The following is a 72,089-nucleotide window of genomic DNA, read 5'->3' as shown; positions in this document are numbered from 1 at the left end:
CAGACAGATATTTTCAGGAGAAAATTTTATGAGTTCAATCTTGTGTCTCCTCATGACTAGAAAAGCTCTAAAATCCTTCATGGTTATATCAACTCCTTGTAACTAAGAGTAACCTTCTTGAGACTAGCAGCAAACTTTTGCAAAGAAAAAAAAAAAATGTGCTGAATTGGAAGTACTTTCCCTTCACCAAAATCACATATATACTGACATTCCCCCTACTCTTTGGAGAAATTTCCCAGAGGTATCTGAAATGCTTTCTCCCAGGCTCTAGTACTCATTTTGCCCCAATTAAAACTTAACTCACAACCCTTACATTGTGTGTGTGTATGTGTGTGTGTGTGTGTATTCTATAGGCATAAAATAAATCTTATTGCTGGATGTGATATATACATAACCAAGTTCAGAGTACATCGCAAAACTTTTCTTTAAAATCTCCCCTTTGAGTAAGCTATCAACCCACACAACATCTACCTCTGCTAGGCATCAGGGGATCCTTCATCATTTTTCATGCCTAAGGTCTTCTTGCAATTTTATACAAATGTGCTCCCTCACCTACCTGATCCTGGTTTTCCAACAGTGGACCACAAGTAGAAATTATGGGAATGTTTGGTTTTCTTCTCAGGTCCCTCAAAATGATAGCAATAATTTCTTCTACATAGTGAATTATCATTTCTCCTGTTAATTTTGAACATCTCTTTCATCTGAACTGTTTGCACGATTTCAGTAACAGAGGGCTTGTCTCTTCCCTTATTACCAAGGACAATTTAGACCATGTTTCCTTTCCTAGTATGGATTCATGTTAATGTTTGGTGGAAAACAACAAAATTCTGTAAAGCAATTATCCTTCAATTAAAAAATTAATAAATTTTTTTAAAAAGGCACTGAGATTAGGAAGAAATGAGGAAAGTGGTTTCTAAATTCCCTGAATGGAGGGAGGGGTCATTCTGGCCTTTAAATCACTCTTCTTAAAGGAATGCTTTAAACAGATTTAAAATGAGGCTACCCTTCCCCTGTGGCTTGCCGAGTAAAGAGGGCCAGAGTGTGCCTCTCCAGGTAGCTCCTGTCACTTGTGGTAGTGGCAGTGATGGCAGTGATGGGAGGAGGTCTCTTCCTAGGATCCACACCACATTTCAGGTCAGAAAATTCACCAGTGGATTTTGTGTGTGTGTGTGTGTGTGTGTGTGTGATTTCTTCATGGAGATGTTGCTTGTCTCTTATCGTTGGAAGCCAAGAATCACATACCCTCATTTCTCTGACCACTTTTTGTATTTACATTACAACTCACAACACATTTTGTCATGTCTTTACCCTACATATACTAAGTTGTGGATTTATTAGCCTACTGCTTCAGATGTTTCCACTAAAACACTTCAGGGGTTTTCCCACTTGATCCATTGATAAATTGAAAGGGATGAGGTTGGGGGGAGAGCCAGACTTTTCAACCACATTGGAGCATGACAGGGGGATTTGAGCATGGTTATTAGGGTCAGAATTTTGAGGTAGGTAGGGTGGATCCACACTACAACCCTCCATTACCTTATTCTTTTAGATAGACTGCTCATCTTATTAAGTTTGTAAAGTCCTCTAGGAGGGTTCACTTTAAGAATATGGATGATTCTTGCTAACTATAACACTTTTGGAAAATGCAAATGCGCAAAATCATCTCTTTAGCAGATTAGGTTCAAACCAGGGAACTATAAAAAGAAAATGTATTTCTCTTTCACCTTAAATTCATCAAAGTGTTTATGTTCTATCTTGGATGAATGTTGTGCAGTTCTGATGTCTCTTTAAAGAAACAGGGGGAAAAGAGTGCTGATGTATTCTAAATCTAGTAACTTTTTTGTTTGAAAATATTTTAAATAGCCTATCTTAACGTGAAAGACTTTCTTCTGAAAACACAACGTTGAAATGTTGTCTGAATATCTGCAGTCATGTGGGATCAGAAGAGCCACCTCTTATCAACTCTACTTTCTGTTCTTTCCAAAAGTGTTCAAGGTCACCTGAATAATCCCTAGGATCATAGGATAATTTTTCTTGAAACAACACACATATTTTCTCTGCCCATTTGTAGAGCATAGTATAAATCTACAAAATATTTCATTAATTACTAATAATTCCTTTGGTTCCTTCAGCATATCTCTTATGTTCTTATATTTATGGGGACTATTTTCACATTTAAAATAATACATTTTATATCATATGACACCCCTTATATGTGGAATCTAAAAAGAAATGATACAAATGATCTTACTTACAAAACAGAGAAGCTTACAGACTTAAGGAATGAGCTAGTGGTTCTCCATATACACTTCTATATTTAAAATGGATAGCCAATGAAGAGCTACTGTATAGTACAGGAAACTCTTCAATGTTATATGGCAGCCTAGATGGGAGGGGAGTTTAGGGGAGAAAGGATACATGTATATGTATGGTCAAGTCGTTTTGTTGTTCACCTGAAACTATCACAACATTGTTAATTGGCTATGCCCCAATACAAAATAAAAAACTTAAAAAAAAATATGCTCTTCAAAATTCTTGGCAGGAGCTGCATTATGCAGTGCATACATCCATTACTCTCTTCAGCTCTATCTTTCCCCACTGATCTCTGTACCAAACTGTAACTTCCATCTAGGGAAACCTTCACTCCCATCTACAGTGCTTTAGGGTTACATAATTTATATCAGTTGTGGCTACAGACACAGATTGTCAGCTGGGTTCTTTGAATATTTGAGTTGGTTCCTCTCCTGCTCAGTCCCCAGGCCACTCACACAGTGAGATAGAATACTTTTCCTTGTGGTGTTATATTCAATTATTTGAAGACCAAAAATGACTCTGTTGAAAGTATTAAGGCTTTCTCTTGTCCTGAGCATAAACAGAAAACAGGAACACAACTGGATATTGCTTCCTTACCACTGATACAATAGGAGGTCATCAAATTGTGCTTTAGTGATAGATAAGCTTAAAAAAGGAAATCATTTTGCCACCCTACAATTTAATGGGAACAGATTAGAGTCAGTAGGGGAATTTACTCCTAACACAGTTTAAGGTTTTTTGCTCCAGCTGATATACTAAGGCATTTGCCAGACAATTCCATGTTTTTCCCAGTAGTAATGATAGAGATAAAGGGACAAAATAGGTGATTAAATATTAATAGTTAATCCCACTAAGGAGAAAAATACAAGTAGAAAAAATATGAGAGACTCCAGTAAATTAATGATCGCCTAAGAAAACAGGAGTGATTAATCACAAAACCAAAGCAGACTTTCTCAGCAACACACCATGCAGCACAAGCATGTGAGATGTCCCCAACACCAAACAATGGTCACATGAGACCCACATCCTGCCAAGTGAACTTAGTAAGTCAATGACCCTTAAGACATGCTCTATGCACACATAAAAAACAGCAATTTATGGAAAAGTGACATTTCAAAGTATTGTCCTGAGACATGAAATACTATTTCCACAGTGCTATCATAGTTCTGGCTTGATCACACAGGGACAAGAAAACTCCCTTGCCCAATCTGAAGGAGGAATTGATGATGGAAACATGACATCTACTCAAGAATGAGGAAGGGAGTGGTCTTTTTCTTGTCTCCACTTTTCCTTTGATTATATAACTGTAGCCCAGTAAGTTCTTGAGCCTCTCACTCACCCAATTGTAAGCCTCACAAGCATTTTATTCTAACAAACTGTGGGCAATTCTTAAAGAGGTGGGAAGACCAGACCACCTGACCTGCCTCCTGAGAAATCTAAATTCAGGTCAAGAAGCAACAGTCAGAACTGGACATGGGACAACAGACTGGTTCCAAATCGGGAAAGGAGTATATCAAGGCTGTGTACTGTCACCCTGCTTATTTAACTTATATGCAGAGCACATCATGAGAAACACTGGACTGAATGAAGCACAAGCTGGAATCAAGATTGCCGAGAGAGAAATATCAATAACCTCAGATATGCAGATGACACCACCCTTATGGTGAAAAGTGAAGAAGAACTAAAGAGCCTCTTGATGAAAGTGATAGAGAAGAGTGAGAAAGTTGGCTTAAAGCTCAACATTCAGAAAACTATGATGGCGTCATCTGGTCCCATCACTTCATGACAAATGGATTGGGAAACAGTGGAAACAGTGAGAGACGTTCTTTATTTGTTTATTTTGGGGAGAGGGGGCTCCAAAATCACTGCAAATGGTGACTGCAGCCATGAAATTAAAAGACGCTTGCTCCTTGGAAGAAAAGTTATGACCAACCTAGAGAGTGTATTAAAAAGCAAAGACATTACTTTCCCAACATAGGTCTGTCTAATCAAAGTTATGGTTTTTCCAGTAGTCATGTATGGGTGTGAGAGTTGGACTATAAAGAAAGGTGAACACTGAAGAATTGATGCTTTTGAACTGTGGTGTTGGAGAAAACTCTTGAGACAGTCCCTTGGGCAGCAAGGAGATCCAACCAGTGCATCCTAAAGGAGATCAGTACTGAATATTCATTGGAAGGACTGATGTTGAAGCTGAAACTCCAATACTTTGGCCACCTGATGAGAAGAACTGACTCATATGAAAAGAACCTGATGCTGGGAAAGATTGAAGGCAGGAGAAGGGGACGACAGAGGATGAGGTACTTGGATGGCATTACAGACTCAATGGGCATGAGTTTGAGTAAACTTTGGAAGTTGGTGATGGACTGGGAGGCCTGCCGTGCTGTAGTCCATGGGGTTGCAAAGAGTCAGACACGACTGAGCAACTGAACTGAAATAAACTGTCCTCTTGCTGAATTCTTTCTGTGATGAGACATAAAGAACTCTGGTAGTGGAGCTCTTTGCAGCCTCCCAGAATGACACCTAATGGTTCCAGTAAAGAGGGGTCCTTCAGTGGGTGTCATTCAGTGGCATGTCAAGTTTGAGGTGAAGGGAGATATATTTCCTGGGTTCAGGCAGCAAGATATTTCATATCTTGCAGATAATTCATGAACAAAAAAGCTAACTGAATATTGGTCATCTTTATTTTGTCAGTATACACTTGTGATTTAAATAAAGTCACTGATAAAAAAATGTTGTTTGAAGATGCATATATATATATATACACACACATATACACACACACACATATGTGTGCATACATATAAACATGTGCATGTGTTTTCAAATAACACATTTATTTTGGTACACATACTTTGACAAACATTCTCTTTTATATGTAATCTTCAAAGAAGTTAACTTGGAAAATTCTCAGTTATGCAGTTAATGCTTGAATCACACGAATCTTGTTTTTAAAAATTAAGCATATTTTTAAAGACTAAATTCATCAAGATTTGCATTTGTTTCAGTTCACTTAAGGCTCAATTTTGCCTCCAACTACTGTGGTGCTATGCTTTCTTGTATTTAAACAGTGGATTGCAGTAAACAACAATAGCACAGTGATTATAAAAACAAAAGAAAAGGACGACGTATTTCAATTTTGTCTTTCTAATTGATCAGTTGAAGTTGTGTTTAAACTTTTTGATGACGGCCATTCTTGTCAGCCTGAGATGATACCTCATTGTGGTTTTGGTTGCATTTCTCTATTAATGAATGATGTTGAGCAACTTTTCATGTGTTTATTAGCCATCTGTATGTTTTCTTTGGAGAAATGTCTGTTTAGTTATTTGGCCTATTGTTTGATTGGGTTTTTCATTTTTCTGGTACAGAGCTGCATGAATTGCTTGAATATTTTGGAGATTAATTCTTTGTCAGTTGTTTCATTTGCTATTATTTTCTCTTATTCTGAAGGCTGCCTTTTCATCTTATAGTTTCCTTCTTTGTGCAAAAGCTTTTAAGTTTAATAAAGTCCCATTTGTTTATATTTGTTATTAATTTATTTATTGATTGATTGATTACTCTGGGAGGTGGGTCATAGAGGATCTTGCCATGACTTATGTTGGAGAGTGTTCTGCCTAGGTTTTCCTCTAAGAGTTTTACAGTTTCTGGTCTTACATTTACATCTTTAATTCATTTTGAGTATATTTTTGTGTATTGTGTTAGAAAGTATTCTAGTGTGATTCTTTTACACATGGTTGACTAGTTTTCCCAGTGCCACTTGTTAAACAGATTGTCTTTTCACCATTGTATATTTTTGCCTCCTTTGTCAAAGATAAGGTGTCCATGGGTGTTTGCTTTTTCCTCTGGGATTTCTATTTTGTTCCATTGATCTATATTTCTGTCTGTGTGCCAGTACCATACTGTCTTGATGACTGTAACTTTGTAGTATAGTCTGAAGTCAGGAAAGTTGATTCCTCCAGTTCCATTCTTCTTTCTCAAGATTGCTTTGGCTATTCAAGTTTTTTTGTGTGTGTGTTTCCACACAAATTGTGAAATTATTTGTTCTAGTTCTCTGAAAAATACCATTAGATTGATAGGGATTGTGTGGAAACTATAAATTGCTTTGAGTAGTATATTCATTTTTCACTATATTGATTCTTCCAATCCAAGAACATGGTACATTTCTCTGTCTATATGTGTCATCAATAAATGCTGGAGAAGATGTGGAGAAAAGGGAACCCTCTTACACTGTTGGTGGGAATGCAAACTGGTACAGCTACTATGGAGAACAGTGTGGAGATTCCATAAAAAAAAAAAAAAAAAAACTGGAAATAGGACTGCCACATGATCCAGCAATCCTATGCTGGGCATACACACCAAGGATAGCAGAGTTGAAAGAGACACATGGACTCCAATGTTCATTGCAGCACTGTGCACAATAGCTAGGACATGAAAGCAACCTAGATATCCATTGGCAGATGAATGGATAAGGAAATTGTGGGGCATATACACAATGGAATATTGCTCAACTATAAAAATGATGCATATGAATCAGTTCTAATGAGGTGAATGAAACTGGAGTCTATTATACAGAATGAGGTAAGTCAGAAAGAGAACACTAATGTAGAATATCAACACATATATATGGAACTTAGAAAGATGGTAATGACAATACTATATGCAAATCTCAAAAGAGATGCAGATGTAAAGAATAGACTTTTGGACTCTGTGAGAGAAGGTGAGGGCAGGATGATTTGAGAGAAAAGCGTTGAAACATGTATATTACCATATATAAACTAGATGACCATTGTGAGTTCGATGCATGAAGCAGGAAGTTCTGAGTATGTTGTAGACCCCTAGGTGCTTCAAGGAATTAGCTGTGGACTTAAAACAAAAAGCATGCTGGGAAATGCTAACATCCCTTGACTTTTGGTTTGGTTATTCACTTCTTTTCTATATTAATAAGAAATCAAAGAAATAAACAAATGAAAAAGCACTAGGGGAGGAAAAATTCTGATTGCAGAGGAATTCTGAACTAATAAGCATTTGAATAGAGAATTTCCTGAGTGATGAATTTTACTGCTATGTGTATTCAAAATAAGCAGCACAAGCACATTTGTGCCATTCATTTCCATACAATTTCTAAAGTTATTACCTATTTGGAATATTACCCACTTTTCATGTACAACATAAAAATTTATGATGGATACCCTTTAAATGTGTATCTAAAAGTATGCATTACAATAAAGTATGATTTGTGATGGGAATAAGAATTGCATCTTTATTTTTAATTACCTTTCTCTTAGAGATGAACTCAGGGAAATATCAAAGTAAGATATAACTTATCACAGATGAGTACCTCAATATGACTGTATATTGTATTAAACATTCCCTATATTAATAATCATAGTTATTCCTCTACTAAATAACCACACAGATCTGAATTCAGGTTTTCTTTTTATGGAAATGATCATTGAATTACACATCCATATTCGTTTGTTTATTATCCCATGATATACTATTCTTCAGAATAGGAATATTTGTAGGGTTTCAAATATGTCCATTGAGTTATAAGAGATTATTTTATGTATTTTGTATCATCTTACGTGACAATTACATTTGTATACTCTAGACACCAAATGATTCATAACTGCGCTATCCTAAGATTTTTTTTGGTCATAAAATGTAAAGTAGTGTAAAATGAAACTATGCAGGATAGTCATCATATAAAAATGAAGCTTTCCATCTAAATTTGGGAGCTACAACTTTATAAATAGTATGCAATGTCAGCAAGTTTGCAAGGAAATAAAGTTAAAAAGTACATTGGAAGCACAATAAATAGAAAAGAGCAGAATGTTAAGTATCCGTGTTCACTTTATTTCATGCTATGTTTACAACCTATAATAGAACTCTGTGTGTAAAGATAACCATACTCTCTGGTAGAAGTGTAATCAAATAATTGCTAATGCACAAAACTCTGAAGTATGACTCAGCATGCCATTTTCCAGATGGTATCACAAGTCATCTTCACAGAGAATGCTCTTTTTACTGCCTTTTTCAGATGCAGAAATTATCCCCAAACTAATGAGGGTTTACCGTATCCTCAGATACTAAAATATTATACCATAGTTCTTGAATGTGTCAAATTTAATTCTTAGTGGTAAAGAAGATGGAAATAAAATTCATAGCACTCCCTTAGATGCAATGACCAGCCAGCCACCAGGCATCCCATTTACAAGAATATCCAGAATCAAGGGAGGTAAAGTAGGTTTAGGGGCTCAAACAAGTTAGCTCTGAATAGAAATTGGATGCCATGCCAAGGAAGACAATTTCATTTCACTGGCAATACATAGAATATTTTAATCTTCAGTAAAAACAGACAAACATGATTATATATTTGACTGTAGGATTTCCCTGGTCATCCAGTGGCTAAGACTCTGAGGTCCCAATGAAGGAGACTCAGGTTTGATTCCTGATCTGGGTACTGGATCCCACATGCCACAACCAAGAATTTGCATGCTGCAACTAAAGACTGCATGTTGCAACAAGATCAAAGATCCCACAAGCTACGACTAAGACACAGCACAGCCAAATAAATTTTTTTTAATATTTTTAAAAATTTGGTTAATTAAAAATTTGGCTGAATTATTTAGTGAAAAGTTGCTCAGTCCAAAAAAAAAAAAAAAGTGAAAGTGAAAAAAAGTGAAAAGTGAAAGTTGCTCAGTTGTGTCCAACTCTGCAACCCTATGGACTATACAGTTCATGAAATTCTCCAGGCCAGAATAGTGGAGTGGGTAACCTTTCCCTTCTCCAGGGGATCTTCCCAACCCAGGGATCAAACCCAGGTCTCCCTCATTTTGGGCAGATTCTTTATCAGCTGAGCCGCCAGGGAAGCCCAAGAATACTGGAGTGGGTAGCCTATCCCTTCTAGAGGGCATGGAATGGAACTGGGGTCTCCTGCACTGCAGGTGGTTCCTTTAAACTGAGCTATTAGGCAAGCTTTGAATTGCTGAGAGATTAGTTTAATGTCCTTAGATAGTTTGAGGACAGTGACTTACAAGGAAGCCTGGGTCATTGAGGAAAATTTGGGCAGAACTATATTTGCATATATGCTTTTAATAAAACAACTTAACAAACACAAGTAGGTAAGTAAGTAAGTGTTAGTCACTCAGTCGTGCCCGATTCTGTGATGCCATGAACTGCAGCCCACCAGGCTCCTCTGTCCATGAGATTTTCCAGGCAAGGATATGGGAGTGGGTTGCCATTTCCTTCTCTAGGGGATCTTCCCAACCCAGGGGTTGAACCCTGGTCTCCTGCACTGCAGGCAGATTCTTTACTGACTGAGCTACAAGGGAAGCCCAACAAACACAAAGTGAGGCCCAGAAGTCCAAACCAGAGCACCTGATTTGTGCTCCCTCCGTCATACAGCAAATTCCCACTGGCTAAATTTTGCATATGGCAATTTGTATGTTTCTCTGCTACTCTCTCAGTTCATCCCACCCTCTCCTGCTTTCCCCCAGTTTCCACAAGTCTGTTCTCTATGTCTGCATCTCCACTGCTGTCTTGCAATTAGGTTCATCAGTCTAACTAAATTTTTTTTAAAGTCCAAGCCAAACACAGTGCTTACTATTTGTATGACTGTGTGTTTTCTGAACATAAAAATAACATATTCATCTGAAGAGTTTTACATTAAAAAAAATAAAATAGGAAATAAAAATAGGATCTTTACATCATATAAGCCAGTGGTAACTAATTATTATGTGATAAATGGGTGTCAAAATGGATATGCTTATTCAATATGCAGTTTTATAAGCTTTTAACACACATATGATTTCAAGTCATTAGAAGGAAGAGAAAAACATCCTCTTTACTTTTTCTCTCTTCCTCCACTAATATTCTAGTCTAGCAATGTATGAAGAATATTTCTCATGGTTACATCCATGAGAAAGAATTTCAGAGTTCTAGTTCCTGGTCAATCTTATGTGGGAACTATTGACTTTTTATGACAAAAAATGACAATTTACCTTATTAAATTCAATCTGTATACCCTTTTTTTGTTCCACTCAATACAGAATTGTTATTTTCAAAACTCAGTTGACTTTTAATTGCATTATTAATTTTAGATAACTGTAAACATCATGCTTTGACATCTTCCTGTAAGATGAAGATACAAGCACTTGTGCTGTTCTATCCTGAACTTATGTGAGACATAACTTGACTTTTATTTTGAGAGGGTTGAAAATAATTTTTTCTGTTAGAGCTGCAATTAAATCTTATGTATTTTTTTCTGTTTGTTCATGCCAAATATTACATATCAACACAGGATTTTTGCTTCCAAGTATGATAGAGTGATTTTGTAAGCACATAGGTTAAGGGGTTCTCAGAGAAACAGAAGCAAGAATGGTCTTTCTTGACATAAGAGGGGCCATTTTAGCCTAAGCCATTTTGTGATCTAAGCCCAACCTCAAAATTTGTCTTTCAACAGGTCTCAGTAATCTATGATTTTAAGGGGAAGTGAAGGAATGCAAGAACGAAGGAAAAGCAGTCAAAAAAATAAAAACCAACACACACACACACACACAATTGTTCAGCTATCAAACAGAGTCCAGGTTCCTCCTCATAGAATGTACTAACCAACTTGATACATGTTTTCTTTGAGCTCTGAATAAACTAAACACTGTTCTATGTGCACACGTGCACACACACACACACACACACACACACACACACACACACACACACACACACACCACATGCCCAAGTGGAAAACAGAATGATAGCATTGACCCTTCTGACTTTGATCAACTAAAGTTTGGATTCTGTCAACCTTTGCCCCAATTCTATATTGAATTCTCCTTTATTCAACTCCTTCATGATTATGCATGGACCCTTAGCTTAAAACTTCCCTAACTGCATTGTTCAGAAACACACTGCTTTGGAAAAGATACCCAGTGCTATCCTTACTTGCAAGTTGGGTGAAACCAGTTTTGGGGTAATATTATTGGATTACATCCTCCACTTCAAACAAATAATTAGACAATGTACATAAGGCAATAGTTATTATGAACTAGACAGCAAGGGCACACAACCCCAAATTTTGGAAACATGGACATTCAGATTTGCTCCACAATCATCCCTCTACCAGAAGACAGTTCCTTAATCATGGCTCAGCAAGCTGGTCTCCAATAGGAATCCCAATGGTTGAGTTGAAATCTGGAGGGAGAGGTCAAATCCGTGGATGCTCAAGCATGTGGGCTCTGTAGATAAAACCACTGAAGAAGAGGGAGCCTGGAAAAGTGGCTTCCCACAGACATGTTTGAGTTTTCCTAACAAGCTCTGTGCCAAGGGCCAAGTCTCATGTACACAGTGAAAAACTCTAAAGGATTTACCCAATAGTGTTGATTGCAGGGTGGAGAATGAAATGAGTGGGAGAGGTAACTGCACTGGGTGATGTTGGTACCCAGTCAAGCGAAAGTGGCAAAATGTCATTGCCACTTCCTTCACATTTTAGACATCTACCTGAGACATCAGAAAGACCACTGCTTATGAGTAAGTCAGAGGACCTAGTAGGACCCTCACTGTACCTTCCCTAACACACTAAAATCAAGCCCTGGGTCCTACAGGAGAGGAGGGCATGGAGACCAAGTCTTACAAGTGAGAGGACTTAAGAGACACCTAGGACTCTGCACAAATAGTTCGCAGCAAAGTGTTAACAGAGCCTACCTAAGGATAAGTGACCAGTTAGTAACTGAATTCCCTATGAGAAGAAAATAAGTATACTTCAGGGAAAGTTAACAGAATCTAGAATCTCTATAATTTATCATAAAATATTTTTAGTACAAAATGATAATTTTAAAAATTAGATAAGCAAGGAAACCAGCATATGTGACTAGTAGTCAATGAAACATTCAATAGAAGTCAAACTAACAATGTCTTGGGTATTAGATTTTGCAGACAAGTTTAAAGCAAATATGACATATTGTTCAAATAAGTATAACTTATTTCAAAAGATTTAAAAAAGCAAGATATTAATGATTGCACTTTCACGTAATCTCATCAGAGAAATGGAATCCATAAAAACAGGGGAATTCTAAAAATTTAAATTAAAATAACTGAAGCAAATTTTTTTCCTGTGCTTCACAGTAGATTGGAGGTAAGAATGGAGCCAGTGACCTTGATCACTGATCAATAAAAATAAATACAATGAAAATTATCTGAATAGCAGACAGAGATAGCGTTTGAGAGAAACAGGCTCAGGATAGTTAGCAATTGTCGGGCAAAATAAAACTGACATATAATAATTGTGTCAGGAAGAGAAGCGCATGAGAATAGGGCAGAAATTTTTAAAATAAACATCGTAAAGTAATTTCCCTCAAAATGAGAGAAATGAAGGACTTGTAGGTCTGATAAATTCAGTAAAAAGTCAAAGGTAATCTGAAAACATTGAGGGGGAAAAAAAAAGAACTACTACATACAGAAAAACAGTAATAGTAATCTTACTTATTCCTCATCAGAAATAATGGAGACTTGAAGAAAATGGAATGATATTTTTTGTGTGTGTGTTTCTGTTGTTTCTTTTTTATTGAAGTCTGGTTGATGTACAATATTATGCAAGTTACAGGTATAAAATACAGTGCTTCAAAATGTTTAAAAGATATTCCCCACTTGTAGTTGTTATAAAATATTGGCTATATTCCCTGTGTTGTATATCTTTATAGTTTATTTTATAGATATAAAAAAAGATGCCAGAAATGTAAATACATGGGTAACTATAAAGAAACATGCTTTTTTTTTTTCTTTTCATAATATTCTTAGGGAAGGACTAATAAAAATAAAATTAATAAAATATAAAATTGATTTGTGATACACACATAAATACAATGCATGACAGTACCTGGAATTATATATCCATATAGATATGATGGTAGATAAAGGATTATACTCTTGGCACATTATCCCATTTGAGAAATTAAAAATGGAAGGTTGGAAATAAAATTTGACAAGTATGAAGTAAGAAGAGCAAAGGATGAAGTTGAAGTAATATAATTTTGACCCTAAATACCTTTTTGCATATTAATAATGCACATTTTCAACTTTAAAACAACCACTGAGTTTTAAAAAAAAATATTGACTTAATACATTTATAATGAAAAGATATAGCATACTAAAGTATATTAGAATATGTGCTTGTCATCCCTGATGAAGTAACTGGTACTCATCTTCTCCCCTCACCCCGACCTAAAACTAAGAAATTAAATGAAATTAAAAGTAGGCTTTTAACCTGGGGTCTTATTCTTTTTAGATATTACTTTCTTATAAGTAAAATGAAATACTTATTCTTGAACAGCCATCCTCAAATAACACAGCCTGGCTATGTCAGAATTATCTTAAGAAATTTTGTCTTCATTTTGAAATACAGACTTCTGGCTTCAAAAAGAGTCTTACTGAATAATAACTTCTAGGTACCAACACAGTCCAATGTGCAGTTAGGTATGAAAATTACAAAATTCAATGTCTCAGTCTCCCTTGAAACTCTTACATCCTAATTCATTGAACAAAATAGTTAATTTTAGATAAATATTTCCTGCAACTTCTAGTAATAATATGTCTTTAAGGATTTTTCTGGTACATATAAAGATGTCATTATAGCATCATTTAAACAGACTTTCTTATGAATTTAGATGTTTCACGACCTTTTCAATGAAATGTTTCATATTAATACCCCTTCACTATCAATGTCTCATTAAAGGGAAAATACTCCCAGGAGTGTGCAGAAATCTTAAATTTATAGGGTCAGAACCACAAATGATAAATGGTAGTAATAGGATAGAAACTACAAAATAAATCTTCAGAAACCTTGTAATTAGTGGCACAGTTTTCAAAATCAAATAATATATTTGCCAACATAAACACAAATAATTACAGGCCTGGGAATAATTTGAAATTATAGAACTGTTACCTATGAATGATGGCCAAGAATGCTATGTATTTATCATTACTTTCCTTTTATTTTGTAAAGCATTTAAGCTTATCTGCCAATGGGATACTACCTAAGAGCCCATTACCAGTTCAAAAAATTGAATTTCAATTAATCTGCATCTCTACTTTTCACCTTAACCAATACGCCTCCAGGAAACACTGCTCACTGAAAACATTAATTCATGAAATTTGATTAGATGACACTTAATGGGCTCAAACTGACACTTACTTCACCTCCTTGAGACACGTTAATTACACATTTGGTTTCTATAAATAAATATAACTAAATACAACTCTTGGGAGTTGTATTTCTCACACATCACTGGGAACCAGGTCAAGGCTACTGATGAGGAGAAATTAAATACCTAACTGTATCTGCTAGGGACAAGATCAGAATAACATTAGCTATTTCTTTCTCCCAGCTAGCGACTTTTGAAAATTATTTTACTGGTGTATTTTCAAATACAAATTTTGTAACCTATAAACTGGACATGTAACAGCAGACTTGTTCCAAATCAGGAAAAGGGTACATCAAGGCTGTCTATTGTCACCCTGCTTATTTAACTTATATGCAGAGTACATCATGAAAAATGCCAGACTGGATGAAGCACAAGCTGGAATCAAGATTGCGGGAGAAATATCAATAACCTCAGATAGGCAAATGACATCACACTTTTGGCAGAAAGTGAAGAAGAAATAAAGAGCCTCTTGATGAAAGTGGAAGAGGAAAATGAAAAAGTTGGCTTAAAACTCAACATTCAGAAAACGAAGATCATGGTATCCAGTCCCATCACTTCATGACAAATAGATGGAGAAACAGTGAAAACAGTGAGAGACTTTATTTTCTTGGGCTACAAAATCACTGCAAATGGTGACTGCAGCCATGAAATTGTAAGATGCTTAATCCTTGGAAGAAACACTATGACCAATGTAGACAGCATATTAAAATCATAGACATTACTTTGCCAACAGAGGTCTGTCTATTTAAAGCTAAGGTTTTTCCAGTAGTCATGTATGAATGTGAGAGTTGGATGATAAAGAAAGGTGAGCACCAAAGAATCGATGCTTTTGAACTGTGGTGTTGGAGAAGACTCTTGAGAGTCCCTTGGACTGCAAGGAGATCCAACCAGTCCATCCTAAAGGAAAGCAATCCTGAATTTCATTGGAAGGACTTATGTTAAAGCTGAAACTCCAATACTTTGGCCACCTGATGTGAAGAACTGACTCATTGAAAAAGATCCTAATGCTGGTAAAGATTGAAGGCAGGAGGAGAAGGGGACAACAGAGGACAAGATGGTTGGATGGCATCACCGACTGGATGGACATGAGTTTAAGTAAGCTCTGAGAATTGGTGATGGACAGCGAAGCCTGGCATGCTGCAATCCGTGGAGTCACAAAAAGTCAGACATGACTGAACGACTGAGCTGAACTGACGGACTGAACCTATAAACAATAAAATCTGTTCTAATGAAACAGATACAAGGAGAAAGGAGAAAAATTACACTCTGTATTCACCTTTTTATTACTATAGTTGTATGTAACACAAATGAGTCAACATCATAAGCACACAAACACGGATACTCACAACTGGGACACAAAATGAATCCGGGTGCATGTTAAGATATCTGATGCAAAGTATTACATGTAGAATGGATAAACAACAAGATCCTTCTATATAGCACAAGAAACTACACTTTATATCCTGTATAAACCATGATAGGGCTTCCCTGGGAGCTCAGTGGTAAAGAACCCACCTGCTAATGCAGATGTGGGTTCCATCCCTGGGTCAGAAAGATGCCCTGAAGGAGGAAATGGCAACTCACTCAACTAGTCTTACCTAAGAAATCCCATGGACAGAGGAGCCTGACGTGCTGTAATCCATGGGGCTGCAAAGAGTCGGACATGACATGGTGACTAAACAACAACAGCAAACCATAATAGAAAGAGAAAAAGATATAAGCTTCATGTTTTCATTGTCACACTATGCAACAACACAGTATGTTGCTGTGACTAATCTATGACACTTTACATTAACTGCCTCTTTTCATACCCGTTGATGATTTTGAATGGCATTTAATAAGAAACAATGAATCTAAAAGAATGCAAGCAAATTTTTTGTTATTTATGCAATATATCCTAAAAACTATTATTGGCCCCAGAAAACATTTCAGTTGCAATAAACAAAAAAAAAAAAAAAAAAACAAACTAGTATTGTTTGCTGGTCAGAGATGCTAGTTATTCTCCACAGCTGGTATTTCCTTTTAAGTATGTGTTTGAATTTTCCATTAATGAGGTATAGACAAAGGTGATAAAATCCAATTCCAGGCCAAATCCCTCCCAGAACCTCTTGCTTAATTCTTTCTTTTCTCTTCTTCCTTTTCATCAATTTGGTAATTGTTTTTAAGGTATGTTAAGGTAGTTTTTAAAAATTTTTATCTAAATCAGACATTGAAGAACTAATAGCCAACATCAGTCTGGGTTCCTGAATAGCCCCTTTGAACAGAATTTCCCACACAATGAACTTTTGTGCGACAGGCTTTAGCCACACTACTCACCTACTTAAGATACTGAGTGTCCGTATTTATTGTAACAGTATTCAGCTTACTTTAATGGATTCTTTAACCCACACAAGGTCAGTTTTTCTCAGTTGCGTGCATGCTAAGTCACTTCAGTCATGTCTGACTCTTTATAACCCTATGGACTGTAGCTCTCCAGGCCCCTCCATGGAATTCTCCAGGCAAGAATACTGCAATGGGTTGCTGTGCCGTCCTTCAGGGGATCTTCCTGATCCAGTTAAGTTGAGGCAAACACAGGACAAGTTTCTCTCTGAACAAAAATATGTGTTGCACAAATGAAGTAAAGAAGCCCAAAAGTTAAAAGTGTTTCAACTAATCATTTAAAATGGTTTAATCAAACTGATATTTGAAAACAAATAGATATTTGTTGTGGGATCTTTTTTTTATATATCTCAGGGCAAGTAAGCTTCATATGATTTCTTTGTTCTCAACACAGCATTCATGACATTCTTCATGCTTGTACCTTTGCCTTAGAACTCTTTTTTTTTTTTTTTTAAAGAAATCTAGTCCTGCATATTCTTCAGGACTTTACTTCAAAGCTATGTGACCAGAAGTTGTACCCCATCATTTTATTATTTAATTTAGTCATTTGATTGTTTTCTGTTAGTATTTGTCACATACGTAAAAAATTTACTTGTTCCTTTAAATTTATTTCTGAATTTTAGGTAGAAAATGAACTACCACAGGGAAAACATCACATCTGGATTTATTAATAAAGGCTAAGTGCCTAGTTTTAGAAAATAATCCTACAAGATCACTTTGAATTAGAAAATAGACTGTTCAGGAGCACAGCGTGAAGGGGCATGCAGGAGGTAGGGGGTGGGAGAGGCAGAAAAGAGGCTATTGCAGATGAAAAATAAATGAATGCTTTGTACTGCCATATCAGCATACCAAACCAGGTACATTTAAATAACCCTGAAATGGAATAAGAGTCAAAGGAATGGGTGTCCATGTGTTAATCTGTGAGTAATCAACGAGAAAAAGATGGCATCTAATAATCAGAGAAAGAACAGAAATATGTTACTTCTTTTTCTTTCCCTCTATTATATTAGTCCTCCTAGGGCAGAAATAGGTCCTTTTATCAATGCTCTTTGTTAAGCATAGAGTCCTGAAGCTACAGCAAGGCAGGATGCAGTTTTTGGTAGTGTTCCCAGAAAAAGCAGTGAAGTGATCAGAGGAGGAAGATTGTGTGCTAGATTAAGAAAGTGATTTATAGTGGCAGCTTTAAGAGCAACAAAATTAGCCTGAATGCAAGATATATGTGTCTTCTTAGAGTAGTTCAGTTTTGGAGTAGAAACTGCAGGATGGCCTGAGCAAGAATCACAAGACACAAGGAAATGCACAGGAAAATACAGTGAGGTGAAGGAAACCAATGAGCTCAGTAAACAAGGGCCTTTACCAGTGATTTAAAAATTAATACAATTGCAAGGCCCACATTGGCATAATATGTAGATTCTGACTGTATTTAAAATGTGTTCCTATGCCCCTTCGGGCTTCTCTGGTGGCTCAGATAGTAAAGAATCTGCTTGCAAGGCAGGAGACCTGGGTTCAATCTCTGGAGAAGGCAGTGCCCTGGAGAATGCAATGGTTACTCACTCCAATATTCTTGCCTGGAGAATTCCATGGACAGAGGAGTCTGGATCCATGAGGTCTCAAAGAGTTGCAGATGACTGAGTGATTAACACTATTCTTTGCTATTCTATGCCCTTTACCACTCTAAGAAAGATGAATAGCACTGTGATCTACTGCTACAATTCCAGGCATCCATGTAGCGACCTTTTATTTTATTTTACTTTAATTTCATTTCATCTCGTCCCCTCACCTCTTTCATTTTATTTTATTTTTTCAAATTAATGTATTAACTCATTTTCTGATTAAAAATTATTAGGAAAATTAATATATTTTTCTCCTGAAGTTTTCTTTTCTTCTATTCTCATTTACCTATGCAAAATTTTTTCAAAGGACTTATTTACTCCAAAAGGATTAAGTATATTTTCAACAAGTAGAGCAGAGAAAACCCTGGAGCAATAAGTCAATAGCTTTACTAAAATTCTGTATTACCTGCTGCCATGTCATAATGTCCAAAGTGTATCACTTTTGTATGTTAGCTCCCTCTGACAGGACATTCATTCCACTGTCGTTGTCCTACAATTATTCTCCCAAATCACTCCATAAATCAGGAGAATGGCCAAGCTTGGTCTTTCAAGTTAAAACATCTGCATTTGCATTTATATTAGGAATAACAGCTGCTAAACTGTTAACAAGTGAAAAATCTCACATTTAAAGTAAAAGATTCTAGAAGCAGTGGTAGGAAGTTTCTGGCCTCAGTCCCACTCTCAGAGACTCAGCCAGGACTGCACACCTCTTTGAGGCAGACCTATTTCAAGAAGCTTACTGGCTAATTTTAAAAGATATTGTTCTTCAATAAGATTCACATAACTTAACAAAATTAGTTATGCTGTAAAAGTGGAAATAAAGAGAAAACTAAAATTTGAAAAGAGAAAGAAACAAAGGAAAAAAAAGAGAGAGGATCACTTATCAATCAGCAGAAAGAGTAAAACTAAACTGCCCTAATAACTAAAAGACTGAAAAATTTATTTTTTTGACCGAGTCCTGTGGCATGCAGGATATTAGTTCCCTGACCAGGCATGAAACCCTTGCTCCCTAGGTTGGGAGCATGAAGTCTTAACCAGTGGACCACTGAAGAAATTCCGAACCTTTCTACATATAAAGTGATTTGTAGGTTAAATTATGTTTTACATAGAAAAGTGTACACTTTCTTTTTGGTGGCATTGTCATTATCAAGAATCACTTTTTTGGCAAGTGTTACCATCAAACAAATTTAACCAACCGTGACTTATGTGACAAACACTTATAATATGGCAGATACTGTTAAACATGATCACTCAAGCCCATGCTAAAGAAAGGAAGAATCCCAGAGTGAACTAGGCATATATAATTCCGCCTGGGCATTTAAAATATTAGATGGCATTCTAATGTTGTTTTGATGATCAGATATTAGTGAAAAAAAGCTACATAAAAAGAATACTTTTAAAATTAACCAGGTAGTTAGATTTAGGTATCAGATTTCTGCAAAGTTATAATTTGTACTTCATTTTCTTAGCTGTTTCTTGAGAATTTCAGTCTTTTCTAATACAAGAATTTACCATTGATAGGTGAGTTTTCATTTCAATCCATTTAAATATCTCATAATTTTGCTTAAATTTTTTTTATTTAAACTCATGTCATTACAAGTGTGTTGTTTAATCTTGATATGTGGGGTTATTCCAATAATATTCCACATTATTCCAAATATGTAATTAATTTCTGATTTAATTATCTTATAGTCAGAGGAAAAAAATTGTATGTATGATTTTCACACTCTTAAATTCATTTATACTTATTTTATAGCCAGCATGCAGCCTATTTTGGTGAATATTCCATTGAATATGCATTGAACAAAACGTTTTCTCTGTGAGTACTGAATGTAGTGTTTTATAAAGAGCAATCAGATCATTTAGGTGATGGCATTGTTCCTAGCCTTCATATACTTGGTAATATTCTACTTGTTTTGTAAGTTACTAAAAGCAGAAGGATGAAATCTCCAACTGTGACTGTGTATATTTATATTTATCCTTTCTGTTCTGCAATTTTTTGCTTGGTGTATTTTGAAGCAACATTATTAGTTGCATATGTGTGTATGTATGCATGTTCAGTTGTGTCCAACTTTTTGCATCACCACGGACTATAGCCCAAAAGGCTCCTCTCTCCAAGGAATCTTCCAGGCAAGAATATTGTATTGGGTTGCCATTGCCTACTCCAGGGGATCTTCCAATCAATCCAGGAATTGAATCCCTCTCCTGCATTGGCAGGTGAATTCTTTACCACTAACCCTACCTGGGAAGCCTGTTAGTTTCATGAGCACTGAATGTTAGTGTTTTCTTTATAAAATAACTTTCTTACTGTTGCTAAATTAATACTTTATTTCTGGTAATAGTCCTTGTTCTGAAATCTAGTTTTTATGAAATTAATGTAGCCATTCCAGCTTTTTATGATTAATTTTTATATAGCATATTTTAACTTAAACTTTCATTGTCCATTTTAACTCTGCACTTGTTGTCTAAATATAGTTAGGTCTCACATTTTTATCCATTTAGACAGCACCTACCTTATATTTGTAAAGCTTAAGCCACTTCTGTATAATGCAGTAACAAAGTTACTGAAACTAAGCATATTATATGCTTCCTATCTGTCACATCTTTTTCTTTATTTTTCTCTGTTTTTCTTCCTTTGGATTAATTGTATATTTTATTTTTATGTTTAATCTAAATGATTGGATTGATATTCACATCTTTAGTTCCTTCCTCACAGTAGGGAGTAGCGGATGGCTGCCTTCTGGGCTTTCTCACATCCCCAGAGCTCCTCAGCACTCACTGTGACGAGTGGCTGATAGTTGCTGGATAGTTCACATTCTTCTTCCTTTTGGGCACTCTCCAAGCTCAGAAATCCACATTTGGAGGCCCAAAATAGCTGATGGCTGTACCATACTTATTTACTGATATGGCAGTAAATGCTCTGCTTCACAAGTGTCTATATTCTGGTCAGTGTCTCCAGTGATTTTTTTTTTATTACAATTAGTTAAAACATTTTTTCTCCAAAATTTTCACTTAGTTTTTAAAGATATCTTTCTCTTTTTTCTTAGCATGCCCATGTTTCCCCTCATATTCTTGAGCACATATATGATAGCCATTTTAAAACTATTAATTATATAATTCATATAATTTATGTGTATATGTATATTCACTCTTTTTTTGTTCAAGTAATGAGTCACATTTTCCTCTTTTCAGTATTAATGAATATCAGCTGTTGAATGTTTGGATTTGAAATTTATCACTTTTTCATCTCAGTTTTACTGAGAAATAATTACCATACATCACTGTATAAATTTAAAGTTTACAAAATGATGATTTTATTTACATATATTGTGAAATGATTGCCACAATAGATTTAGTTAGCATCCATCATCTCATATAGATACAATAAAAGGAGAAAAAAGTACTTTCTTCTTCTAAAGAGGACTGTTAGGATTCACTCTCTTAACAACTTTCCTGTATGTAATACAGCAGTGTCAAGAAGCCAACATATTATATATGTTTATTTAAAGAAGGTTGAAGTGTGTGTTGAGAATCAATTAAATTGACTATCAGTCAGTCAGTTCAGTTGCTCAGCCATGTCTGACTCTTTGTGACCCCATGAACCGCAGCATACTAGGCATTCTTGTCCATCATCAACTCCTGGAGTTTACTCAAACTTGTGTCCGTTGAGTTGGTGATGCCATCCAAACCTCTCATCCTCTCTCATCCCCTGCTCCTCCTGCCCTCAGTCCTTCAGGGTCTTTTCAAATGAGTCAGCTCTTCACATCACATGGTCAAAGTATTGGAGTTTCAGCTTCAGCATCAGTCCTTCCAATGAACACCCAGGACTGATCTCCTTTAGGATGGACTGGTTGGATCTCCTTGCAGTCCAAGGGACTCTCAAGAGTCTTCTCCAACACCACAGTTCAGAAGCATCAATTTTTTGGTGCTCAACTTTCTTTATAGTCCAACTCTCACATCCATACATGACTACTGGAAAAACCATAGCCTTGACTAGATGGACCTTTGTTGACAAAGTAATGTCTTTGCTTTTTAATATGCTATCTAGGTTGGTCATAACTTTCCTTCCAAGGAGTAAGCATCTTTTAATTTCACAGCTGCAGTTACCATCTGTGCTGACTTTGGAGCCCCAAAAAATAAAGTCAGCCACTGTTTCCACTGTTTCTCCATATGTCATGAAGTGATGAGACTGGATGCCATAATCTTAGTTTTCTGAATGTTGAACTTTCAGCCAACTTTTTCACTCTCCTCTTTCACTTTCATCAAGAGGCTCTTTAGTTCTTCTTCACTTTCTGCCGTAAGGATGGTGTCTTCTGAATATCTGATGACAGATATTATTGACAGTGACAATAACAGTTATTGATATTTCTCCCAGCAATCTTGACTATAGATTAGCTTGATTCTATTCAGCTATGTTTTTAAGATTTACTAGTGAGGTTTTAGGTTTTTCTTTATTCTGATGCTAATTTAGCTCTATTACTACTATTACTATGGTGTTATCCTTTGACATCACCATAAAATTCCCTGGTATTTCAATAAGGCCTCTTTACTCTCTTACGAAACAAATGGTAAAGTGTGAGGGGAATTTAATGACATGATAAATCGATAAAAATATGGAATTTTAATAAAAATTAATTATTTGAAAATATCAATGAAGTAAAAGAAAAAAGAAAATATCAATGAAGTAGATATAACTGATAATTACACAAAAGTAGAGTACATAATTTTGACCCATTTAGATGAAATTCTACAAATGGAAGATAAATATTTAGTGACAGAAAGTAAAATATTGTTTGCTCCATTTGGATTAAGAAATTATTTCAGAGACATACAAGGGAATTTTCTAGGGTGATGAGCATGCTCTATAGCTTGATTTTGTTGTGGCTATAAGGGTATATACGTTTGTACAAAGTCATCATTTAGATTGGGCCTTTGGGTGTGTAATTTACACCTATATATTTATTTACTTAAAGAAACAATATAAACACATTTGAAATCATTTATGTGTTCATGATTTGAAAGAACATGGCACTTGGAAAAATTGTATGTTTGTTCAAATAAGAAAAATGACATATTTGAATGCTTTATGTCTATGATCACATCCAACTTTTTTACAGTCCATGGGGTTCTTCAGGCCAGAATACTGGAGCGGGTAGCCTTTTCCTTCTCCAGGGGACCTTCCCAACCCAGGGATGGAAGCCGGGTCTCCCACATTGCAGGCAGATTCTTTACCAGCTGAGCCACAAGGGAAGCCCTCCAACTTTAAATGTGTAACTCTATTGTTATGAAACTCAGATCCAGTGGCTCTCTGCTCAAAAGTCAATACTTGAGAGGCAAATGTTAGTAGAAAGGAAAGATTGATTTAATCAGAAGGCTGGCAACCTATGAAGAAGGCAGACTAGTGTCCCCAAAACCAATTCCTAAGTTATTGTTCAGCCATGACATTTCTTAGAGGCAAAAAGAGGGCAAGAATCTCAGTGAATGATCAAGACAGGAGGTCAAAGTCTGGGTCATTTTCCATTGGGTTCAGGCTGGCTGGCTCCTCGGGACTTCTTCAGATGCTGTCTTTCCCACATGGTATACCTGCAGGATTGTTAAAGGGCTGCTGGGGGCAAAGAGCTAGTCATTCTTTAACTGCTCAATTCTTTATTCCTACTTCTTTTAATCTAAGGAAATAATCAATGGATTAGGCAAGATATTGTGTGCATTCTGTGGATAATAGGTCAGGAGTTAGTTTAAATTTCCTGGTGATCTCATTCCTAGATTAGGTCCTTTTAAGGTTACAAGGGAACAGGAATAGGAAAATAGGAAAGGGGCAAAAAAGCTCCTTTCACCAATACTTCTTCAAATTAGGATTTTTATGTTACTCTTCAATTGATAGCAGCAGTTATATTAATGATTAATTTGATCTTTATTATTTAAATAATTAGATGTTATGGAATGTTGTATAACATATTTCACGGATAAAACTTTCTGTTTTAGTCTTTGTATTAAAGTATATCTGGGAAAATCATATCTCCCTTATGTCTATTTTGTTGTTGTTTAGTTACTAAGTTGTGTCCAACTGTTTTTATAACCCTATGCACTGTAGTCCACCTGACCTCTGTCCATGGGATCTCCCAGACAAATATACTGAATTGGGTTGCCATTTCCTTCTCCAGGGGATCTTCCTGACCCAGGGATCAAACCTGCATCTCTTGCATTCATAGGCGGATTCTCTACCACTGAGCCACCAGGGAAGCCCCCAAAATTGCATTCCCCACCACTGGAAAGCTTGGAAAGGATAGGATTTGAACCCACACATGAAGAGCACAGTGGGTTAGTAGTCCATTGCCTTAACCACTTGGGCATATCATCCCACTATGTCTACTAGAAAATGTTCATTCTATACGCACACACACACACACACACACACACACACACACACACACACACACGAAGATAAATCACTCATTTTCTAAATGTATCAATACATACTTTGCTTCTTCTACTTTCATTCCCCAACTTTCATTTATACCTCAAGATTTTCTTGTACAATACCACAGAATCTTTGAGGCCATGTATTTAATGGGTTAGAAATCTTAAGTATTTTCTTTAAAAAAAAAAAAATTCTCCCTCTGTAGGAGTTTAATAAGTTGTTTTTTTTTTTTTCCATTTTAGTCATGGTATATCTGGCATACAAGTGGCATCCTTTGTGTATAACCAGTAGCAGAAGTTTGAAGACTATGCCCACTGCATCTTGTTTTAGAGTCCTTGAGGAACACACACCACAGTCAAGGACAGGATGGACAAAGAAATGGAGCAAGATCAATTTCAGTAGAGGGTATTGGCACCCCCATGGCCATGGGATCTCTTCCAGGGGCAGCAGACAAGAATACACAGCTTGTGTGCAGCAGAATGAAGGACCCTGCCCCCTTCCTCTAGGGGACAGAGAAGGATGTGGGTGGACTAGGTACCATTTGACATGCACGTTTAAGCAGGGCAAAGGAGCACACATTGATTGTGAAACACGGAAAGATAATCTTAGACAAGGTGATAAGCACACACAGGTTATAAGGAAGGTTTCTTTATCTCTTGGTGAGGAAGTGAACCCCCAGGTACAACTTCATTCTTATGCTGCCCAGTGGGGGGATCAATAAATTGCATGTTTAGAGGTGATGGTCATTGTACTGCAACATCTAAATGTATCAGATTAGCACATTATACACCTTAAATTCACAATGTTTTGGTAATTGCAAACCAATAAAATAAATTTTAAAAGAAGATTTAAAGAAAGAATGCATCTATGAGAGACTGCCTTTGCCCACAGTGTCACTATATGCTTGATTTGGCTTCCCTGGTGGCTCAGATGGTAAAAAATCTGCCACAATGTTGGAGACCCAGGTTCGATCCTTGGGTGAGGAATATCCCCTTTAGAAGGAAATGGCAATCCACTCCAGTATTCTTGCCTGGAAAATTCCATGGACAGAGGAGCTTGATGGGCTTCAGTCCATTGGGTCACAAAAAGTCAAAAACAACTGAAGGACTAACACTTTCAGATAAAAAGAATGTTTATCAAATCAAACAACAAAATATAAATTTGGTTCAAGTTAAAAAATGAGCATTATGTTTTAAAATATATTTACATTATTTTTTATTATATTTTATTTTTATATATTATATTTAATAAATATATATTTATTATAAGTATATATAATTATATATTTATATATTATATATTTTATATATAATAATATAATTATAATATTATATTATTAAATATATTTAATTAATATATATAAATAATTATATATTTATTATATTTTATATATTATTTAATATTAATATATTATATATATTATAATATTATATATTATTTTATTTTTATTATATATTCTTTATATCAGTTCTTTGGCAAAATATTTCTTCCCAATACCTGGCTTACCTTCATATTTTTTTAATAGTGTCTTCCTATTGATTTTTATTTATTTGATAATGTTGTAGAATCCCCCTTATTTTTCTCAGAGCTGCATTTCTCTTCAGTTTTCAAATGACATGTCTACCTAAAAGTATTTACCCTTTTGTAAATTCTTCTAAGTCAACACAACAAACAGCTTTAACAAAAAGACAGTCATACCTATAAAGTCCAAGTTACAGGTAGTTTCTCTGGACTGAATTTTACTTACTTCTCTACTATTTTTGGTCAAATATCCTCAAATCAATGTTTTCAAAAGTAGAAGCAGTCATTTTGTTCCAAGTACCTCTATAATATTCAGCCCTGCATAGTAACTCTCCCTACGTGTTATATAAAATTACTAATACAAGTGATTAATCACTGATTTCCCCACATCTTGGATTCTTAGACTTATTCAGAATCCCAAATTTTCACAATTCCCCATTCTGATTTTAACTTCATGCTGTCATTCTCTCCTAAGATTGTTTCAAGCAAGGTATAACCCAAATTCTTCAAACTGTCCAAAACTTGAAGATAAAAATGAAATTATGCTACCAGTAAGAAATAGTAATCCTCTCACAATGAGCTTTATCTCTGAAATTGATGAAAGGTTAATTCATATCCGAAACTACCTTCCCAAATATTTATGAGTTCAGGAGTTGGGACATTAGTTTGGAATAGATTTCAATGTATTATTTAGAATCTATTTGTGTTCTGCTTTAAAATTCCTTTCTTTATATGTTCACCATTGCAGAGATATCCAGTGAGATTCAATTTTGTGGATCTGTCTTCATTATTAAATATGTTTTGTCTTCTGTTCAAAACAACAGTCTTAAGACTGTGAACACTAATCCTTATTGCTTCTTAAGTCCTTAGGGCCATTTCTTTATGCTTGCCGTCACCTTCAACTGAAGGTACTGATGCTATGTGCCAGAAATACCAGATATTCCCTCCTCCTTTACAAAACATATTTTCCCCAGTGCAGTGTCAGTCTCCTCATTCTTTATATTTGGATTATTTGTTTGTTTATGTCAGTATTTTAAAACTTCATATATAGATTCCTGTCTATAGTAATCATATTACCGCCAATGAGCAATGCTTACACTTAATCCAGATATTCTGCTTAATTTATCTTAGTGGAGTAGGTTTATTTTGAAAATCTTTCCCATCTCTTCATGGGACATCTACCAAAGGCTGTTTCCAAATATTATTACTAAAATTATTTCCATGACTTTCTTTTCACTCTCTAGGTTTGCTTTTCTTCCCTTGGATTTAATTATAAAAGTGCCAGCCTCAATCAAATATCTCTCTCAAACAAGAAGAAATTTCTTCCTTAGTCAACTGGAAGCTTGTTTTAGAAGAAATAATTTGTTATGTTAACAGAGACAAGGACTATATAAGTCTCCTAATATCAGTTCATCTGTCTGCCATGCCCACAGTTAAAGTAATGTGCTCTCCTGGAGGTTTTATTCTGATGATGCTGTAACAGTAATTCCAATTACTGCTTTGAATCAGACTAAAAAGTCTATCAAATGGAAAGATTGTCACTCAAAAAGAAAATGATATGAAATCATTGATAAATCAAAGCAGTTGGCACTTTGTCTCTTTTATCTGAAATTAAGCAATTGAGTGTGGAGAGTGAAGGGTAGTTCACTTTTTGATTAACGCTGAACCAAATATCTATACAGGTTTAGAAGACAGGTAGCTAAGATTTTAAATGTTAACATTTTAAGGGAGCTACATGATCCTATTCTTTAGTTGGGCTGACATATTTTTCCATCTTTCTCTGAATTGAATGTCATACTCTTCTCAATGACAGTGATGTGATGCCCTGTGGGGTTATACATTTGAATGTTAAACTTGTGAGTGTTGATGTGTGCATATTTTTCAAGTGGCTTGAAAACAGTTTTTCAAGTGGCTTGATCTCTTTATATCATCATAGATAGATTGGTAGCCAACTAGTTCACAGATCACCTTTGAGTTGCACTGGTCCATGTCAAATGATGAATATATCTGAAGACCAAGAGCCAAAAGGGAAAAAAAAGCTTCTTTGAGCATTTGGAAGAGTTTACTGTAGCTGCAGCATATTATATATACATATGCATATATATACATGTATACATATTATGTATATATATATAGTGTACATGTATAACTAATGTGTATATATATGTATACACTATACATAATATATACTAAATATATAGTATATGATTGGTTATGTATACACCCGCAAATATATACATCTACCTAGCTATGAGAGAAACTTTCTCAATGAAAGATATCTTGAATTATTGCATTGATTTATATTATAATGGAAATGCTTTATCTCTTTACCTCCTGTTTGACCTAGAATGTTCTTTACACTCTTTTTCATCTGGATAACTGCTGGTTAAATTGATAGCATCAGTTAAAAGTTGAAAACTTCCAAATCTGACTTGTATGTCTTCTTAAGGGTACTGTATCTGCACAGATAATTTTTTAATTATCACTTTACATATATTACTCCAGTATAAATACTTTATCTTTTAGCATTCTTATAAGTTGATTTTTAAAAATAACAATTGAAATGACATCAATGAACAATCACCTGTGCTTCTTCCACTGCTGAGGGAAAAAAAGGAAAACAAAAAACCCTTCTATGTAGTTGAGTTCCAAAGGAAAATCAAGACATTATTACCAGATATCCATTAGCCAGAAAAATGTTCTGTTGGTTCAGTGGTATAGACACTGACATGTTCAATGTACCAGTGCAATTAAAATATATACATTCATAATTATCCTGTCAAAAAAAAAAGCACTTAAGTAAAATAACTGTGTATTAAGCCAACTATTCACTCATCCATTCACTCTATTTGCATCACTATGGTCACAAGAACAAATGAGTAAAAGAACTTTTAGTAACAAAGAAAAAAATCCAAATCTCATCCCCACTCTGTGGGTTATTATGTGCTAAAATGAGCACAATAAAACTGTCATGAGCTACCTGAAGTGCAAAGATAAAATGACAACTGAAGCATTTCATTAAAAAAAAACAAAACTCAAACTTGTGAGAAAAAAACCCGCAACACTATGAGGTTGGTAGTATATGTACAGTCTTACAGACACAAATAAATAGCATTTTAGAATTGTTGTTGGTTTAATTACTAGAAATCAGGTCTGAGAAATTTCTTTCTGAACTCTACATCTTGAAGACTTCTAAACAAAACCAAAGAATAAAAATTCCTCATTGTTTGTAGTAATCTATTATCTGAAGCACTTAGGGCTTACCAAATAAAGTTAACACCAAAGGGTCAGCCCCTCCTGACATCTGGAAGCCAGGACAGATAAGTCGACTCAAGCGAGTAGGGAGATACTTCACTTCCTGCTTTCTCTGCATAGCTCTGTACCTCTATTTTGCACCATTACAATGATTTCCTTTTGTGATGTTTTCCTTGGTGAGTTTAATTTCTTTTCCCTCTTCATATAGCTAGAGTGATATCAAAGGAAGGGCCAATCTCTAGTCTTGGTATTTAAATCAAAACCAAATGTTCTTTGAAAGAATTACAGTCTTCCTTCTGTTTCTAAGAAAACAGCAACTCTTCTGAAATCACCTGAGTTGTTCCAGGGTTCCACATCTAGAAAAGAAACAGATTACTGAGGTGCAACCCACTCTGGGGGCTTTGGCCCTGTTCCCGACCCTGCAGGAATCTCTATCTCCAGTCTGCACTTTACTCCCAGAACATGGATGCAATGTGAAAGCCTTTCTGCACAGGACCAATGGAGAAAAGGGGAAACCAACGGAAACTGGTACCAAAGAATCGGCTGCCATGGGAAAAATGAAAATGTTCACTCTCTGGGGCCACCACAAAGCGCAGCAGCAGTGAAGCCAGCATCTACCTCACACTCTAGCGGACAACCTGGATTACGCCCCGGGTAGCTTTACTAAACTGTGCTTTCTAAAAATTGCCAAGGATCAAATCTCAGACTTTTCCCTTTCCATGCTTGTTAAAATTTCTAGTATAAATGTAAGTTTTTCTCTTCATTATAACGATCCATCCCAGGCATCCATCCACTGGCAAATCATGCTATATGACATCACAAGGGCATATACACTACACTTTGTCCTTCTGGACTGAAACATACATGAACCTTTCTATTCCTCAAATACTGTCACAATGCATATGATTGAAAATCTCTAATTTTGCTTTGTTTTGGAGTTGCTATACATATCCTCAGTATTTCAGCACAGAGGTTGTATGATTTTGTTCTCTACCAAGGAAAGGCAGTTTCATGGTCCAGTACCCTCTAAATCATCTTAAAAGCAGCCATAGCAAGAACTACAGTCCTTATGACCTGTTACCAGACAGAAAAGTAAACCACACCTTGTGAAAGCTAAGAGATCCAGCAATTTATGTTTTTAGTGTTTGAATCTTTTATCACTCTATCCCCAGAGTTAGCTTTTTCTTGGCTGGAGTCCAAAAATCCCAACCTATCATCTGGGTAGAAGAGATTCTTATTATTACCACAGATTAGATGAATGTATCTCAGAGAATTTATTGTTTCCATATCATGAGATGGAGCTGCCTTGCCTGGAAACCATTTCTGAATACAAACTGCACATCAGTCAGCCTGAGATCTCCCGTTAGAGGGATAGATGCTGTTCAGAATCTGTGGGAAGTAATGGGTTGCGGCTTCCCCAATTGCAATTTAGGTGGAGAAGTTTGTTCTCCTCTGCTCAGAAGGCTGGCTGACATCACCAGTCACCACAAGTGCTATGCATGGTACTGATGGGCTGGCATGAGTCCCTTGCATCATCCCAATTCACGAAATATCAATGTCACCAACAGTCTGAGATAAGCCCTGACTGAAAGGGTGAGACAAAGGCCTGCAATTTCAGTTTGCCAGAATCCCTGTAATTATAATACTGAGCCACTTATTAAAAACTAAGTGGTTTCTGTCCTGTAGAAAAGGGCAGAATGGGATTGTCAGTGTCCCATTGGAAGAGTTGATCAACATCCTTGGCACAGTGGGAAGCAGTGTGAGGAATATGACCTTGATCAGCTCTATTACATGGCCTGGGGTTAGGACACTTGGGTAATCTGTGTCACAGCCTCTTCGTCTGCTTGACTTGGATCCTGCATACCGGGACTATTTTTTCCTTTGGAGAGAAAAATCATCTGCCTTCATCATGCTTCTGTGCCATGGCATGGCAGTGCTGAGACTCATGCAAGTATTTCCCTCTTTCCTTTGGAATTTTCCCTTCTGCCTCTAATTTAGCCCGAGCTTGCCTCCTCTTGAGTATAAGGTGGTACTGTTTGGCATTGACATAGATAGGCTCTCCTCCAAGCATCTTCGGGCCAGGGAGAGGGGTTCTCTGGATTGCAGTCACAGAGCCAGCACCAGGTACCATCATGACCATCCCTCCTGAATTAACCACATTGCCTGTCACTGGAAGTGTCACAGGGACCGTCCCTTGCCCACTGCTGGTTGTGTTGGTGTCGGCTTCTGTATGAACAATCTGTGCTCCTGCCAGTTGGCTGTGGGGATGGTGATCATGCCTTGCTGGAGAATGGTGCCATCTGCATTAATGGCTGATAGACAGTGGTCTGCCCTTCAGCAGTCTGTCCCTCTTGCTGCCCCTGGAGAGCAATCTGCTGAATGTGTCTGTGATTGGCCAGCAGTGACGACCGTCCGGGGCTGCTGGGTGATGATATGCTGGGTCTGGCCCCACTTGCACAGCCTGTCCACCCTGGATCTGGATCTGTCCTGGTGGGACCTATTGTATCTGCTGCAAACCCCGTGTCCCAGAACAGGTACCTGCATGATGGTTTGACCTTGTCCACCAGGAAGAGCCTGGACCATGATGGGTTGGCCGGTTGTGACTAACCGGCCTTCACTGACCTGTACCATTAATGGCTGCCCTTGGACCTGCTGCTGCATCTGTCCAGCCTGTACAATAATCTGCTCTGTCGAACTATTGCTTTTTGCTGTATACTGTTCCACGGTCCCTCCAAGTCAGAGTCCTGTCCACAGTCAGTTTCATCCTGGAGACCCTAGAAGACTGCCAGATGCACTCCATGCTTCACTTCCCCGGTTGGCTGCCCATGCTGATTGGTTTCAGTACCGGACCCCAAAACTCAATCAGAGGCTCCAGCCGCTGCTGCCGACACCACTACCACTGCCTCGAAAATGGCAGTCCTTCCTCCCAAAATCATGTGGGTATGGACAAAATTACATCACATATTACATATAAGATTATGTTTAAACAATACAAATGGAAAAAAAAAGAATAAAAAAATTAAAAAAATAAAACAGAAGAAAGCAGCCACAAACAATGTATAAACAAGTAGATGTGGCTATGTTCCAATAAAAGCCTACATACAAAAGCAAAAACAACCCATAACTAATTTCAGGTTTCATGCTAATCACATGTGGTTGTGGGGGTGATGGTGTCGTGGCAAGAGCCCAGGACTTGAAGAAAAAAAAACAACAACAACAATATAATGTCTAATCCTTATTAGACATTAAACCACAGAAGGACAGTATCTGTATCTTGTTTCTGTATAATTTTTTAACATCTGTTGCTCAACATGTAATAATGTTTATTAAATATTGAATCAATATAGGTTGACTGAATCTGCATTATAATTGTACATCTGAGAAAATGTTCTTCCATAAGAATATTAGAGACACTTAACAAAATCACGTACAAAAGTAGTGGTAGTAAAACAACTCTATGGACTTTTTTCAAAAAACCTAATTTTTTAGTGCTTTTTAACTTCTGGGGTGTAAATCCTCCCACTATGGTCAAAGTGAAGTTGCTAATAGATGTCACTGAACTTAGAGTTGAAAATTCACTCTCAAATCATTTACATAAATGCATTTTTCTGATGCATTAAAATATACCTATCTACTTAGCATTTATATCCCAAAGATAAACATATGCAAGAAGGCAAAGTGGTTGCCTGAGGAGACTTTACAAACAGCTGTGAAAAGAAGGAAAGTGAAAGACAAGGGAGAAAGGAAAAGATATACCCAACTGAGTGCAAAGTTCCAGAGAATAGCTAGGAGAAATAAGAATTGTTAAATGAACAATTCAAAGAAGTAAAGGAAAACAACAGAATGGGAAAGATTAGAGATCTCTTCAATTCAAGAAACTTGGAGATATCAAGGAACATTACATGCAAGAATGGGCATGATAGAGGACAGAAATGGAAAGACCTAACAGAAACAGAAGAGATTAAGAAGAGGTAGCAAGAATACAAAGAACTATAAAAAAAAGGGCACATTGACCTGGATAACCACAATGGTGTGGTCACTCATTTAGAGCCAGACATCCTAGAGTATGAAGTCAAGTGGGCCTTAGGGAGCATTACTGCAAACAAAGCTAGTAGAGGTGATTGAATTCCAACTGAGCTATTCCAATCCTAACAGGTGATGCTGTTGAAGTGCTGCACTCAATATGTCAGCAAGGACATCACTTTGCTGACAAAGTTCCATATTGTCAAGGCTATGGTTTTTCCTGTAGCCATGTATGGATGTGAGAGTTGGACCACAAAGAAGACTGAGTGGTAAAGAACTGATGCTCTTAGATTGTGGCACCAGAAAAAACTCTTGAGAGTCCCTTGGATTGCAAGGAGATCAATTCGGTCAATCCTAAAGGAAATCAACTCCTGAATATTCCTTGGAAGAACTGATGCTGAAACTGAATCTCCAATTCTTTGGCCACATGATGTGAAGAGCTGACTCATCGGAAAATACCCTAATTTTTGGAAAGACTGAAGGCAAAAGGAAAAGGGATCAGCGGAGGATGGGAATGTTGGATGGCATCACTGACTCAATGGACATGAAGTTGAGCAAACTCTAGGAGAGAGTGGAGGACAGAGAAACCTGGCATGCTTCAGTCCATGGACTCGTAGAGTCAAACCCAAGGTATTGATTGAAAAACAGCAACATCAGATCTACTTGGCATTTATATCTATCTCAGATAAGCTGAAAGTTGTTTGAAAGCAAATTGTAATCAAATGTTTATTTTTTTAATGTCTTATACTGTTTCATGGCATATTTTGAGTGAATGTTTTAAGTGGGAAAAAAAAAAAACAAAACTGATTACAGGGGAGGAGGTTTAGCTGTTCAATTTAAACTCAGCTATCCACTGATGCAATCAATGAAATATTGAGTTTTTTTTCAATTCAATATCTCACTTTGGTAATTTACCTAAGAGCCTCCCATGAGACAGCAAAATGATTCTCCAATTAAAATGAGTGCTTCTTTATGGGTATTATTATCATGTTCAATACCACACTGGCTGTGACAATAGATATTCCAGTTCCTGTTTGTGTAAACTTAAGGACTCATTTAGCTTATCTAAGACTCTGCTTCTTCATTTGTGAAATGAAATCATAAGGATCTAGCTTAGAAAGTTGCTATAATTGTGAAATGAAATTCTGTATGTCAATGGCTTAGAATAGGTTGACACATACCATGGACTTAATAAACGATAGCCATCATTACTTTCATGGAGAGCTTCTAAAAGAATAATGCATAACTATTATAAAAATGCCTACAGATCTTAAATAAAGTAAATGAGCACTGTTCTTAATTGTAAAGCAGTAAGCAAATTACAGAATACTTTGAGGAAATGGATTGTTTTCAGGGAGTGATACATAGGACACTTCTATAGTGTTGGTAAGAATCTGTTTCTTCTACTGGGATTCTCCTGGAGTTTGCTCAAACTCATATTCATTGAGTTGGTGATGCTATCCAACCATCTCATCCTCTGTTACCCCCTTTTCCTCCTGCCTTCAGTCTTTCCCAGCATTAGGGTCTTTTCCAATGAGTCAGTTCTTCACATCAGGTGGCCAAAGTATTGGAGCTTCAAGATCAGCCAGTACTTCCAATGAATATTCAGGGATGATTTCCTCTAGGATTGACTAAATTGATTGGTCTGACGTCCTTGCAGTCCAAGGGACTCTCAAGAGTCTTCTCCAATACCACAGTGCCAAAATATCAATTCTTCATCACTCAGCTTTTTTTATGGTTCAGTTCTCACATCCATACATGACTATAGGAAAAACCATAGCTTTGACTATACTTATATTGTTATATATATGTATATACATAGTCCTCTTAATGATTGCATTCTGCATATACATATAAACTGCTTTCATAAATAATACTGTGAAAGAATTTTAATCTAGAATGCAACTGGAGAATATGAAATGCAAAATCTCATGCATGTACTCTCAGAAGAACTGAACTTAAGAAATGAGACAGTGATTTCCATTAAATGCTCAGTGTACAGAAAACAAAGCACTATCTCCTAAACCATGGACATCTACCAAGAATTTATTTCCATCTTCAAGCTAATTATTACTGCTTAGACTCTGGCTGAGTTTCCCACTCTTTGCACTCCTTGCCTATAAATATAGCCCAACTCAAACCTTCATGGGACTCCCATTTAGCTTACTACAGCATGTGTTTCCCAAATTTCAATTCCTATGGTAATTACAAATAATATCAGGTAAATTGCATTTGTTTCAGTTTACCTCTTTATCGAGACTGACATTCAATGTTTTTAGAATGTGGGATTCGAAGGAGACAACTGCCAGATCCTGCCTCAGAATCAAAATTCAGTGAGGTACACACTCTAAGATGCTTGCACTCAATGCTTTTTGGGTCTCCTTCTTCTGATTTGGTGAGTCCTCTCTCAAATTTTGAGCCCCTTCCTTTTGGTCAAGCTCTCCAATTTTATTCAGAATTTACACAAAAGATTGTCCTTCTGGTGGGAACTTTTTTTGGTTTCTCAATTAGGATGTGCTTGGCTTAGATTAAAACTTGTAGATTTTACTAAAAACAAAACTAAAACTAAAATGCAATCTAGAACCACAATACTATTATAAGGTATGTTCCAACTAGAGAAGATTGTTTAAGATATTCACTTGAAAACAAGTGTTCCCAAATCAACAAAATAAGATACTGTTCCAATGAATCTGACATTCTTGCTTTACTGCAAAAGAATTCAAAGATGGAGTGGTAAGTAAGAAGTGGATTTACTTAGAGAGAAACACAGTCCACAGAGTGCGGGTCACCTCAGAAGGCAAGAGAGAAGGCAAGAGAGCTTTGAAATATGACACGGTTAGTTTTTATGGGACCAGTAATTTCATAGGCTAATGAATGGGAAGATTTTACCCATTAAATTTTGAGGAAGGGACAGAAATTTCCAGAAATTGGGCCACCACCCATTTTTGGGGCCTTTTATGTTTGGTCTCAGAGCTGTCATGGTGCTTATATGTGTGTTATTAAGATGCTAACATATTACAAAGATTGTTTGTTGAGTCTACTGAAAGGTTGATTCTTTGGCCCAATTGGAATGGTAAAGTAAAAAGATCATGAAGCAGGTTTTGTCATATCCTACAGCTATGTCAATTTTTAAGGTTGTGCCCTACTCCCATCTCTCCTGTTTCGGTACCTGTTTTAACTGGCAGGCAGAAGTATCTAGAGGCTCCAAAATTCCAAAATAGCTTCACTGCAACAGGCTAATGAAAAATCAAATATTAAATATGTACCTAAAATAAAAAACTGTAAGACTAGGTAGCTCCTATTGTCCCCTCTCTATCTTTCTCTCTTTGAGTATGTGTTTCTCTAATCTTGGGTCTAAATCTGTTACTGAGTCCAAGCTGCATCTGCTTACCACACTACAGGTCAATAATTAGGAGACAGGTGTTGAGGTGAGGAATAGCAAATTTATTCTGAAAGCTGGGTGTCCAAGAAGATGGTGGGCTAAAGTTGTAGAGTACCCTCTTGTCACTATCTGGATTCCACTTTTTTTTTTTTAATTGAACAGAGAAGTAGAGGAGGTAAGGAAGTAAAGTAAAAAGACCATGAATCTTGCAAAATGTCTTCTGGTTTGGCCAACCTTGGGTGAGGGGATGTATTAATTTACTCTTCCTTGCAGTCATTCACAGGTGGAGAGGGTCAGAATGTCTCCCTGTGAGCTGAACAGAGACATTTTGGTTTAACATTCAGGCAAAGGAGCAGGGTTCTCAGAAGCAGACAATTGTGCATGCTTATAGCTATAAATAGCATCATTTTAGTGATTATAAAAACAAGAGCAACAGAAAGCAAGGGTTAAATTAAAACAAACTGATCCAACATGGTGTCACACTTTGTTTCCTTGCTACAAATTGCCCTTCCACTTTGAAATGACTATATGACCATAAAAAAAAATTCATCAAGCTAGTGGCCTTAAAATACCCTCACATATATTCTCAAAGTAAGTCCAGCACATGGGCCTCTCTCAAGTTTGATTCTCTGTTAAACTGCTACAGGCTATTCTCTTAAACAGATAAAGGGAAACTAGAACTAAAATTAATAGAAAACCTTGCCAAATTCTTGGGCATACCAAAAATACACTCTCTACTTTAACTCCTACTTATTCTAGTGCCTACAGATAGGATTCTGGGAAAAATGGCAGAAGGCAACTCAGGGTGAGAATTCTTATTGGGTCAGTTTTCCCAAACCTCTCTCTGTAGGCCCCAGTCAAGAGAAGAAGATAAAATTTCACATCAACTCTTTTCTATATTGAGACATTTTTTTATTGGTCCTTTCTCACCTGCTAATCTAGGAGGGAGAATAGTGAGGGATCCTGAAGAAAGATCTTAGTTCCCTGCGCAGGACTTGAGAAACATGGATGAAAACAAGGAACCCTAGCCCCCAGACCAGCAGGGGCTAGATGCTACAAGCAAAGTAGCCCTGGCTCTTGCCCCTATTTGAAAGCAAAAAATGTTTCAAGGAGATAAAAGCTATAAAAACAGGTACAAAGTTTATTATTAGAGAGATAGCATAGTGTATGGAAGAGCACACACTGCTTATCCAGCTCAGAATCAAGGCAGAGATACACACCCAGAGAGAAAGGGTGTGGGCACCCTCTCTAATGAGAAGGAGCACAGTAAGTCAGAAATGGGGCAGAGACACACATGGAGAGGAGTGCAGACAATCTGAGTGAGGAGGAAGCACAGAAAAGGGATGATGTAAATCACTTATGCAGGACAGTCTTTCCAGGAATTTGTTTACCTTTGGCCAATTACCTTGTTTCTTTTCTTTTCATCTAATTAATCCTTGGAACCTCTCCAAGATGCATGTGCAGCATTTTTCTAAGGTGGATCCCACCACTGAGGCCTATGAGTGCATGTCCACACTTATGGGGTGGGACCTCCTGCCATTCTGACCCCCAAGAAGTCTCCCTGCACTTGTGCCGGCAGGGAAGACTTCCCTGACCTCAGGAGTGGGCACTTTATCTCCCTATTTTAGTGGAGTCCAGCTTTTGCTACTAACTTTGTCCTTGGAGCATCTGGGTGAGAACAAAGCTTGGATTTTACTCCAGTTGTAAAACCCCAGGTGTTCAGCCCAGAGTCCCATTATGTCCTACCTCACTGGGAACAGCTGCCACTTTCTTGTTGGTTTTATCTCCTGCTCTGAGACCCTTTCTTGGCAACAGTCAGCCTAGAGGAATCAAAATATAGCCAGATAGAAATGTGAGTTATGCTCCATTTGCAACTAGATTTGGCTATACAGAAATGTGGGTTGAACTCCATTTGCAGCTAGAGTCCTACCAATTACTCCCAGCCATCAGAGCAATCCCTGAGGATTCCTAAGATTTTCTATCTTTTGATCATCTTTGAGAGTAGCTCTGGAACTTGGGAGGATAGTGTCCTTTCCGCTCTCTTTGGAGATGTCTCTTGAGGCAGAAGGAGAAGGGGACAACAGAGGATCAGATGGTTTGATGACATCACTGACTCAATGGACATGAGTTTGAGCAAGCTCTGGAACTTGGTGATGGACAGGGAAGTCTGGCATGTACAGTCCATGGGGCTTCAAAGAATCAAACAAAACTGAGCAACTGAACTGAAGTGAACTTGGGTCCAGTGGGTCACACATAACTACTAGAAATATTTAGTATTTGCTTCAGCTAAATCCTGACAAGATAATTGAAAGGTTTTTTGCTGTTGTTGTTTTAAGTAGCTGTATGGTCAGAAGTTAGCTAAGTTGGAAGTTAATTTTCACAGCCTGAGAGAATTCTTCTGTTTAGATATCCTCACCTAAGCTAAATGAACCCCTGTACCTAAATGGAAAGAAAAACATCATGAAATCTTTGCAGATTCCAAAGGCAAAGCTCTAATTTCAAAACATAATGTTAGGTAGTTAGAATAGGAAAAAGGAGTCCAGAATGGTGGTAGCTAAAAAACAAAGAAGGAAAAAGCCCATGAAAATAGAACAAAGGAAGGTCTGAGGACCAGAGTGAGGACCTCATGTAAAACAAACAGCCCTCCTGGCTAGCCCAATTTACATAGGGCAGGCTCAGAGGGGAGGAGACAAATATTTAAAAGGAAGCCACTGTTGATGGAAATGCAAACTAGTACAGCCACTATGGAGAACAGTGTGGAGATTCCTTAAAAAACTGGAAATAGAACTGCCATATGACCCAGCAATACCACTTCTGGGCATACACACTGAGGAAACCAGATCTGAAAGAGACACGTGCACCCCAGTGTTCATCGCAGCACTGTTTATAATAGCCAGGACATGGAAGCAACCTAGATGTCCATCAGCAAACGAATGGATAAGAAAGCTGTGGTACATATACACCATGGAATATTACTCAGTCATTAAAAAGAATTCATTTGAATCAGTTCTAATGAGATGGATGAAACTGGAGCCCATTATACAGAGTGAAGTAAGCCAGAAAGATAAAGACCAATACAGTATTCTAATGCATATATATGGAATTTAGAAAGATGGTAACGATAACCCTATATGCAAAACAGAAAAAGAGACACAGATGTACAGAACAGACTTTTGGACTCTGCGGGAGAAGGCGAGGGTGGGATGTTTCAAGAGAACAGCATGTATATTATCTATGGTGAAACAGATCACCAGCCCAGGTGGGATGCATGAGACAAGTGCTCGGGCCTGGTGCACTGGGAAGACCCAGAGGAATCGGGTGGACAGGGAGGTGGGAGGGGGGATCGGGATGGGGAATACATATAAATCCATGGCTGATTCATGTCAATGTATGACAAAACACACTACAATATTGTAAAGTAATTAGTCTCCAACTAATAAAAATAAATGAAAAAAAAAAAAAAAGGAAGCCTAGTAGGATTGGGGCTTATCCTCTTTTGGTTCTACCCACCCTCACGCCTCGAGGATGCATTTTCCATTGCTTGTCAATAAAACTGAGCTACAACACTGGCCCATCCATTGCTTCAAATTTTTGCTGAGGCGAGACAGAACCAAGGAAATTACACACTCCCCTGACAATATAATATAAACGGAGTACTTTCATAAAACTCAAACTTAATTTTCTTTCATTGGCTGAATGGATGATAGTTTTATGACTGTTAGTCTGCTTTTAATTAGCAATTGTAAAAGGTTTTTCTGTACCTTTTAAGTAATCTGCCTAGAAAGAAAAAATTGTGAGTTTTATCAAAATCATTTCCTGGATTTTATTTTGCCTTTATCAGATATTTGATTACTTACAAAAACCCAGTTTTTTCAATATTTAAAAAAGTAAGCTTTGTTCACAAACTATGTAATCTCTTGTATTTGCTTTAACATCTTCTATTGTCACTCTGGTTAAATGGATAGTTAAGATCATTATTTCATCTGTGATATTATCTATTCAAATGTTCAAGCATTTTGGTATTTTGACAACTTAAGAATCCACCTGCCAGTGCAGGTTTAATCCCTGGGTCAGGAAGATCCCCTGGAAGAGAAAGTGGCAATCCACTGCAGTATTCTTGCCTGGAAAACCCCATGGACAAAGGATCCTTGCAGGCTACAGTCCATGGGGTCACAGAGTTGGACAGGACTGAGTTTGTATGCATATGAATACCAATATCTAATTTTAAATGGAGTTTTTGTTAATTGTTTGTTTACATCAAATTAAGGCTTCCTGGGTAGCTCAAACCGTAAAAAAAATCTGCCTGCAATGTGGGAGACCTGTATTTGATCCCTGGGTTGGGAATATCCCCTGTAGAAGGGCATGGCAACCCACTGCAGTAGTCTTGCTGGGAGAATTTCATGGACAGAGGAGCCTGGCAGTCTCTGCAGTCCATGAGGTCACAAAGAGATGGACACGACTGAGTGACTAGCCTTCAGATTTTTTCAGCAAATTAGCTTTGAGATTTCCCAGAGAGTCCCTGCAAAAATCTCAAAGTATTTTTCTCTCATCTCAAAATGTGAAGCTAATCAGGTCTATTTAATATATTAAGGTACATGTGGAACATTATCAAATTAGAGGTGATGCTAAACTTTAGCTTATATATTTATGCATTCATGTTGTTATTTATAACTGTTGTAGAAATTGTATAAATTTCCTAAAAAATCTAATGAGTTCCTGTGTCAGTCACAATCCTCAGTTCAGTCACTCAGTCATGTGTGACTCTAGGACCCCATGGACTGTGGCATGGCAGGCTTCCCTGTCCGTCAACAACTGCCAGAGAGCTTACTCAAACTCATGTCCACCAAGTTGGTGATGTCATCCAACCATCTCATTCTCTGTCATCCCCTTCTCGCAAGTTCAATCTTTCCCAGCATCAGGGGCTTTTTCAAGTCAGTTCTTCATAGCAGGTAGCCAAAGAATTGGAGCTTCAGCATCAGTCCTTCCAATGCATATTCAGGACTGATTTCCTTTAGGATGGATTGGTTGGATCTCCTTGCAGTCCAAGGGACTCTCAAAAGTCTTCTCCAACTCAACAGTTGAAAAGCATCAATTTTTCAGTGCCCATATATATATTTTATATAAATATATATAAATTTCTTTATAGTCCAACTCTCACATCCATACATGACTACTGGAAAAAGCCATAGCTTTAACTAGATGTACTTTTGTTGGTAAAGGAACATCTCTGCTTTTTAATATGCTGTTTAGGTTGTTCATAGTTTTTCTTCTGAGGAGCAAGCATCTTTTAATTTCATGGCTGCAGTCACCATCTGCAGTGATTTTGGAGCCCACGAAGTAAAGTTTCCACTGTTTCCATTGTTTCTCCATCTATTTGCCATGAAGTGATGTGGCTGGATGCCATGATCTTAGTTTTCTGAATATTGATTTTTAAGCCAACTTTTTCACTCTCCTCTTTCACTTTCATCAAGAAGCTCTTTAGTTCTTCTTCGCTTTCTGTCATAAGGGTGGTGTCATCTGCATATCTGGGGTTATTGATATTTCTCCCTTCAATCTTAATTCCAGCTTCTGATTCATCCAGCCAGGAATTTCGCATAATGTATTCTGCATATACGGAGAAGGCAATGGCAACCCACTCCAGTACTCTTGCCTGGAAAATCCCATGGACAGGAGAGCCTGGTAGGCTGCAGTCCATGGAGTCGCGAAGAGTCAGGCACAACTGAGCGACTTCACTTTCACTTTTCACTTTCATGCATTGGAGAAGGAAATGACAGCCCACTCCAGTGTTCTTGCCTGGAGAATCCCAGGGACGGGGGAGCCTGGTGGGCTGCCATCTATGGGGTCGCACAGAGTCGGACACGAATGAAGAGACTTAGCAGCAGCAGCAGCAGCATTCTGCATATAAGTTAAATAAGCAAGGTAACAATATACTGCCTTGACATACTTCTTTCCTGATTTGAAACCAGTCTGTGGTTCCATGTCCAGCTGTTCATGTTGCTTCTTGACCTGCATACAGATTTCTCAGGAGGCAGGTAAGGTGGTCTGGTATTCCCATCTGTTTAAGAATTTTCCACAGTTTGTTGTGATCCACACAATCAAAGGCTTTGGCATAGTCAATAAAGCAGAAGTATATGTTTTCCTGAAACTCTCTTACTTTTTCAGATGATTCAAGGATGTTGGCAATTTGATCTCTGGTTTCTCTGCCTTTTTTAAATTCACCTTAAACATCAGGAAGTTCATGTCTCATGTACTGTTGAAGCCTAGCTTAGAGAATTTTCAGCATTACTTTGCTAGCGTGTAAGATGAGAGCAATTGTGTGGTAGTTTGAACATTCTTTGGCATTGCCTTCCTTTGGTATTGGAATAAAAACTGACCTTTTCCAGTCCTGTGGACATTGCCGAGTTTTCCAGGTTTGCTGGCATATTGAGTGCAGCACTTTCACAGCATCATCTTTTAGGATTTGAAATAGTTAAACTGGAATTCCATCACCTCCCCTAGCTTTGTTTGTAGTGATGATTCCTAATGCCCACTTGAATTCACATTCCAGGATGTCTGGCTCTGGGTGAGTGATCACACCATTTTGGTTATCTGGGTCATGAATATTTTTTTGTATAGCTCTTCTGTGTGTTCTTGCCACCTCTTCTGAATATCTTCTGCTTCTTTTAGGTCCATACCACTTCTGTCCTTTATTGAGCCCATCTTTGCATAAAATATCCCGTTGGTATCTCTGATTTTCTTGAAGAGGTCTCTAGCCTTTCCCATTCTATTGTTATCCTCTATTTCTTTGCATTGATCACTGAGGAAGGCTTTATTATCTCTCCTTGCTATTCTTTGGAACTCTACATTCAAATGGGTATAACTTTCCTTTTCTCCTTTGCCTTTTGCTTCTCTTCTTTGCTCAGCTATTTGTACGGCCTCCTCAGACAACCATATTTCCTTTTTGCATTTCTTTTTCTTGGGGATGGTCTTGATCACTGCCTCCTGTACAATGTCATTAAACTGTCTATAATTCTTCAGGCAATCTACCAGATGTAGTCCTTTGAATCTATTTGTCACTTCTACTTTATAATCATAAAGGATTTGATTTAGATCCTATCTGAATGGTCTAGTGGTTTTCCCTACTTTCTTCAAGTTAAGTCTGAATTTGGCAATAAGGAGTTCATCATCTGAGGCACAGTCAGCTCCTAGTCTTGTTTTTGCTGACTGTATAGAGCTTTTCCATCTTTGGCTGCAAGTAATATAATTAACCTGATTTTGGTATTGACCATCTGATGATGTCCATGTGTAGAGTCTTCTCTTGTGTTGTTGGAAAAACGTGTTTGCTATGACCAGTGCGTTCTCTTGGAAAAACTCTGTTAGGCTTCACCCTACTTCATTTTGTACTCCAAGGCAAAGTTTTCCTGTTACTCCAGGTATCTCTTGACTGTCTACTTTTGCATTCCAGTCCCCTTAATGAAAAGGACAACATTTTTGGGTGTGAGTTCTAGAAGGTCTTGTAGGTCTTCATAGAGCTGTTTAACTTCATCTTCTTTAGCTTTACTTGTTGGGGCATAAATTTGGATTTCTGTGATATTGAATGTTTTGCCTTGGAAGTAAATAGAGATCATTCTATCATTCGGGAGACTGCACCCATGTACTGCATTTCAGACTCCTTTACCAACTATGAGGGCCATTCCATTTCTTCTAAGGGATTCTTGCCCACAGTACTAGATATCATGGTCATCTGAGTTAAATTCACTCATTCCAGTCCATTTTAGTTCACTGATTCCTAAAATGTCAAAGTTCACTCTTGCCATCTCCTGTTTGACCACTTCCAATTTGCCTTGATTCATGGACCTAACATTCCAGGTTCCTATGCATTGTTGTTCAGCACCGGACTTTCCTTCCATCATCAGTCACATCCACAACTGGGTGTTGTTTTTGCTTTGGCTCCGTCTTTTCATTCTTTCTGGACTTATTTCTCCACTGTTCTCCAGTAGCGTATTGGGCACCTACCGACCTCGGGAGTTCATCTTTAGGTGTCCTATCTTTTTTTTCCTTTTCTTACTGTTCATGGGGTCAGTAAGAGATTGACCCAGACTTGCCCATGAGTGTTCAGGAATCTCTAGCGGAGGCCTGGTGGCCTCCTGGTGGCCTGCTGCAGGTTTGGGGTACTGAGTGTGGCAGTGGGTCCTTTTGGGACCTTTTGAAGGAGATCACCATTATCTTCATTACTTCCACCATAGTTTGGCCTCAGGTCAAACAACAGGGGAGGAACACAGTCCCGCCCATCAACAGAAATTGGATTAAAGGTTTACTGAGAATGGCCCTGCCCATCAAAAAGACCCAGTTTTCCTCTTGGTCAATCTCTCCCATCAGGAAGCTTCCATAAGCCTCTTATCCTTCTCCATTAGAGGGCAGACAGAAGGGAAATCACAGTCACAGAAAACCAATGAAATTGATCACATTCCACAGCCTTGTCTAACTCGGTGAGACTGTGAGCTATGCTGTGTAGGGCCACCCGAGACGGATGATCATGATGGAGAGTTCTAACAAAACGTGGTACACTGGAGAAGGGAATGGCAAGCCATTTCAGTATTTTTGCCTTGAGAACCCCATGAACAGTCAAAATTCTAGTTATTATCTTAAAATGTTGTGCATCACAGAAATAACCAAATTTCTTTGTCAACTCCATAATACTGAATTCTTTTTTTTTATTTTTTTTTATTTTTTTTTCTGAATTCTTATCATATCTTTAACCATGGCATTTTATCTCCTTTTGTCATTTACACACCATTATTGTTTTACTCTGATGCTTTTGAAAAATTGAGGTTCATAGAAAGGACCCCCAAGTACTCTTGATCTCTGCCCCCGCTGCCAAATCACAAGGTGAAAATCTTTGGTGCCTATTTTACAACTGGAACAAGACTCTACCCAACATTTGATCCCAGGCAAACACTGGAGTCTCAGAATCAAATGGACTAAAAAGAGAAAACTGCAGGAGATAGCGAAGGACAGGGAAGCATAGCAGGCTACAGTCCATGAGGTTGCAAAGAGCTGGACACGACTTAGTGACTGAACAACAGGAAGAGAAGTAACTGACATGGAGGTAAACTACTTCCTCCCAACATGTGGAAGCAAGAAATTTTCTTTCCATTTCTCCTTTTCTCCCTGATGCTATTTTCTAAATTCGAATACCATGAAGGTCTTTTTATGATTCATTTGTCCACTTTTTGCTTTTCTTTGGCCTGGAAATATGATGCCACTTTCCATATATCTAGGCCATTGCAGAGAAAATTCAAATTATCATTGAGATTTCCATGAAGTTGCAGATTCTATAGCTTCAAGTTCTCTGGAAAAAAATCTCAGTCCCCTCTCTATCATGTCAACCTCTAACTCTGGAGATCTATTTTCCTGTTTTTGGTTAGCAATCCCAAACCTGGGGAATATTGTATTGAGACTCTGCACAAAGGTGCTCAAGGCAAATGCGACTAAAATACATCCAGCTGAGTGGCCTGAAGACCCTTACAATTCAATGACCTCTACTGGTCTCATATTTCCAGGCCTGAGCCACAGTCTATAGGAGAAGTTGCAGGAGGAATATCTGATTCAAATTTGATCCCTTTGCCAGATTTCCTATTCCTCTGGCTGTGACATCTTTTCTGGGTGTTAGTTCTAAAAGGTCTTGTAGGTCTTCATAGAAGCATTCAACTTCAGCTTCTTCAGTGTTACTGGTTGGGCTATAGGCTTGGATTACAGTGATACTGAATGGTTTGCATTGGAAACAAACAGAGATCATTCTGTCATTTTCGAGATTGCATCCAAGTACTGCATTTTGGTCTCTTTTGTTGACCATGATGACCTCTCCATTTCTTCTAAGTGATTCCTGCCCACAGTAGTAGATATAATGGTCATCTGAGTTAAATTCACCCATTCCAGTCCATTTTAGTTCGTTGATGCCTAGAATGTCGACATTCACTCTTGCCATCTCCTGTTTGACCACTTCCAATTTGCCTTGATTCATGGACCTAACATTCCAGGTTCAAATGAAATATTGCTCTTTACAGACTGGGACCTTGCTTCTATCACCAGTCACATCTACAACTGGGTATTGTTTTGCTTTGGCTCCATCCCTTCATTCTTTCTGGAGTTATTTCTCAACTGATCTTCAGTAGCCTATATGGCACCTACTGAGCTGGGGAATTCCTCTTTCAGTATCCCAGCATTTTGCATTTTCATACTGTTCATGGGCTTCTCTAGGCAAGAATACTGAAGTGGTTTGCCATTCCCATCTCCAGTGGACCACATTCTGTCAGAAAAAGACATCCTTTTCATTATAGGGGACTGGAATGCAAAAGTAGGAAGTCAAGAAACAACTGGAGTAACAGGGAAATTTGGCCTTGGAGTATGGAATGAAGCAGGGCAAAGGCTAATAGAGTTTTGCCAAGAGAAAACACTGGTCATAGCAAACACCCTCTTCCAACAACACAAGAGAAGACTCTACACATGGATGTCAACAGATGGTCAACACTGAAATCAGCTTGATTATATTCTTTGCAGCCAAAGATGGAGAAGCTCTATACAGTCAGCAAAAACAAGACTGGCAGCTGACTGTGGCTCAGATGATGAACTCCTTATTGCCAAATTCAGACTTAAATTGAAGAAAGTAGGGAAAGACACTAGACCATTCAGGTATGACCTAAATCAAATTCCTTATGACTATACAGTGGAAGTGAGAAATAGATTTAAGGGACTACATCTAATAGACAGAGTACCTGATGAACTATGGATAGAGGTTCATGATATTGTACAGGAGACAGAGATCAAGACCATCCTCATGGAAAAGAAATGCAAAAAGGCAAAATGGTTGTCTGAGGAGGCCTTACAAATAGCTGAGCAAAGAAGAGAAGTGAAAAGGAAAGGAGAAAAGGAAAGATATTCCCATTTGAATGCAGAGTTCCAAAGAATAGCAAGCGAGATAAGAAAGCATTCCTCAGAGAACAATGCAAAGAAATAGAGGAAAACAACAGACTGGGAAAGACTAGAGATCTCTTCAAGAAAATTAGAGATACCAAGGGAACATTTCATGCAAAGATGGGTTCGCTAAAGGACAGAAATGGTGTGGACCTAACAGAAGCAGAAGAGATTAAGAAGAGGTGGCAAGAATACACAGAAGAACTGTACAAAAAAGATCTTCATGACCCAGATAATCACAATGCTGTGATCACTCACCTAGAGCCAGACATCCTGGAATGTGAAGTCAGGTGGGCCTTAGAAGGCATCACTAAGAACAGAGCTAGTGAAGGTGATAAATTCCAGTTGAGCTATTTCAAATCCTGAAAGATGATGCTGTGAAAGTGCTGCACTCAATATGCCATCAAATTTGGAAAACTCAGCAGTGGCCACAGGACTGGAAAGGGTCAGTTTTCATTCCAATCCCAAAGGAAGGCAATGCCAAAGAATGCTCAAACTACCACACAATTGCACTCATCTCACATACTAGTAAAGTAATGTTCAAAATTCTCCAAGCCAGGCTTCAGCAATTTATGAACCTTGAACTTCCAGATGTTCAAGCTGGTTTTAGAAAAGGCAGAGGAACCAGAGATCAAATTGCCAACATCCACTGGATCATCAGAAAAGCAAGAGAGTTCTAGAAAAAAACATCTATTTCTGCTTTATTGACTATGCCAAACCCTTTGACTGTGTGGATCACAATAAACTATGGAAAATGCTGAAAGATGGGAATACCAGACCACCTGACCTACCCCTTGAAAAACCTGTATGCAGGTCAGGAAGCAACAGTTAGAACTGGACATGGACCAATAGATTGGCTCCAAATAGGAAAAGGAATATGTCAAGGCTGTATATTGCCACCCTGGTTATTTAACTTATGTGCAGAGTACATCGTGAGACACTCTGGGCTGGAAGAAGCACAAGCTGGAATCAAGATTCCTGGGAGAAATATCAATAACCTCAGATATGCAGATGACATCACCCTTATGGCAGAAAGGGAAGAGGATCTAAAAAGTCTGTTGATGGAAGTGAAAGAGGAGTGTGAAAAAGTTGGCTTAAAGCTCAACTTTCAGAAAGCTAAGATCATGGCATCTGGTCCCATCACTTCATGGCAAATAGATGGGGAAACAGTTGAAAAAGTGGCAGACTTTATTTTTCTGGGCTCCAAAATCACTGCAGATGGTGATTGTAGCCATGAAATTAAAAGATGCTTACTCCTTGGAAGGAAAGCTTTGACCAACCTAGATAGCATATTAAAAAGCAGAGACATTACTTTGCCAACAAAGGTTCGTCTAGTCAAGGCTGTGGTTTTTCCAGTGGTCATGTATGGATGTGAGAGTTGGACTGTGAAGAAAGCTGAGCGCTGAAGAATTGATGCTTTTGAACTGTGGTGTTGGAGAAGACTCTTGAGAGTCCTTTGGACTGCAAGGAGATCCAACCAGTCCATCCTAAAGGAGATCAGTCCTGGGTGTTCATTGGAAGGACTGATGCTGAAGCTGAAACTCCAATTCTTTGGCCACCTCATGCGAAGAGTTGACTCATTTGAAAAGACCCTGATGCTGGGAGGGATTGGGGACAGGAGAAGAAGGGGACGACAGAGGCTGAGATGGTTGGATGGCATCACCTACTTAATGAACATGAGTTGGAGTAAACTCCAGGAGTTGGTGATGGACAGGGGCCTGGCGTGCTGCGATTCATGGGGTCACAAAGGGTCGGACATGACTGAGCGACTGAACTGAACTGAACTCGCTGTGAGTAATTGCAAATGAGGCTATTTAAGAATCTCTTAACTCTTGACAAATTTCCATAGAGCCTCTGGCCAAAGTTGTACTTGAAAATAGAGTAGTCCTTGATTATCTGTCTTTCTTTCTCTCTCTCTCTCTCCTTTTTTTTTTTTTCTGGCCAGATTATCTTTTGACTAAACAAGGAGGTATCTGTTCTATAGTCAGCATCACTTATTGTACTTGAATTAATACTTTTGTGAAGTCAAGTTTCAAATACACCATCTTTAAGATGAAGTCCATTGGCTACAACAAATGCAAACTTTTTCATCTTGGAATTTGGATTTATTCAGCAGGCTACCTACAGAACGGGGCTCAGGGTTTAAATCTATACTTCAATTTGCTCCCTCTATCCTATTTGTCATTTTTTAATTTGTTTTGTGACTTTTACATGTTCAGTTTTTCTTCTTCCAGTCTTTGTAAAAATAACAAGTCTGATACACTGATGTTTGCACCGTGCTTTGAAATAATATCTAAAACTTGCATCTTTGACTGAGTGTTCCTGCTTTGACCCTCCACTTTGACTCAATACAAGAATTTGCTCAAATTGGCCTTTTGGTTGTACTAGCTACAAAAGCTTCTCTCACCCTGAAGAAAGATGTCCAATTGTGGCATGGTGTAGAAAAATAAACAACAAAGATGATCAGTCAAATAATGAAGGTTATGCAGAAGAAACACTTAGCAATATGTTGGATAATCAACCCCCCTAATGGGGACATGCTCAAAAAGGGGACATATCAAAACAGACTAAAGTGAAGTGATGTATGGCAGGGAAAAATGAAGATGGTAAAGGCAAACTCATAAAGGAAACTTAACCTAAACTTACAGGAATTTACAGCTCTTCTCAGAAATCAGAAAAGGACAACAGCTAGTCCCCAACTGCTAGGTCTGTTCATATCATCTCTGGACTTCCTTGTTTCTCTGATTCAGCTATCCTGATTAAAACTGATTATTAAATTTCTTGCTCAAAGGAGGTCAATAAAATTTAGTTGTCATTTCCCTTCTTGGTGGCACACAAGCCACCTGAAAGTGGTCTTCTTCATCCTCAAGGGACATGGACTCCATATAACAATGTCTTTGATAAAAAACAGACAAATAAAGAAGGAAGAGAAATAATGTCTAAACTATATAGTTTATCAGCAATGCTTTCTGTGAAAGATCTTGATCCAACGGGGAAAATGCAGGATTTCAACTCAGAATGAAATGAGGATATGAAATGGAGAGCCTCACATATGTGCCCTCAGAAGAACAGAACTGAAGAGGCTGATCTCTATTAAATACCTGATTTATAGATGATCAAGCATTATTTCCTGATACATGAACATCCAACAAGTATCTCTCTCCATCTTCAAGTCAAAAAACTTACTGATTTGAACTCTGGTCAAACTCTCCACTCTTTGCGCTCCCTTCCTGTAAATGCAGCTCAATTCAAACCCTGAGAAGATTTGTTTGTAGGTTACTATACAATTTTTTCCCAAATTTCAATGCTTCTGCTATTCCCAAATGACTTCAATTTTGAGTAATTAAAATTTGCCTCAGTTTGCTGCTTTATGTCCCCAATAATACTGATAGTGTTAGTTTAAAATATATTTTATTGAAAATATTTGCAGTATGTTTGAAAATCAAGGAATAAAAATACATTTTTTTAACCAATTTGCAGAAATTTCAAGCATCCATACTAAGTAGTCTCTATCATTGTCTTTTGAAGCAAATAACCTAAAGGCAACAGGTAAAGATAAAGTTTTGGTGGTAAAGTAAAGGGGATTTTTGCCAATACAAAATTAGAAGAATAAGTTTATTAAAATTAAAGTCAACGTGGAATTTAAATAAATGGTTATTTTGCAAATGCCAGACAATGGAAGACAGCAAAAGAAAAAAAAAAAATAAAAAAGGTTTTGTTTTTAACTTTATGGGCCATTGTCCCAGTAATATTTACTACTACTTGACAAAGCTACCACATACCCTTTTAAGCTTTAGTGATTTCAGATTGTTAGTGTGAAGTTCAAGTGGCTATCTAATTGCCTAACCTAGTTAGCAAATTGTTTTCACTGTAGGTCTGTATTTGCCAAAATAACTTGTGTAATTTTTTTAGCTTATATGTTGTATTCCATCATTCTGTTCTCTTCAGGTAATTAAACTCAATTTTCAATGGCATTAGAGCTAAATTATGTTGTAATTATAGTATAATGATAAAACCCCAGGCTATTGATCCAAGAGTATTTGTAGTTTCTTTTATTCAGTTTACTGTTTGAAATATGATTTATTACTGCCTTAGGCCAGTATCAGTAAAATGAAAGATCTGAACTTAGGATATCCATTAAGACCCTTTGGGGACCTGAAAAGCTGTCTTCAATCTTTGTCCTAAGATCATAGCTAAGCACACTAATGAAGATAATGAATTCTCTTTTCATATTAAGTTAAGCCTGAGGGTTTTTTAAGTAAATAATCAGAGGTGAAAAGAAGAACAAAGAAAGTAAGATAAAATGATAATCAAGAGAAGGAAGAGAAAGAAAATGGGGAATGAAAAAGAGAAAGGAGAGGAGGAAGAAGCTGAGAAAGAGGAAGAGGAGCATATGTGTATGAAACAGATGAAGAGGAAGTAGAAACATTAAGAGAAAGAGCAGGACCCTGAAAAGGAGAAGAGGGAGAGAGAGAGAAGAGGGAGAGTGGGAGAAGAGGAGGAGCAATGGAAAAGGAACCAAACAAAAAGGAGAAAACTGTACTTTTTTGTTTCTTGTGAGAGAACACTCAATTTAAAAGCATTTGGGGATTTCTTAAGGTGAACTAAAGTACCAGCGTGATTTTTCTAGATAATTAATGCATAGTAAAGACTGCTTACTTATAGTAGTTCAAAATACCTATTTTCAAGTGACTTGCCCATTTGCAAATAAAGATAGAATATCAAAAATTCTATTTCAGATAAATGGCTAATTGGTACAACAGCCAAATTAATCTGTTTATTTTGCTTGTTTTTATTTGCCTTCTCTTATTGGCTGGTTGCAACACATAGTTCAAAATGTATCAAAACTTATACTTTTGTAAAAATATTCACAAGCCCCTAGATTACTATCATTTTAGTTTATAAACTTCCACTGACAGTCAGTCATGAGAATGCAAGTTTATCCTACAATGTGAGCTCAGGAAGAACACGACCTTAAACACCCAGATACTTGAACAATGCCTGAGATGTAACAGCCACTCAGTGAATAGTTGTTGAATGAATGAGATAAGTAATTGAGTAAGCAAATAAAAGCAAGGGAGGAAGAAAAGGAGGAAAGAATAAAGCTCTATGTCCTTTTACCTATGGAGTATGGTATATTTAGCATGCATTGTTTTGGTAGATTTAGCATCAACTATATGATGTTACTGTGATTTTTATACATATTGATTATAAAAACTTTACTAGATGAGCTTCAATATCTCAAAAATGAAGGAAGAGTAAATTAGAATTATAGAAAGTAATGTCTTCTAACTCCAGTAATTTTCTAAGGTCAAATGACTTAGAATTTGTGATTTCACAGTTCTTATCACTGTTAATTAATTTCACATAATGAATAAGCAAATCCTAAAGGAAATCAACTCTTGACTATTCCCTGGAAGGACTGATAGCAAAGCTGACGCTCCAATACTTTGGCTGCCTTATGCGACGAGCTGCTGCTAAGTCACATCAGTCGTGTCTGACTCTGTGTGACCCCATAGACGGCAGTCCACCAGGCTCCTGTACTTGGGATTCTCCAGGCAAGAATACTGGAGTGGGTTGTCATCTCCTTCTCCGTGCAAAGAGCTGACTCATTGGAAAAGACCCTGATGCTGGGATAGGTTGACAGCAAAAGGAAAAAGGAGTGACAGAAGATGAGATGGTTAGAAGGCATCACCAAACTCATCAAACACGAGTTTGAGCAACCTCCAGGAGATAGTGAAGGACAAGGAAGCCTGGCGTGCTGCAGTTCCTGGGACTGCAAAGCATTGGACATGACTTAGCAACTGAATAGCAACACTGAATAAGTAAAAAGAATGTAAAAATTAAAATATGTTCAATTGGTAAATCAAATGCTGGGCATTCTGAACAAATTCACAAAATAGGTGGGTTGTGAAAAGAATTTGAATCATTATGTAAATTGCTGCCACTGACACAACAGTTCTCCTGGAAGGGTAAGTCTTGTAAAGTGTCAAATTATGTTTTAGATCATCAGTATTTTTTAAGAAAGAAGAACTTTTTTTTTCCCCCACAACAGACTATTTAACTGAAGTCGTCGGTGGATAATATTTATTCAGGTCACTGTCTTTGCAAACCATTAAGCGTAACCTTAGTAGCCTTTTCTCCTCATTAGAAATTTTTGAGTTCATTAAATGTCATATTTAATCAATGACATTCCTAATCACTGATATTTGTAGCTACAACATGACCCAGGGACCACAGATGACTATTACCATGATCGATTTTGAGTTTCTCTCATTAACATCATTTTAAGCTTCAAGCTTTAGTTTTAAAAATTGCCTGGAGTAATTATGAAAATAGTTATTGTCATCTAATTCTTTTTTCACTCTTTGTTGCAAGATAAAAAGTCACACAAATTATCCTTGTTTTCTGTCCTGCCAGCTGATGGGCAATAGTATCTATCATTCAAATAAGTAGCTGCTGAGGCCCTTTTAATTTAATTGAGGATTGATGGCTGGGACTTTTTCCTTTTCTAATGGTCACCTGTTTTGGATAATATTGCCTGTCAAAATGTGAAAAAGTAACAAACAAAAGTCTGCCTCTGGTGATATGAGGAAGGCAGAGGCTCCAGAGGGGTTTTTGACCTCATGGCCCTGATTTCATTGTTCTGGGCTCCCTTGCATAGATTCACATTGATTGCAGCATTGAGTTTCTGGGTTTTCTACATTTTTCACCTTAATTACTTTTCATGTAGAGCAGTAAAGGAGGAAGGATGCATTTCCTCAGTTTTTTCTTAAATAATCCTAAGATAATAACTAGAAGATAAATTTAAAATATGCACCAAACTTATAGTCTGAATTCTAATGTAAAATAGAAATTCAGGGTAACTGCAGTTAATTTTGCTTTTTGTCTTTTTTTGTTTGTTTGTTTCCTTTGATAAGAAAAATAGACAAAACAAAGAGAACTAAGCTTGCTTTCAAAAGTTCTATCTTCAGAATAATATCTTTGTCTTTGGTACCCAGTTTTACAATGTCTTAGCTTACTACAGTTTCCCTGCCTGAAACTTCTGGATAAGTTACTAAGTGCAAGCTCATGTTCCTGACTCACAGTGAAGTCAAACCAACCAAAATGTTAGCAAGCTGGTAGCAGAGAAAATTTTACTGTAGAACTATGCAAGAGGACTCATGTCCCCAAAACCCTGAACTGCTGGGAAGGTTTCAGCAAAGTATTTTTAAAGGCTAGGTGGTGGGGGGGGGGGGGTCACAAGGTATATGATCAGCTTCATCACAATTATCTGACTGGTTGATGTTGAGGAAACAGGGCATTATTGTCCCTCAGGTAACAGTATATCTGGGGGCTATGTGCTCATAATCATTAAGTAGTTAATTTCTTCCATTTGGTGGTGGTTTTAGCATCTGTGAAACAACTCAGGAAGTGTGCATCAAACATGATTATCCAGTCCTTCAGAAAAGAGGGACAGCAGGGAATATGAAGGAGGGGGTCTGTCCCAGGGAAGGTCCCATAAAACCCTGCTCAGTTACAAATATATTATCTCAGATTGTAGAATTTTTGTGATTGGTGATAGCATGGGAGAAATATAAAGGGAAGAAGGACACTCTGCCACTGTTGTCCTGTTTAACAAACCATGTAACTCAATGCATGAGCACATGCACACACCCACTTTTATTTAACAAGGAAGATTATAACATATATGAGGAGAAAAGGACATACAAGTCCTTCTTGGACATGTTTCTGTCCCAGTTCATACACTCGCTCCCTCTCTGTGTTCCTTTTTTTCGCTGGATTCTTCATCCAAATGTCTTCATGTGAATCATCAGTCACCTTTGCTAAAATCTGTCCAGTGAACATGGACGCAAGTTGTTTGAAAACCACACTTGCTCTCAGCACAACAAAGATGTGAATCTTTTACTCTGGAGTAATACTCATGGGATTAGAAGTTGAGCAGGATAATCAGTCCCTCAGAAAGGTCCAGATGAGCAGCTTTTAGCTTCAATACATAATCATGATTTGTTTTCCACCTCATGGGTGTGAGCATTGAGTTTGTTTGTTTGTTTTAATCTACTCTCTTTGTGGCTAATTAGGTGAGTTCTTTTGTGAAGGGAAAAATATTATGTTTACTAAATATCATTTCAGGTGAAAGCCACAGTTTAGGCCATTTCTATCAGCAATCAAATTGATGTTTTGATCAAGAAATGATGCCTGTCATTACTTATAAATTGTTTCAAACTTAAAAGAACATGTTAAACTTGGAACACCCACAGAGGAGTACGCTGGCTCAAAATTATAAAATGTACACTCATGACGTTGAAAAGGAAAATTATGCCACAAGGCTGAACAAAGAGGGCATGATTTATGTGAGAAAAGGTAAATCCAGATGGAAAAAATACAGTATCACTCTATTTATGAAAAAGAAAAAAGCACCAAAGGGGCATGAAATTTTGTAATATGCCATGCACTATGAGTCAAGGTATAATAGATTTTTTAATTCTTCTAAGAGAATATTATTATACTTTGTTAGTAGAAATATGATGTGGATATATTGGAAACTAGGAAAAATGATTATCTATGGAGGAGGAATGAGTTAGATTTCTCAGAATACAATTTATATTCAGTTTTGTTTTGAACTAGATTGACATGCTATATGGTCAAAATAACATTAAATTTAAATGAAGAAGAGAACTAAAATACATTAATCATATCAAAGTGATCCTGTATTTGACACCATTGACCTCTGATTGGGACTGAAGCACAGCCTAAATCCAGACTGATACTTGAACCCAAGGTCATTTAATTAGAATCACTTACCTGGTTTGTGATCTTACTGAGGCTCAAGTTCTTTGTGCCTCAGATGAAGAAATTCAGCAAAAGGAAAAGTGATAGGCAGCAAGTAGATTTCTTAACGTAGGGTACTTGTGAATGATTGAAGTGGACAGGAAAGGAGGCTCTGCCCCAGGATTAAGTGGGGCTACATTTTTATAATCAAAGGAAAATTTGGGGTTCAGAGGAAGGAAAGACTGCCTTCTTCCTCATTCATGGAGTAAACATCAGATTTTCATCACTCAAGTGGTAAAGAATCTGCTTGCAGTGCGGGAGACTCAGGTTTGATCCCTGTGTCAGAAAGACTCTCTGGAGAAGGGAATGGCAACCCACTCCAGTATTCTTGCCTGAAGACTTCCTTGGAGAGGAGCCTGGCTGGCTATGGTCCATGGAGTCACGAAGAGTTGAACAGGACTGAGCGACTAACACTTTCACTTTCAGCCTTCTTCGTTTGAGGCAGGAGCATATTTGACCCTGTGAGGTCAAACTAGGAATGTCATAATGCTTATTCAAATCAGCAGAAGGGCGGTAACATTTTTCTTTCACTTAATGACCTGGCACATATCTCCTGCTTTATAGTTGAGCAAACCTGCTTTGTTTCACAATGTTTCTTTAGTGATAGTTAACTTAGAGTTTCCAAATAGGAAAAGGAGTACTCAAGGCTATATATTGTCACCCTGCTTATTTAACTTCTATGCAGAGTACATCATGACAAACACTGGACTGGAAGAAGCACAAGCTGGAATCAAGATTGCCGGGAGAAATATCAATAACCTCAGATATGCAGATGATACCACCCTTATGGCAGAAAGTGAAGAGGAACTAAAAAGCCTCTTGATGAAAGTGAAAGAGGAGAGTAAAAAAGTTGGCTTAAAGCTTAACATTCAGAAAACTAAGATCATGGCATCTGGGCCCATCACTTAATGGGAAATAGATGGGGAGACAGTGGAAACAGTGTCACTTTATTCTTGGGGGCTCCCAAATCACCGTAGATAGTTATTGCAGCCATGAAATTAAAAGACACTTACTCCTTGTAAGGAAAGTTATGATCAACCTAGATAGCATATTAAAAAGCAGAGACATTACTTTGCCAACAAAGGTCCATCTGGTCAAGGCTGTTTTTCCAGTGGTCATGTATGGATGTGAGAGTTGGACTGTGAAGAAAGCTGAGCACCGAAAAATTGATGCTTTTGAACTATGGTGTTGGAGAAGGCTCTTGAGAGCCCCTTGGACTGCAAGGAGATCCAACCAGTCCATCCTAAAGATCAGTCCTGGATGTTCATTGGAAGGACTGATTCTGAAGCTGAAACTCCAATACTTTGGCCACCTCATGAGAAGAGTTGACTCATTGGAAAAGACCCTGATTCTGGGAGGGATTGGGGGCAGGAGGATAAGGGGACAACAGAGGATGAGATGGCTGGATGGCATCACCAACTCGATGGACATGGGTTTGAGTAAACTCCGGGAGTTTGTGATGGACAGGGAGGCCAGGCGTGCTGCGATTCATGGGATCGCAAAGAGTCAGACACGACTGAGTGACTGAACTGAACTGAACTGAACTTACAGTAATCTCCCAAAGTTCCCTAGGTTTCTCTCTCTATTTATAATCCCCTACTGGGACTTATACAAACACCTGTATAACTATCCTATTCTATGCCTATCATATTGACATTTAATTTCCTTGTGTTTGCAGACTGATCTGTATGCTTTTGGTTATGATTTTAATTCTACTATCTTTTAAAGCAATTCCTCACAGGCTTGATTCCTTTTTCACAAAGCAACCCTCACGTATTTGTTCCCATAATAGGGAGGCTTTTTATTATGTTTCACTGTACTCACAAGCAATGTGTATTTTCCTTGTTGCAATAAAGATTTCCCATGCATAATTTCATTTTCCTAAAATAATTGCAATTAAAAGTATTTTGATCTGTTTCTGGGTGTAGCAGGATATTAAATGCTGGGGACATCTAATATATGCAGATAGATAGAATAGAGAAATAGAAGGAAGAATCAATTGGCATTGATTTTGAAATGACAGAGAATCTGAGATACAAGTAATGGCAGGTGAAATATCATTTAGCTTTGTTTTCTGTTTTCTGAATGTTTTTACAACTTTCTCAGAGCAGTGCTTCCATAATTACTTTTCAAAGTTTTATGTTTCAATCTATGTTTCCCTACAAAATATTTCTCCATCAAAGAGATCATTTCAAACTAATTTGTGAAAGTGCTAAGGAAATGTTCCTCATAGTTTGAATACCTTTTGAAAAGCTCCCTCAGGCACCTGATTGCTTTCCCCCCTGAACTTTTAAAATAATATGACAAGATTTCCTACTTTCTACTTACATTTATTCTTTTTTCTCCTTTATATAATCCAAGATCAGTTTCAAACCACCAGCCAATTTTAGAACTCTTACCATCTTCCAAATGAGGCACACACAACAAATAGAAAGGCATATCAGCAATGTACTTGGTATTGTTGCACCAATTCTTGTCGCACCAAGAAATTTAGGAGTAGTGATAGGTCCAGTGTATAGGGTAAGGGAGTTAGAGAAGGTGAGGTTCGGAAAAAGAACGAGGCTGGCACTTTACAGGAACAGATCATCTTTAATGAGGTGAGAAGGGGCAGCAGTCAGATTATTGAGCTGCTGCACTCCCCAACAAAAGAGTAAGTACATATAGACATATATGTGGAAATCTACTGTCTTAAAGTGGCCAGTTCTTCTCCAAGGTTGTTTGGATTAGTTATTTCTTAAACAAACGGCTGGGGCAAGGAATTCTGGAGATCGGCCAGAGCCTGGGACTGGCTGGAAGCTGGGCATGATCAACCTTAATGTCCATTTTTTTCCTTTGGGTGAGAGAGTTCTTTGTTTAGCCTAGAATGGTGGGGAGGACCAGGAGGGGAGTTTTAACTCCAGGCTATTTTGAGCCATGTAACTTTCCTTCACAGTGTAAAGAAACATATTTGCTACACTTATCAACAACCAGGTCCACTTCTTTTAGAATATATAGTTTTTTCTAAATTATTTTTCTTTACCTCTATGTATGTGTTTATAAGGGTTCCCAGAAAGCTCAGATGGTAAAGAATCTGCCTGCAATGAGAGAGACCTGGGTTCAGTCTCTCTTTTGGGAATAGCCCCTGGAGAAGGGCATGGCAGCCCACTCTAGTATTCTTTCTTGAAGAATTCTATGCACAGAGGAGCCTCGTGCCACGAAGAGTCAGACACACCTGAGCAACTAACACTTTTACTTTCTGTTCTCTTCTAAAATGTGAATGTTAAAAGAAACAGAAATAGATATGTTTAAAAAAATAAAAACTTTAATAAGAGGAGTGGCTATGTACTTAATAGATATCAATTAAAGACACTTTGGATAGTGATAGATTAAGATTGCTTTTTTTTTAAATTTGGAATGAATTTGATGGATAATGTTTTCAGTTCAGTTCAGTCGCTCAGTCATGTCTGACTCTTTGCCACCCTATGAATCACAGCACTCCAGGCCTCCCTGTCCATCACCATCTCCTGGAGTCTACCCAAACACATGCCCATCAAGTCAGTGATGCCATCCAGCCATCTCATCCTCTGTCGTCCCCTTCTCCTCCTGCCCCCAATCCCTCCCAGCATCAGGGTCTTTTCCAATTTAGTGCCAAGTCAAATGATGTATTTTACCAGTTCTTTCTGAGTTTTACGGTGGCTATGAATTGAATTAGATGTATTCAGGGTGTATAATGGATTCTGAAGGCAATAATGTATTATTTTGTTTCCAATTTATGTTCCTAAAGCAAATCCTGGGCTTGCCTGTTTCCATGGGTAGGGAATGATAATTATCTTGTTTATCTCAGTTGTGATGTTGTAGCTTAACTTAAGTATGGGATCAGGGACACACAGACACACACACAAACATATTAATTTTACTCACATTAAATGAAGGATTAATATTAAAGTGCAAGTCTCTCAGTCATGTCTGACTGTTTGTGACTCCATGTACAGTAGACTCCATGGATATGGACAGGCTCAATTTTCCATGGAATTCTCCAGGCTAGAATACTGGAGTGAATATCTATTCCTTCTCCAAGTGATCTTACCAACCCAAGGATCAAACTCAGGTCTCCCACATTGCAGGTGGATTCTTTACTGTCTAAGCCACCACAGATTTTCAAATATTAGAAATTATTATTTGGTTTCCTCAAAAGATTATACAGTTAGTTAATGTTATTCTGGTTCTTTCTTTAACCAATGATTTTATTTATTTTATGAGATGTCAGATAGCTTTAAATCACACTGTTACTCAAATATTTTACATTTCCTAAAAGCAAAATGTACACCATAGTGAAACTTTTGTAATTATGTAGAAGTGACTGAAGTATGTAACAAAGGAGATTTAGTAAACAGGAAAAGTTTAGTTCCTGTTTAGTAAACAGTGAAAAGACATACTAAAAAAATTAACATGAGCTTATCTGCATTGTGAAAAATAGTTCAGTCTATGTAGTGTATCTAAATTTCATATAATCAATGTGTTATTTATTTCCCATTATATATACTCATACACAAGGTAGTCAAGATCAATTTATCCCTGACGGAAGAACTAAGTCTCAGAATACTTGGTCTTTAGTCATCTAGCTATTCTTTTTTAATAAGTAAATAACTTTATTGAGAAACTAGAAATCAAGTGGTAGGAGATAGATGAAATAAATGAATCAGAAAAAGGTTCAACAATAATATATAACACATGCATCAGATCACTCATAATAGAGATTTAAAAAGATATGTGAAATAAATGGCGTTATAAAGTGCTATAACTTTAGATTGGGAGTGACACTGTTTCTGAAATCCTGGGCATATGAGGAGCATTAAATTACTTTATTCACCATCTGTATTGAAATCTCCCCTCTGATTTGATTAGTGATTAAAATTTGCATTTTAAGGTTGTCTTTAGGTAACTCTGATTACAAACTACTTAATGTGTTTGGTCTCTCCTCCACATTTTGTCTACTGCTTTATAGACACAGGAGCTCAGAACTGTTGTTTGACTTCAACATATAACTATTCCTGTCACAGTTTTGTGCATGTTGCAAAACACTGCACATACAGACAAATATATAAATGCCCAGCATACAACGTACTGTAGGAGGCCAGGTGAGGATTTTCTAACATGGGAGACAAAAGGTGTGTACCAATGGTTACAATGTGGTATACATGTTTTGTTCTCAGTTCTTGAATCATGTAGAATTATCTTTAGTCTCCATGTAGAGCTTTGAATCATGGTATCCGGGTGACCTAAAAAGGGATGAAAACTCAAAATGCTTTGAAGTGTTACAGAATAATAGCTAAATGTATTTATAGCCAAAATCTTGATCAATTTGATTTATCATACTTGAGTTACTTAAGAACTTAATCACTTTATTTAATTTCTCAAAGCCTTACTTTCATTATTTATAAAATGAAGATGACAGTCTACCACAGAATTGAGTGGTATAGAAGATAAATATGTAGAGGTGATAATATTGTATTTAAATGGCTTACAGTATTATCACCTCTATACTTTTACCTTCCCATGGACTGTAGTCTGCCAGGTTCCTCTGTCCATGGGATTCTGCAGGCAAGAATACTGGAGTGGGTTTTCTGCCCTCCTCCAGCGGATCTCCCCAACCCACAGATCAAACCACATCTGTTTCATTTCTTGTATTTGCAGGTGGATTCTTCACCATTAGCGCCACCTGGGAAGCCCAGGTGATATATATGTATATCACATTTTAAATTAAAGAAGCCAACTTATAGAAATCTGCAAGAAATCAATACTTTCTAGAAATTTAAGTGAAAATTTAGGGACATATTACTATCATGGGTTAGAAAATTGACAAAGCATATATACAAATTTGAATTGTTTAACGCTATACCCTGAAATTGTATACCATGAAATTGTGGTGTTGGAGAAGACTTTTGAGAATCTTATATATATACAAATTTAAATTGTTTAATGCTATACCATGAAATTGTATACCATGAAATTGTGGTGTTGGAGAAGACTCTTGAGAGTCCGTTGGACTGCGAGTAGATCCAACCAGTCCATCCTAAAGGAAATCAGTCCTGAATGTTCATTGGAAGGACTGATGTTGAAGCTGAAGCTCCAATACTTTGGTCACCCGATGCAGAGAGCTGACTCATTGGAAAAAAACCCTGATACTGGGAGAGATTGAGGGCAGGAGGAAAAAGAGACAACAGAGGATGAGATGGTTGGATGGCATCACTGACTCAATGGATATGGGTGTGGGTGGACTCTGGGAGTTGATGATGGACAGGGAGGCCTGGTATGCTGCGGTTCATGGGGTTGCAAAGAATTAGACACGACTGAGTGACTGAACTGAATTGAACTGATACGATGAAATTAATATAGTCATTAATAAAGGGTTCTACTTTAGCTATTCCAGTGGTATTTTCAGATTCTCTAGTACAGCCCTTCTTCAAGTGCTGGCCAATAATGACCTCCATTTGAAATATTTGTTAAAAGTGCATACTCCTATGTCTCATGTCATACCTGTAGAATCAGATTCTCAAAGAGTAGAGCCCTGAAATATGCATTTTTAACCAACTATGACAATTATTTTTCCATTCATTAGTCATTGAAAATCATCTCTTCAAATATTATATTTGAGAACTCCAGCAGTCACTTGGAGAAGATTTAAAAAAAAAAAAGATAAAATGCATGCATTTTTGGTAACATGTCTAAGTTGTTAGGTTTAGTGAAAGTTACTTGACTCAATATCTACTTTCTAAAAGTACCCTTGTATCCTTTAAAGGATAAGATAGCAAGGAGATCAAACCAGTCAATCTTAAGGGAAATCAACCCTGAATACTTGTTGGAAGGACTGATGCTGAAGTTGAAGTTCCAGTATTTGGTTATCCCAACAGCTGACTCATTGGTAAAGTCCCTGATTCTGAGAAAGATTGAAGGCAGAAAAAGAAGGTGTCAGAGGATGAGATGGCAAGGTGTCATCACTGATGCAATGGACATGAACTTCGGCAGACTTCAGCAGATAGTGAGGGACAAGCAGGCCCGGGTTGCTGCAGTCCATGGGGTCAAAAACAGCTGGACACTATGGGGCAATGGAGCAATAACAATATCTTTTAAAGGAATGATTTGTGATCCTTTGAATTCAATGTCTAGGGCACACATAAACTATGACTGACTTTAGAACAATCACAGGCTTCCTTCTGAGCCTGAATCTTGACCTTAAAAGAACAGTTGAGAATTGAAAATGCATAGTGCATCTGCATTTCTGGTGCTGGCTTTCTGAGAGGATGGTTTCTGCTGGGAAACTACTGTTCCCATTCTATTTCTTAGTCTGAAGAACTGAACTGCATGCTCCTCATTTCCAAATTTGTCCTCCAGATGTTGGTCAGGTCTGTGAGGAAGCAATCTATTTTACTTAGACAAGTTGGTTTCTGTTGCTTACAGCAAAAACCAAGCAAATAACAAGGAAAAAAAAAAAGAAAGAAAGAAATGTGTCATTGTAAGAAGTCAGGAATACGTGGGATATTTTTGAAGAATGGGTTTGAAGGCAATGAAACTCAACTCAAATTCAGGAAAAAAAAAAAAAATCCTGGCTGCTGTGATATCCTATGGCAAGAAAACTAACAAAGTTACTGCTGGTGGTCTCTGTAGGAAAGGCGTGTCAGGCTCTGGGGGCATCAGAGTGTTGTTGCATTATTAATGGCATGCAGAAGTTGTGAAATATGGGGAGTTGTGACTTTTTAATGGCAATTAAAGGAGAAAAGTGATAAATACCAGCCTCTGAATTCTCACTTCAAGGAATGATCTGAAAATATCCCTGTGTTGAAAGAATCTTATGTCTTTAATCACAGCACCATGTGATTATTAGCCAAAAAATAAATTTAAGAGTTGGCTGAATTATATTATCAATTCAGCTCGTAGCCTTACTACTTTCCAATGTGAAACTTGGGGCATGGATGGAAGAGGAAGACCTTCATTGTGAGATTAGAACTAAATGAGAGTGTTTGAAGGATTCGTAGCATCCCTAAACATGAATACTTCTGAAGGTGTCTAATGTTCTTCCCTTAGCCAATGAAGCAGCTCGTCCATTTTACCTGATAATACAGTTTCTCTCTTGCTTGAGTATGATTTACTACCATGCCAAATGGACAATTTATCTTGCAGTATTGTCAATAACTTGCCATGACCCCCTGCCCTTGGCACCAGGTTAGTACAGAAATCCCCCTTTCAGGGCAAATCAGTGCCATGTAATGGTGATTTATTATTGTTTCTAATGAGATCAATGCTCATAAAATGTTTTAGAAACAATAAAATTCCAATAAGTGTTTTTTGTTTTGTTTTTTTTTCTGAAATATTTTTCTTTTCAGCATTCTTAAATGTGTTGTGAATATGAATATAGCTGGGTCCAGCTCACCATTTCATATCCATCTAAAGCGCTTGCATTTTAGTGACTTGGCCAAATATCAAATTGACTAGGCTGGACTACAAGGCAGAACCACCTTCCTTAGCAATGCATAGATACTGTTGGCTTCAGGAGGCATTTTGTAGATTCCTGAATGCTGGGGTACAGCACTTATATCAGATACAGAAACCAGATGCTCTTGTTGCTCAACTATAGTATCTCTTATTTGCTGGATCACTTTATTTATGTAAAGACATCTGCTATAATTCAGAATAAGTTCATGTAAAGAGTTTCTCTTTTAGATATTCTCAAAATGACCTTTAGCCCTATGCATGAGGCACTGTGCACTAAGTTAGGATGTTAAAATTTTCTCAGAGGACATGAGGCACTGCCTTGGAGTAAAATAATTTCATAGTCCAAGACTACAATTATGGCTCACTGGCAAGAGTGAGGGCTCATCTAAGGAGCTCAGGGGATGGATTTTTGTTAGGTTTTTTTTTGTTTGTTTTTCTACTTTGTTCATCTTATTCCTTTTCTTGTGCCTTGATGCAATTACTGACCTTCTATATGACTGATTTTTTTTTTTCTTTCATTTTGTTAAGGAAACAATATTGGAAGTAGTTTTCTTTTACCCATCCAGGGACATATTTAACCTTATTGTTTTAGCTCATGGATAAATCAGTAGGTTTGCATAGTGTCAGGATGTCATATACATTGTCTTTTAACCAATTACTGCCATTTCTGGAAAGTTGGGAATTCCAGGTACACTATATGACTTAGTAAGGCAAATGTATGATGATTATGTATCTATAGATACATATACATAGGCTTAAATAAATAGACATAAATCCCACAATACAGGAGCCTGCTACACTACAAATTTTGGGAGGATTTTATGTCTTAAGTAATATGGAATTACTCCTCAAAAGAAAAGAACACATTGCTGAAACTTATGTTCCCTAAAGCTAAGAAAAATACACAATATGAAGGGCCCTTTTGAATTATGAATGCAAAAAAAATTATAGCTGCCTCTCCAGTTTTAACTTGTTTCTTATATGTTTCAAAACCTGTAGAATTCAGATCAAGAAAAGATTAGGTGGCTTATAGATCAAGTGTATCACAGAATTCCATTGCTCACTGTTTATGATATTTAGTGGATGTTAACATGTAGGATTCTTTATAGACCACAGCATATCACAAAATGTTACTTATAGTGGAGACCTCTTGGGTTCTTGAAGCAAAGACGTTTCTCTTCAGGAATGAAAAAAGCTTCTTTTGAGGAAAAAACTCTTGCTATGAGTCTCTGAGAGAGACTGAACAAAACCAGCAATGGTTTTCAGGAAATGAGGAGCATTTACCTATCTATGTCATGAAATATTATCTGATATGACTGGCCATATAAATTATGAGAGCTCAATAGCATTCTATTATTAAGATATGACCTAAAAGGATTTTGAAAGTTCAAGTGAATTTCTAAAACAGTTTTCTCACCTTCCAACATATCCTCTCAATATCGTCCTTCCGTGTTCTCTTCCCCAACCTACATCTAGGACCTCATGCAAGGTTTTGTTTTGTTTGCAACAGTTAACAGGCAGAAGGAATCCCAAGCATTTCATGGTTTTAGGTCCCAGAATCACTATAGAGAAGGAAAACATTACAATGGGCAGAACGTTAACTATCATGCTGCCTTTCTTATTGTGCCTGGAAAGAAAAATAACTAGAATAGATCTATGCCAATGTAGATGAGAAAGCAAAGGATTGTCCTGAAAGACGGCAAGAATATGTGTCCATAATGTCTCATTAACAATATGATGCCCAGACTGGAGTGTGCCCTTTATACCTAGGGAAAAACAAGACAAAACAATACACTCATGGATATCAGTTACCCACTGAGGAGTTCACCAAAGATCCAATAAGGTGAATAGGGTGGCGGTGTTGCTGGTTACATATAAGTTCAAAAGTATAATCTTCTACTTATCAAAGCTAACTTGGTTACAAACCCTGAGAAATACTCAGTTTTCCAGATGCAACCACCAACTCCTAGCTACTACAGTTTGAAACCAGGCATAGATAAAGCTAGGGAAACAAATTGATTATTAAAACAAGAAGAGAAAAAAAATATATTATTCTGAATTTTTTTTTGGGGGGGAATTTTTTGGTTTTGTTTTGGATTTTTTTTCTAATGTAGGACTTTTCACTGTTGTAAACAGCTCCATTTCTTGGGGGTCTCAGATGAAGTTTGGCAGTCTGGAAGAAGACATCACCCTGCATTTTATGTAACATCAGGTTCCAAATCACAATTGCTTGGGCTACAAAAATTTACAGATTTTTTGTTTGCTTGTCTGTTATTGAAAACAGCTGTTGCAGCTGTTAATTACAGCCTTTCCACCTCCCAGGAACCAGTTATGTGCCCATGAGACTAGATAAAGAAAGATTAGAATTATAGCCACCAAGCTATATTCATAATTGCTATTCCACTTTGAAAGCTGTGGATCATTTCTTGATTAATTGCATTGTTTGGACTATTCTGTCCTTTAGGAACATTTTCTACTATTGTGCTTCCCAATTTCTTATGCAAACAAAATCATAAATACTGTTAAATATGTTCAATCTTCTCTAACATTTAACAAATTTCCCAAATGCATAGGAATTTCAGGTAAGGTTCCAGCTGATAACTCTTCATATTGAGAAAAAAATCTATAAAGAAAGTAAGCAGAATGACAAATATTTTCCTACTTTAATTTGACAAAAATATACTTTCAAATCTCAAAGACTGTATCACTCCCATTAATTTATTGGCTAAATATCAATTAAGACTTTATTCACAGTAGGAATGTGTTAGACTTGGAGACTATGCTCAGAGAAGGACCAACTTTATAATTTTCTGTATAACAAGAAAAAGTTTGAGAATTTCAAAGAGGAATGGGAAGAAGTAAAAGTAACAGCTAATGTGATTCTGGCAGTTTGTTTCAGGTTGTTTATTCCAGTTTTCTTCTAGTGTGATTTCTCTTTCCTGTGGAGAGCTAAACAAATATTCCTCCAATCCTTTTTCAGCTGGTGACCCAGGTTTGATTCAGGTTCCACATCAGATGAAATCTCATGAGACTTGAAATTTGAGCTGAGATAAATTGGATATTGTACATGCATTTTTTTCCCCAGTGTTATTTGAACAAATGTGGAATAGTTCTGGAGCCATACTGTGTCTCCCAGGCTTGCTGGTTTAGCAGAAATGGCTTCATGATAGTAGAGAATGATAAGGTGGGACCCTGAAGGTATATGGCAGCTTTCTGATTTTGCACCTGGCCTTTCTTGACTGGAGCGCAGTGATGCCCTTCTGGAACCAGTAATTAGCTAATTTAGCAGCTCAGATTGAGGCAGCCTTTCATTTCTGCATGTATAATAAGGAAAATCTCCTGATTTGACAAACTTCCTGATCAGCTTCCTGATCCAGCTCTCTGATCACTGAAGGAGAAACAGCTCCTTTGACAACCTGATCCTGCAGTATACATTCTGGAATCTCACCCTATAGATTTTTATCCGGCCATCTCAATAATTCTCTACCATCTGGCATGCTGTAATAAAAGCTTCTATTCTGTCTAGGCTGGAATGTGTTCTCTGAATCAGAATATTGACCAATAAGAAGCCCCAAAGAAAACATACAGGACACATAAAGGATAATTCATAAAGGTTATTTTTAAAGTTAGAAGATTGAGAGATTGGTTTGAATAATAATCAACCCATAATTGTAGATCTCCCTTTGTGGTTTCTTTTTTTCATTCCCAGTTACATCCTGCTTTCTTCTCTCTGTCCCTTATCTGTTGCTGCAACATTCAGAGGAAAAGTAAGAGTACATTCAACTACAATATCGACCAGGAAATTTTCTTTTTAAATTGTTGTATTTTGGTTTGATATGGTTTCAAATCCACTTGTTTATGATATAAGTAAAATTATTTTAATCAACTTGTTTATGACAAAGACAAATAAAAGTTATTTTTAGGAGTAAAATTGTCTTGATATAAGAATGAAGAAAACTACATCAAGATGCCATCAATTCTTCTGTTGTCCTTGAGAAACACTTAGTAGCTCAGCTGTTGAGTGGTCCTGCAGGGAGCTTATCAATAAAAATGAAGAAGCAGCATGATGAGGGGACCCTTATATTATCAGTACTACATTGAGAGTTTGTGAGCAATATTTGAAAGTGTTGATCAGAGCAGCCCAGTAAAATTTTAAATGCCAAAATTCTGGTCTGAGTTCATTACTCAACTTCTCCATATGTTATTTTTCTCCTCTGTAAAGTGGTAATACATATGCTACCTACTTCACAGGGTTGCTCTGTGGATTAAGTGAATCTTCTGTGATGAACCATGATGCAAAAGAGATGAACCATAATGCAAAAAAAAAAAAAAAAAAAAGAGCATATATATGTATGTATAACTGAATCAGCTTGCCTTACAGCAGAAATTAATATAACATTGTAAATCAACTCTACTTTTATAAAATTAACTAAAAAAAAAAAAGCCCACTTTTATTGAAATTCAAGGCATTGTAAAAAAAGACACTATTGGGTTCAGAAGTGTTAATTACGTACTTAGACCACCCATGTATATGAGTGTCTTTATGATGCTTCAATGGAAACTCTTATTGTCTAGCAATAGAACCAACAAAGGTCCCTCTAGTCAAGGCTATGGTTTTTTCAGTAGTCATGTATAGATGTGACAGTTGGACTGTAAAGAAGGCTGAGCACCCAAGAATTGATCCTTTTGAACCGAGGTGTTGGAGAAGACTCTTGAGAGTCCCTTGGACTGCAAGGAGATCAAACCAGTCCATCCTAAAGGAAATCAGTCCTGAATGTTCATTGGAAGGACTGATGTTGAAGCTGAAACTCCAATACTTTGGCCACCTGATGCGAAGAACTGACTTATTTGAAAAGACCCTGACGCTGGGAAAGATTGGGAGCAAGAGTAGAAGGGGACGACAGAGGATGAGATGGTTGGATGGCATCACTGACTCAATGGACAGGAGTTTGAGTAAACTCCGGGAGTTGGTGATGGACAGGGAGGCCTGGCGTGCTGCAGTCCATGGAGTCACAAAGAGTCGGACATGACTGAGCCACTGAACTGAACTGAACTGAGCAATAGAACAATGAACAGCTGCCTCAGTATCTAATGATTGAGGCAAGAGTCAAATGGGTGTCCCCAGGGTAAACCTATTGAAGAGTCATTCCCTACGGACTGAAACTCCAAGACAAGAATAGCAGGACAATTAGAAGAGGAGGCTGGGCCCTGCCTGGACCACATATATCTAATTCTTGAAGTTAGGAGACCTCCCTGACGACACAACGTGCAGAAAGTCTCCTAGGAGGCCAAGGGGAAGTTATATCAAGGGATGTTCTCTGTGCATATACCTTTCTGGTAAAATCCGTCTTGGCTAAGAGATGCATGTGCACACGTGGGAAGATCCTGAGATATACCAAATATGGATTATGAACCAAGTAAATCAAAATGATTGGCCAGAGGAACCCAGCAGAAATGCACTATAAGTGGATTCAAATTGCTATGGGACACGACTCAGTGACTCTTTCTCCCTGGGTCTGCCCATGTGTCTATTCACACATACTGTACTCTTTTTCCTCTTCATAAATACTTTACTTGTTTCATTACTTTCTATCTTTGTGGGAATTCTCTCCTGCAAAGCTGAAGGGCCAGAGCCCTTTTCACCCACTGACCACTGGTCCAGTGGCTCGGGTCTAGTGCTCTCACCACTGTGACCCAGCTTCAGTCTCTGGTTTGGAACTCAAGCCTTGCTCCACACTCTTGCAGGCCAAGGTCACTTGAGACCAAGATGAGGAGTAATATGAAGCCATGAGATTGTATCAGTCAGATCCCTAATAGGGTAGGAAATGGGACATTTAGTCCAAGGATGATAGCCTCTGAGTACACACATATGGGAAATCTAAGTTGTCAGATCCTCTCAAAACTTGCTGGCTAAGAGTAACATTCTGTTTTTCCAGAAAACAAATAAATAAAATAAGCAGATTTCCCTGTCTACAGATTGCATAATTATCTCACCTAAAGTAGATATCTTACATGATCAAGCTTATTCCTCTTAATATCTTCCAAGCTAACACATTTCTTTGTGCAAATAAGCACCATGAGAAGACAGCATCACCCAAATTGGGAGTATGATTTCTTTTCCAGGAAAAAGAACAAAAAAGCATCTTAATCCTCCTGGCATAAACAAGAAAAAAAATTATTGTATATGTACTGAAAGGAACCTGAATAACATGCACATAGAGATGCACTTTTAAAGGGAATTGGACAAGAGTAAGAAACATTAATATTAATACAAGACTAAAAAAGGGAGAATATATTGAGAAATGGACTTAATCCTGGCTAAAAATTTGTTGTTCTGGAAAGGAAAGACAGAGATCACCTAATAAACTGTTGTGATATCACCTTGAACCCTAAATAGAATGGAGGCATATGATAAACAAATTGATAGATTAGTGTTTGCTAGTTTAGTGTTGACTAAAAATAATTCACAAGGGTTGTGAGTTAAGTTTTATTTGGGGCAAAGTGAGAACTATAGCCTGGGATACAGCCTCTTGGACAGCTCTGAGGAATCCCTGCAAAGAGGTGGGGGAAATTCAGTACATGTGTGATTTTGGTGAAGGGAGTTCATGCAATCAAGCACATATTTTGGCAGAAGTTTGCTGCTAGTCATAAGGAGCAGATGTTTCTGTTGATAATTTTAGTGGTTTTCTAGTATAAGGAGATACAGGAATTGGGTTCATAAAATCTTCTCCTGAAAG

General features: G+C 37.4%; 1 pseudogene; it reads right to left on the bottom strand.

Annotated features, from left to right (window-relative positions):
- Nucleotides 1–31,495: 31,495 nt before the first annotated feature.
- LOC122693145 lies at nt 31,496–55,899 on the bottom strand (annotated as a pseudogene).
- Nucleotides 55,900–72,089: the final 16,190 nt, after the last annotated feature.

The sequence above is a fragment of the Cervus elaphus genome, chromosome 5 (genome assembly GCF_910594005.1).
Source record: "Cervus elaphus chromosome 5, mCerEla1.1, whole genome shotgun sequence".
Taxonomy (NCBI): domain Eukaryota; kingdom Metazoa; phylum Chordata; class Mammalia; order Artiodactyla; family Cervidae; genus Cervus; species Cervus elaphus.
Note: the sequence above shows the minus strand (reverse complement) of the source record. Positions and strands in the feature narration are given on the sequence as shown.